General features: G+C 40.5%; 1 protein-coding gene and 1 long non-coding RNA gene across 2 annotated transcripts; one reads left to right on the top strand and one right to left on the bottom strand.

Annotated features, from left to right (window-relative positions):
• Positions 1 to 19604: 19604 nt before the first annotated feature.
• Positions 19605 to 32955, bottom strand: LOC122460296. The gene is made up of 3 exons (XR_006281532.1): positions 32882 to 32955; positions 25325 to 25329; positions 19605 to 19617 (listed from the first exon to the last, which is right to left on the bottom strand). It is a non-coding gene; the product is annotated as an uncharacterized LOC122460296 (long non-coding RNA).
• Positions 32956 to 45806: 12851 nt separating this feature from the next.
• Positions 45807 to 64760, top strand: ANXA1 (annexin A1). Its single transcript, XM_038403663.2, has 13 exons — positions 45807 to 45946; positions 48360 to 48439; positions 51439 to 51532; positions 52389 to 52483; positions 54605 to 54718; positions 55838 to 55928; positions 56780 to 56859; positions 57897 to 57953; positions 59392 to 59485; positions 60353 to 60448; positions 61838 to 61896; positions 62862 to 62984; positions 64366 to 64760. The coding sequence occupies exons 2-13, from the start codon at positions 48374 to 48376 to the stop codon at positions 64420 to 64422; spliced, it is 1026 nt and encodes a 341-aa protein (XP_038259591.1). The 5' UTR covers positions 45807 to 45946; positions 48360 to 48373; the 3' UTR covers positions 64423 to 64760.
• Positions 64761 to 72089: the final 7329 nt, after the last annotated feature.

Genomic DNA, 72089 nt, shown 5'->3' with positions numbered 1-72089 from the left:
CTGGTCTGTCTCCCAAGATCTGAGAGAGCGATGGCTCGTCCTTCAGGATAGGTTGTAGATCCTTGATGATGCGTTGGAGAGGTTTTAGTTGGGGGCTGAAGGTGATGGCTAGTGGCGTTCTGTTGTTTTCTTTGTTGGGCCTGTCCTGTAGTAGGTGACTTCTGGGTACTCTTCTGGCTCTGTCAATCTGTTTCTTCACTTCAGCAGGTGGGTATTGTAGTTATAGGAATGCATGATAGAGATCTTGTAGGTGTTTGTCTCTGTCTGAGGGGTTGGAGCAAATGCGGTTATATCGTAGCGCTTGGCTGTAGACAATGGATCGAGTGGTATGATCTGGATGAAAGCTAGAGGCATGTAGGTAGGAATAGCGGTCAGTAGGTTTCCGATATAGGGTGGTGTTTATGTGACCATCGCTTATTAGCACCGTAGTGTCCAGGAAGTGGATCTCTTGTGTGGACTGGTCCAGGCTGAGGTTGATGGTGGGATGGAAACTGTTGAAATCATGGTGGAATTCCTCAAGAGCTTCTTTTCCATGGGTCCAGATGATGAAGATGTCATCAATGTAGCGCAAGTAGAGTAGGGGCATTAGGGGACGAGAGCTGAGGAAGCGTTGTTCTAAGTCAGCCATAAAAATGTTGGCATACTGTGGGGCCATGCGGGTACCCATCGCAGTGCCGCTGATTTGAAGGTATACATTGTCACCAAATGTGAAATAGTTATGGGTCAGGACAAAGTCACAAAGTTCTGCCACCAGGTTAGCCGTGACAGTATCGGGGATACTGTTCCTGACGGCTTGTAGTCCATCTTTGTGTGGAATGTTGATGTAGAGGGCTTCTACATCCATAGTGGCTAGGATGGTGTTTTTAGGAAGATCACCAATGGACTGTAGTTTCCTCAGGAAGTCAGTGGTGTCTCGAAGATAGCTGGGAGTGCTGGTAACGAAGGGCCTGAGGAGGGAGTCTACATAGCCAGACAATCCTGCTGTCAGGGTGCCAATGCCTGAGATGATGGGGCGTCCAGGATTTCCAGGTTTATGGATCTTGGGTAGCAGATAGAATATCCCAGGTCGGGGTTCTAGGGGTGTGTCTGTGCGGATTTGTTCTTGTGCTTTTTCAGGGAGTTTCTTGAGCAAATGCTGTAGTTTCTTTTGGTAACTCTCAGTGGGATCAGAGGGTAATGGCTTGTAGAAAGTGGTGTTGGAGAGCTGCCTAGTAGCCTCTTGTTCATACTCCGACCTATTCATGATGACGACAGCACCTCCTTTGTCAGCCTTTTTGATTATGATGTCAGAGTTGTTTCTGAGGCTGTGGATGGCACTGTGTTCTGCATGGCTGAGGTTATGGGGTAAGCGATGCTGCTTTTCCACAATTTCAGCTCGTGCACGTCGGCGGAAGCAGTCTATGTAGAAATCCAGGCTGCTGTTTCGACCTTCAGGAGGAGTCTTCAGGAGTGATATATGCCATCATGTGCCAGCAATGCCCCTCTGCCATGTACATTGGCCAAACTGGACAGTCTCTACGTAAAAGAATGAATGGACACAAATCAGACGTCAAGAATTATAACATTCAAAAACCAGTTGGAGAACACTTCAATCTCTCTGGTCACTCGATCACAGACCTAAGAGTGGCTATACTTCAACAAAAAAGCTTCAAAAACAGACTCCAACGAGAGACTGCTGAATTGGAATTAATTTGCAAACTGGATACAATTAACTTAGGCTTGAATAGAGACTGGGAATGGATGAGTCATTACACAAAGTAAAACTATTTCCCCATGGTATTTCTCCCTCCCACCCCACCCCCCACTGTTCCTCTGATATTCTTGTTAACTGCTGGAATTAGCCTACCTGCTTGTCACCATGAAAGGTTTTCCTCCTTTCCCCCCCCTGCTGTTGGTGATGGCTTATCTTAAGTGATCACTCTCCTTACAGTGTGTATGATAAACCCATTGTTTCATGTTCTCTGTGTGTGTGTATATAAATCTCTCCTCTGTTTTTTCCACCAAATGCATCCGATGAAGTGAGCTGTAGCTCACGAAAGCTTATGCTCTAATAAATTTGTTAGTCTCTAAGGTGCCACAAGTACTCCTTTTCATCTAAGGCTTCTTCTCCTTATTTGGTGTGGGAAACTGCTGTAGTGAGTATCTGACTGATTTGCTAACACTGTTTTCTCACAGAGTCAATGAAAAAGAATTTAACGACACAAAGCCTTAACACAACCCCAAGGGAGCCTCCCCTTCCTTCACACTTTGTCCTGGGATGGGAGGCAAGGTGGGTGTATATGTATATATATATGTATATAATATGTATATTATATGTATATAAGCGATGCTGCTTTTCCACAATTTCAGCTCGTGCACGTCGGCGGAAGCAGTCTATGTAGAAATCCAGGCTGCTGTTTCGACCTTCAGGAGGAGTCCACCTAGAATCCTTCTTTTTGTAGTGTTGGCAGGAAGGTCTCTGTGGGTTAATATGTTGGTCAGAGGTGTGTTGGAAATATTCCTTGAGTCTGAGACGTCGAAAATAGGATTCTAGGTCACCACAGAACTGTATCATGTTCGTGGGGGTGGAGGGGCAAAAGGAGAGGCCCCGAGATAGGACAGATTCTTCCGCTGGGCTAAGAGTATAGTTGGATAGATTAACAATATTGCTGGGTGGGTTACGGGAACCATTGTTGTGGCCCCTTGTGGCATATAGTAGTTTAGATAGCTTAGTGTCCTTTTTCTTTTGTAGAGAATCAAAGTGTGTTTTGTAAATGGCTTGTCTAGTTTTTGTAAAGTCCAGCCACGAGGAAGTTTGTGTGGAAGGTTGGTTCTTTATGAGAGTATCCAGTTTTGAGAGCTCATTCTTAATCTTTCCCTGTTTGCTGTAGAGGATGTTGATCAGGTGGTTCCGCAGTTTCCTTGAGAGTGTGTGGCACAAGCTGTCAGCATAGTCTGTGTGGTATGTAGATTGTAATGGATTTTTTACCTTCAGTCCTTTCGGTATGATGTCCATCTGTTTGCATTTGGAGAGGAAGATGATGTCTGTCTGTATCTGTGCGAGTTTTTTCATGAAGTTGACAGATTTCCACTCTATACGGCTAAATTCAGTGCCTTGCATAATCACAGGTTTCAGAGTAGCAGCCGTGTTAGTCTGTATTCGCAAAAAGAAAAGGAGTACTTGTGGCACCTTAGAGACTAACAAATTTATTAGAGCATAAGCTTTCGTGAGCTACAGCTCACTTCATCGGATGCATTTGGTGGAAAAAACAGAGGAGAGATTTATATACACACACACAGAGAACATGAAACAATGGGTTTATCATACACACTGTAAGGAGAGTGATCACTTAAGATAAGCCATCACCAACAGCGGGGGGGGGGAAGGAGGAAAACCTTTCATGGTGACAAGCAGGTAGGCTAATTCCAGCAGTTAACAAGAATATCAGAGGAACAGTGGGGGGTGGGGTGGGAGGGAGAAATACCATGGGGAAATAGTTTTACTTTGTGTAATGACTCATCCATTCCCAGTCTCTATTCAAGCCTAAGTTAATTGTATCCAGTTTGCAAATTAATTCCAATTCAGCAGTCTCTCGTTGGAGTCTGTTTTTGAAGCTTTTTTGTTGAAGTATAGCCACTCTTAGGTCTGTGATCGAGTGACCAGAGAGATTGAAGTGTTCTCCAACTGGTTTTTGAATGTTATAATTCTTGACGTCTGATTTGTGTCCATTCATTCTTTTACGTAGAGACTGTCCAGTTTGGCCAATGTACATGGCAGAGGGGCATTGCTGGCACATGATGGCATATATCACATTGGTAGATGCACAGGTGAACGAGCCTCTGATGGTGTGGCTGATGTGATTAGGCCCTATGATGGTATCCCCTGAATAGATATGTGGACAGAGTTGGCAACGGGCTTTGTTGCAAGGATAGGTTCCTGGGTTAGTGGTTCTGTTGTGTGGTGTGTGGTTGCTGGTGAGTATTTGCTTCAGATTGGGGGGCTGTCTGTAAGCAAGGACTGGTCTGTCTCCCAAGATCTGAGAGAGCGATGGCTCGTCCTTCAGGATAGGTTGTAGATCCTTGATGATGCGTTGGAGGGGTTTTAGTTGGGGGCTGAAGGTGATGGCTAGTGGCGTTCTGTTGTTTTCTTTGTTGGGCCTGTCCTGTAGTAGGTGACTTCTGGGTACTCTTCTGGCTCTGTCAATCTGTTTCTTCACTTCAGCAGGTGGGTACTGTAGTTGTAGGAATGCATGATAGAGATCTTGTAGGTGTTTGTCTCTGTCTGAGGGGTTGGAGCAAATGCGGTTATATCGTAGCGCTTGGCTGTAGACAATGGATCGAGTGGTATGATCTGGATGAAAGCTAGAGGCATGTAGGTAGGAATAGCGGTGAAACAAAGTTTTTTTGTTGAAGGATAACCACTCTCAGGTCTGTAATCGAGTGACCGGAGAGAGTGAAGTGTTCTCCGACTGGTTTTTGAACGTTATAATTCTTGACGTCTGATTTGTGTCCATTTATTCTTTTACGTAGAGACTGTCCAGTTTGACCAATGTACATGGCAGAGGGGCATTGCTGGCACATGATAGCATATATCACATTGGTAGATGCGCAGGTGAATGAGCCTCTGATAGTGTGGCTGATGTGATTAGTGTATGTATTTGATTAGTATGATGGTGTCCCCTGAATGAATATGTGGACAGAGCCGGCAACAGGCTTTGTTGCAAGGATAGGTTCCTGGGTTAGTGGTTCTGTTGTGTGGTGTGTGGTTGCTGGTGAGTATTTGCTTCAGGTTGGGGGGCTGTCTGTAAGCAAGGACTGGCCTGTCTCCCAAGATCTGTGAGAGTGATGGGTCGTCCTTCAGAATGGGTTGTAGATCCTTGATGATTCGTTGGAGAGGTTTTAGTTGGGGGCTGAAGGTGATGGCTAGTGGCGTTCTGTTATTTTCTTTGTTGGGCCTGTCCTGTAGTAGGTGACTTCTACATAGAGTCACAGGCTGGACTTCTACATAGAGTGCTTCCGCCGACGTGCACGGGCTGAAATTGTGGAAAAGCAGAATCACTTGCCCCATAACCTCAGCCATGCAGAATACAGTGCCATCCACAGCCTCAGAAACAACTCTGACATCATAATCAAAAAGGCTGACAAAGGAGGTGCTGTCGTCATCATGAATAGGTCGGAATATGAACAAGAGGCTACTAGGCAGCTCTCCAACACCACTTTCTACAAGCTATTATCCTCTGATCCCACTGAGGGTTACCAAAAGAAACTACACCATTTGCTCAAGAAACTCCCTGAGAAAGCACGAGAACAAATCCGCACAGATACACCCCTGGAACCCCGACTTGGGGTATTCTATCTGCTACCCAAGATCCATAAACCTGGAAATCCTGGACACCCCATCATCTCAGGCATTGGTACCCTGACAGCAGGATTGTCTGGCTATGTAGACTCCCTCCTCAGGCCCTACGCTAACACTCCCAGCTATCTTTGGGACACCACTGACTTCCTGAGGAAACTACAATCCATCAGTGATCTTCCTAAAAACACCATCTTAGCCACTATGGATGTAGAAGCCCTCTACACCAACATTCCACACAAAGATGGACTACAAGCCATCAGGAACAGTATCCCCGATAATGACAGACAGAGACAAACACCTACAAGATCTCTATCATGCATTCTTAGAACTACAGTACCCACCTGCTGAAGTGAAGAAACAGATTGACAGAGCCAGAAGAGTACCCAGAAATCTCCTACTACAGGACAGGCCCAACAAAGAAAATAACGAACGCCACTAGCCATCACCTTCAGCCCCCAACTAAAACCTCTCCAACGCATCATCAAGGATCTACAACCCATCCTGAAAGATGACCCATCACTCTCACAGATCTTGGGAGACAGGCCAGTCCTTGCTTACAGACAGCCCCCCAACCTGAAGCAAATACACACCAGCAACCACACACCACACAACAGAACCACTAACCCAGGAACCTATCCTTGCAACAAAGCCCGTTGCCAACTCTGTCCACATATTTATTCAGGGGACACCATCATAGGGCCTAATCACATCAGCCACACTATGAGAGGCTCGTTCACCTGCGCATCTATCAATGTGATATATGCCATCATGTGACAGCAATGCCCCTCTGCCATATACATTGGTCAAACTGGACAGTCTCTACATAAAAGAATAAATGGACACAAATCAGACGTCAAGAATTATAACATTCAAAAACCAGTCGGAGAACACTTCAATCTCTCCGGTCACTCGATTACAGACCTGAGAGTGGTTATCCTTCAACAAAAAAACTTCAAAAACAGATTCCAACGAGAGACTGCTGAATTGGAATTAATTTGTAAACTGGATACAATTAACATAGGCTTGAATAGAGACTGGGAGTGGATGGGTCACTACACAAAGTAAAACTATTTCTCCATGTTATTTCTCCCCCCCACGCCACCCCCCATTGTTCCTCAGACGTTGTTGTTAACTGCTGGAAATGGCCCACCTTGATTATCACCATAAAAGGTTTTCCTCCTCCCCCCCTCCTCTTCCTGCTGGTAATAGCTCATCTTAAGTGATCACTCTCCTTACAGTGTGTATGATAAAACCCATTGTTTCATGTTCTCTGTGTGTGTATATAAATCTTCCCACTGTATTTTCCACCGAATGCATCCGATGAAGTGAGCTGTAGCTCACGAAAGCTTATACTCAAATAAATTTGTTAGTCTCTAAAGTGCCACTTCTTTTCTTTTTGTGAATACAGACTAACACAGCTGCTACTCTGAAACCTGAAAATATACAGATTCTTACGTAATAGTTTCCACATTGAGTTTTGATTCAAAATACATTGCTTGCATGCTGCCATTCTGTTGCATATTATTATATGTAATCTCCTCTATGCTTGCTTGACATGGCTTTACTATTTGATCATCATGATCAGAAGATACCTTTTCCCCCATTCCTAAAACATTTTTTTCTGACACAGTTATGGAAACAAACTCAACCACCAGAGGAAGATGGTAATAAATCTGCCTCCCCAAAGACCAAGTATGAACTCTTGCTAAGTAGCAGCAACTAAGAAAAATCACAAAACAGTAATTTGTCAGAGACCGTGTGTGCAATGCCTTTTTCCATGGGGAAAAGTAGACAAACTACATGTTTAGACTGCATAGGAATCACTCTTGAATATTCAAGCTATGTTTTAAGGTATCCTGTGTGACTTCTGCGTTGGGTTCTTATATAGCCCTGATTACCATAGTATCTGAGCCCTAGATTCACAAAAGTATGTAACACGTATCTTTTAGGCACCTAAAAAGTCTCAGCAACACACTGCGATTCATAAAGCCTGAGTTATGCACTTCAGCTCCCTATATAATGAATGGGGATAGATAGGCACCTTAGACTATGATTCACAAAAGTCAGCACACTAGGCAGGGAGCCTCCTAAACTAGCCAATGGCAGATGCTGACGGCAGGGGTGTGTGTTATCTCCAGAGGAGAGGCAGTGCTTAGGTGCAGTGCTTGGGCTGGAGGGAGGCATCTATTTCTGCTAGTGATTCTCAGCTGTGAAATCTTTGGTAGGTGCTTAAAGTGTTTTTTTTTTACAAGAAACTGCAGAGGACTAGTTCCCTTATCATTTTTAGCTCAATGATTAGGGCACTCACCTGGAATGTGGGAGACCCTCAGCTCAAGTCCCTGCCCCCTGGCCTCATGAGAAGAAGAAGAGATTGAATATATCTGCCACCTCTCTGGCAGGGGCACCATTTCAGATGCGGGGGGGGGGGCACTTTAACTATGATTCCAGGGGCTAATTAGGCACCTGAAAACTAGGTTTTTTTGCAGCTAATAACTGAGAAATTAGCTGACAGGAGCACTACATCAAATTCCTATATAAAGAAAGAAAATTAAATAAATATTGGATTCATTAAGCTCTACTCGAACATATTCTGACATCTTTTGACAAGTCACTTAAGGCACGCTGGTTAGGTTTAATATTTTAATGGATTTTCTTACTAACTCTTGAATACAACAATTGAAACAGTTGTAGAAAAATCTAGATTACTTTCTATCATTTAGACGAGTGGTTCTCAAAGCTGGTCCCCTGCTTGTTCAGGGAAAGCCCCTGGCAGGCCAGGTCTCTTTGTTTACCTGTCGCCTCTGCAGGTTCGGCTGATCGCAGCTCCCGCTGGCCGCGGTTCGCTGCTCCAGGCCAATGGGGGCTGTGGGAAGGGCGGCCAGCACATCCCTCAGCCTGCGCCGCTTCCCGCAGCCCCCATTGGCCTGGATCTGCGAACTGCAGCCAGTGGGAGCCGCGATCGACCGAACCTGTGGATGCATCAGGTAAACAAACCGGCCCAGCCCACCAGAGGCTTTCCCTGAACAAGCGGCGGACCGGCTTTGAGAACCACTGATTTAGACTACTTACTTTCTGCACTTCACCAAGCTTGGAATAGATCATTTAACTTTTGGAAACTTCTAAGGCAAAGCCTGGGGCTCTAGGAGTGTTACCCTACTACAAATAATAAAAGACTAGAAATTGACTTTAAACAGGAGTGAAACTGGCACTTTCAAGTCACTTTCACTGCTGTTTAAAGGCTAGTTACTTTCCAGAGGGGTCTTAAACTCAACATTACAGTGATTGAGTTGCAGTTCTCACAGGAGATTTAAAATCAAACACCAGGAAAATTTTACATTTAAAAGTTAAGAAAAAAATTGAGTCATCTGAGGTATATCAGGGCCACTGCAGGCAGGAAAGGAAAATAAACAGGCACAGAAGCTCTGGGCAGCTCTTCCTCTTGAGGAAAAAAAAAAAAAGGTGGAGGGTCAAATCTTCCAGTCCTTAATCAAGTAAAACTTCCTATTGCCATCAGTGCCTCCACTCATCCATATTAACATGTGCTCAATAAGTATACACTTCATACTTAAATATCTGAGCTATCTTATCCAGGGCTACACATCTTATATGCATTGACTCAGGGACTACATTTTCTGGTGTATTCTGAACAGTACTGAGCACACAGATAATGCTCGGTTAATAATACAAATAATGACAATAATCATCGACTTTATGGACTCTGGATGCAATTTCTGTTCTTTTTTCTGAAATTGGCCTGTATCTAGCTGAAACCCTAAGAACTTGAGGCATAAAACACATCTGCTACTCATATGACACATTCTCATTCCCTTCTTTTTTCAACTCAGAACAAAAAATGACAAAGGAAAACATTTTTCAGTTATATCATAAAATTGCACAGCAGCCATTGCCCTACAACCCAGCATGAGATCTCCTCTCATATGACTCTCATTCTCTCTCTTTCTTCATTCTTCCTGACCTCTGTGCTGCTTTTCATGCTGTCAGCCATGACATCCTTCCCAGGACCTGGGGACCATTTGCTGGAGTCTCAGAGAACTGGCCTTCTTGGTTTTGCTCCCATCTATCAAATTCCTCTTTTTCTGCAGCAAGCAGCAGAGAGAAAGGCTGGTTAATGCAGTGGTTCTCAAAGCCAATCCGCTGCTTGTTCAGGGAAAGTATCTGGCGGGCCAGGCTGGTTTGTTTACCTGCCGCGTCCACAGGTTTGTCTGATCGTGGCTCCCACTGGCCGTGGTTCGCCACTCCAGGCCAATGGGGGCTGCAGGAAGGGCAGCTAGCACATCCCTCAGCCCGCGCCGCTTCCTGCAACCCCCATTGGCCTGGAGTGGCGAACTGCGGCCAGAGATAGCTGTGATTGGCCGAACCAGCAGACTTGACAGGTAAACAAACTGGCCCGGGCTTTCCCTGAACAAGCGGCAGACTGGCTTTGAGAACCACTGGTCTAGTGGACAGGGTGCTAGCCCTGAAAGACCAGTGTTCATTTCCCTACTTCCCCCATAGACTTCTTGTATGACCTCAGGCCAGTGCCATATGGACAGAGTTTCAAAGGTTTTTAGGCATCCTAAAATGCAGCTGCGCATCTAGTGGAGTTTACAAAGCACCTAAACTTCTAGGCACTTTGAACATCCCTGTAGGTGCCTAAATACTTTTGAAAATCTGGCCCTTAGTCTCTCTGTGACTCAGTGTCCCTACTGTACAATGGGGATTATAACACTACTTTACCTTACATGGGGGCTGTGAGGAGAAATAGGTTAGACATTGTGATGCATTCAGATACTATGGTGATGGGTACCACTTCTGTTTCCTTGATTTTGGATCCTTCTTTTCACTATCCCTCCTCTCATCTCCCTCTTTTCTGAATGTAGCCTTGGCTATATTTGTTCTATGCTGATAATACCACTCATCCCCTGGGTCTCTTCAACACCCCTGTGCAGAGAGGTTCCTGTTTTACAGATCTAGGAACTGGAGTTCCTGGAATGCTTTCAGGTTCATCTAACAACTTCCAGATCCTTAGTTTAATTTAATTATCAGTCCTTTCTGATCTTAATCACCCTACATCTGTTTATAAACAAAATACTGACTCCTTGCCCCAGGGGCGCAAGCTGGGAGCGGCTGCTCTCTTCCGCAGAACTCATTACATTCCACACTCAGGGCTTGTCTACACTGGCAATTTGAAGCGCTGCAACTTTCTCGCTCAGGTGTGTGAAAAAACACCTCCCTCCCCCGAGCGCAGCAAGTTTCGGCACTGTAAAGCACCAGTTTAGACAGTGCACCAGCGTTGGGAGTGGGCTCCCAGCACTGGTAGCTATGCCCCTTGTGGAGCTGGGTTTTTAGAGTGCTGGGAAAGCTCTCTCCCAGCACTCTGCCGCAACCACACAAGTCACGTTAAAGCGCTTCCCTGGCAGTGCTTTAGCATTGCCAGTGTAGACAAGCCCTCAGACTGGTCATCGCCTTTGCCAGATGTCTGCACCAAAAGCCACCCAAACTGGGAGCCAGCCCCGTCCTCTTTGCGGAGGAAACTGACCATGGGCAGGAGCCATAGCTGGAGAACCCTGGCTCCTGGAGGAAGGGCCTAGCTGTGCTGCATTGCAATTAAGAGCTCCGCCTGGAGATGGGGCATGCATGATATCTGATACGAAACTTGGGAGGTGGGGAAGGTGCCCCCTTGCACTCTCAGGTGAGTATCCTAACCACCAGGCTATGGGATATTCTGAAGTGGGGCTCTCTCAATCTCTTCAGTTGAAACTGTTATACGTTGGATTATTAATTAAATGTCACATCAGACTATTTCACATCCCAGGTGAATGCCTGACTACTAGGATAAAAACCATGCCAAGCATGACTACTAGATCAGACCCTGCATGTGAGTTAGGCATCCAAAGGCATATCTTCCATGGTTTGTGATTCAGTCTGCGACTTAGGTGGGCATCCACACACCTAGAATGAGGCAGCAGTGTGCTTGCCCAGAGCAGGAACATAGGTTCTTATGGAACCTTTTACTGCAAAAACTTAGGCGCTGAGCAAGTTTAGGCCTCTATAAGCACCACTGTTTCATTGGGAGTTTTGGGAATTTCAATAGATTCTAAAGTTGGGATTTAGGCACTTAAACACAGATTTAGGTGTCTAAGGGTGGGGTTTAGGACCTTTTCACTAAGTACTTTTGTGAATCTAGGCCTGAATTGCCCAGAGTCACACAGGAAACTTTTGGTGAAGCAGGCTCTTGAATCATACAATCATAGGGGACCTTTAGGGGTCATCTAGTCCAGTCCCCTGTACTCATGGCAAGTACTCAAGTATTATCTCGACCAGTGGTTCCCAAACTTGTTCCGCTGCTCGTGCGGGGAAAGCCCCTGGCAGGCCAGGCCAGTTTGTTTATCTGCTGTGTCCACAGGTTCGGCTGATCACGGCTTCCAGTGGCTGCAATTCGCTGCTCCAGGCCAAAGGGGGCTGCTGGAAGCATCAGCCAGTAAGTCCCTCAGCCCATGCCACTTCCAGCAGTTCCCATTGGCCTGGGGCAGTGAACTGCAGCTACTGGGAGCCACGATCGGCCGAACCTGCGGACGCAGCAGGTAAACAAACTGGCCCGGCCTGCCAGGGGCTTTCCCTGCACAAGCAGTGGAACAAGTTTGGGAACCACTGATCTAGACCATCCCTGACAGGCGTTTGTCTAACCTGCTCTTAAAAACCTCCAATGATGGAGATTCTACAACCTCCCTGGGCAATTTATTCCAGTGCTTAAGCACCCTGACAGGAAGTTTTTCCTGATGTCCAACCTAAACCTCCCTTGCTGCAATTTAAGCCCATTGCTTCTTGTCCTATCCTCAGATGCACCCTAACTACTGGACCAACCTTCCTCTTGCTTTGTTGCCTCAGGAGTGAGAGTAGCTCACAAAATGCACTAAAATAGACACAATATTTCGCAATTCAATTCTTTCCAGTGTTAAATCTTGTCCAAATCAAAGTTCTTCCTCTTTTCAGGATACAAACAGGCAACAAAATCAAGGTTCTTCAATTTGTAGTAGTGCCATCATGTTCTTCCCCCAGAATGAAACCAGAATTTCCCCCCCACTACTAGCCACTCCTTTACATCCATGGCAGTTGGGCCCTGGACTTTAATAATAAGCACCATCTGCATCAGTTTTCCTGCCATTTATTCCTCTGTTGGTTTAGTTCCAGTTCTTGCAGACCTGGTAAAAAAATTGGGTTGTGGAGTTTTGCTATACCTGGATAACTGAAGCCAAGCTGTCTGAGGGTTCCCTAGGAATCAGACATGGTATATACCCTGTTGCAGAAGGTCAGGGTACAGAAAACATATTTGGCCTGGTTCTCCTCTCATACTGACTTTGTGTTTTTGTATCTCCATTGGTTTAAATAGAATTATTACTGATGTACACACCTTTGTATGTGAGAATCAGTTACAACTAACTACAACTAATTCTTAGATGTTGAGTCATGGCATGGGACTTTCCATTGGAATCCATGTACAAATCTGCATAAATACCAATGGCAGAAAATAAATCTTAATGATTCTGGTAGCACTGGTACCGAGAAGCTACCTTGTTGTCCTTCTGCCTTCTTTTGTGTGCACAATAATGTAAAAATCCAAAGCTAGTTAGTAATTTCTAAAACACTGAGTGGTGGCTTACCCTGTCCAATTTCTTCATCAGTCATAATACTTTTAATAGCACATGAAGGATGGACTTGCATTTCATCCAAGTAAGCATTAACGCTGCCCGGTAGAGGAACAGATGAGGTAATGGTTGCCTGTGATTTAGGTTCCGCATCACTCCTCAGTGAATCTTCAGTTACTTGAGAGCTTGAAGGGTTAACTGTATGCACCCAAACCTCTGAAACGATAGGATTAAAGACAATTTGTAAAGTAACAGAAGAAAATACTCCAGGAAGATATTTTGGTCAAGGCTTAATGTTATGTGAAATTTTTATAAAGAAACAGGAAAACAGAATAAGAACCCACCCAAAACAGAGTTCTGGTTTGCTGAAAGTTTTATAAAAGTTCCCAAACATTATGGTGAACCTCAACCAAGTTTTGAGAGAACCTAGACCAAATTTTAAGCAGACTTGGGCTGAATTCAGGTGTCAAGTGGCCTATGGTTTTATTTGGAAGTCATATGAGACTCAGCAGCTTTGCATGCAGAACTTGGTAGTTTCAGCTGGATTTTGCTTTGACTTTTCAGCATTATTTGAACCTGAACAAAAAACTAAATTCAAAGAAAACCAGACAAACATTCCCAATAACCCCACAAACAAAAACTTTTGAGTTTCACACAGGTCTCATCAAAACATCATTGAAATATCCCAAATACATTAATCAATGAATATCTGTTGGCCAAATTATGGCTTCCATTACAGTAAATGAGTATAGTTCCATTCAGTGGCAGGCACTGACTATCTTATATTGCGTCCCTTCAAAGTGCTCTCTTTTTCCAAAGCATTTCAAATAAGTTAAATGGTCTGTTCCTTGTAACTTTCAAATACTGTTATTTTTTGCATGGCCAGGTACACATCTTATCTGGAGAAAGACACTGCTTGACTAGTTCATCATGGTGAAGAGAGCAACCATGCATGAACAGATGCTATTAAACAAGACACATAAAAAAAACATAAAGGCCAGATTTTCAAACAATTTATGCATGTGTAAAATGTGCATGAAATTTCAGGCCTAATTTATGATGGCAATTAATGTGAATGCCTATGCAATTCTGATAAAATGAACTCACAAATGTGCCTAATTAATCATTTGCATTTTCAGCCACCTACTTTTAATGCGCACCAATGATAATTGTGCATGGAAATTAAGCATACACTAGCACACCTAAACTATTTGAAAATCTTGCCTTAAATACCCAGATAAAGACATAAACACACTTCAGAAATGAATACATACTGGGAAGAACTAGGACCTATGCAAGATATTACTGAAACTAACATGGGTTGTTTACAACTACCGAAAAAAGAGAAGACATTGTATATACCACATGATGCAGTCATACTGTTTTCTCATCAGTCTGAGCAAAATACAGCTTGTCTTCAATTTAATTCTGAATTTAGTGAGACCAAATTAAGCATTGCTGTATAAGTTATGATCAAGTTGAATTATTCAGTTATGTACTTTCATGTCCTGTCCAAACTGTAGAAATATTCATGTTGCAGGAACGTAGTTGCAACACAGAAGCCCTCTGACACATTTCATAGATAGTTCAATTGTAGATGGGACAAACTGTGTGTTAACAATGAACCTGAACTGTGCTATTGCCCTACTAAGTCAGAGAGGATAGAATGTGTTTAAAATATGATATGCTGAAAGACTAAACTATATTTTAGCTGTGCTGTGGGTTTATCCGTTTATAAATGGGCTTTCCTACATACTAATTTTTCACAAACTGTCCACTGGAAACAATTCATTTCACCCATGAGGAAGGTATATTCATGGGGTTAATTCACAAAAAAATAATCTCCACAATCAAATACATTATTTCTCCGCTTCTTAGAGAAGGTCCTTGTACCAAGTATGGGCACCATTTAGGCTCCATAATACCTACGATGGACTGTGATGGAATGTCCACCCCACATAGGACTGGAGGGGTTAAGGTGGCCAGGTAAGCCTATTAACTCCACAGGCTGCACCTGGAGAAAGAGTCATGGAGTAGGGAACTGATTGGAAGCAGGTTCAGCTGTGCAGGAATATGTGGGGCCTATAAAGCCAGCTAGCTGAAAACAGACAGGGAGTGCTGGGAAAGAGCAGTCTCTTGTTGGGAAGGACGAGGATTGTTAGGAGGCTGTAGAGATGTGAGGGCACCAGTCACTCTGTAGGAAGAGGGAGGAAGGTTTGGAGCTGGTACACCCAGAGAGAAGGGAAGGAGCAGTGAGGGCTGGGAAAGGAAAGCCCAGACCTGCTAGGTTGAGGGTCCTTGGACTGGAACCTGGAGTAGGCCTGGGTTCCCCTACCAGCCACTGAAGGAGTGGCACCTAAGGCAATGAAAGGGAAGACTGCCTATGACTGCTGAAGGTGGAGGGCTGAGTCATGAAGAGTCGGGGAGGGATATCTCAGTGGTTTGAGCATTGGCCTGCTAAACCCAGGGTTGTGAGCTCAATCCTTGAAGGGGCCATTTAGGGATCTAGGGCAAAAATTGAGGTTTGGTCCTGCTTTGAGCAGGGGGTTGGACTAGATGACCTCCTGAGGTGCCTTCCAAACCTGATATTCTATGATGCTGTGGTTCCTGGAGTGAGAGAGGGGTTGCAGACCAGAGAGAGTGATGGTGTGCAACTGTGAGAATCAGTGTTGGACCTGATGAGCTAATCCCCTGATCGACCAGGAGGTGCCAAACAAGTAGTGAGTGGTGTGCCACTTGACATGGACACATGTGTCTAAATGGCACTGTTTGGCCTTATTAATAGGGCCTTATTTTATTAAAAGCAGCGCTTTCCCCTGATGACCTCATGAGGTATTGGATTCCCTTCTGCTCTTTCACTCATCTCTTTGTTTCTCTGGGCACTTTCCTCTCCACAGAATAGTCACCTGGGATGTCATCTGAAACACAGAGCACCTCAGCAGCCATTAAAAATACCCTGTATTTGTTATGCCAAATATCAAGGAAGTTGTCTCTTTCCTATTTTAGATGTAACTAGTCGTGACTACAAATCTCCATCATAATATAGTCTGATCCAGAAAGTGAAGTCCTGACTTCAGTTTGAACGTAGATTTATGTTGTATTCCTGCCCTATCATGGCGGAGGCTGTAAATTTCATTTAGCTGGGCAAAATAATATGTAACCTCAGTTTTGGTTATCCAAGGTGCATTGTTAGGCTATGACATTTCCCATGCCACACTTTCAATGGAAACAAAGAATATAATAGCATGTCAAGAAGCCTCCAGATATGTTTAACAGGATTATAAAATGGAAACACACCTAAAAGTTTACCACATAAAGAAACTGAATTAAATAAGTTAATGTTTCACCCATTGTCTTCCTTTGCAGATTTGCATGAATATTTCTTTGCTATTGTAAGTGGAAGAAATCAGCCTTTTGCAAGAACTTGCTAATAATCTGTTTTTGTATGCCAAAATTCTTAGTGCAAGAATTTTTCGTAATCAGGGCGTCAGCACATCATTGCCTCCAAAAAGACTCAACCATGCAGTTAAATGCCTGCTACATTGCTATTTTTCTTGTTAATTCTCTCAGAGCCCTTATAGAATCACACAGTAAGGGGGAAAATAATCAACAAAGCATGCTTTGTTGCTCCAGTACTGTTAGAGGTCATCTTTACTGTTAATAGTGTTAGACTGACAGGCTCATCATAGTTTTAGCACCCTTCAGCTGACAAAAGATGCTATAAAAATATTTATAATATTAACATAAAAAGGTCAGAGATGTGTACTGCCCCCTTCTCGAAATCTCTGAGGATTTCAAATGTTTCTTTGGGGATATATGAATTTGTCCCCAAATTAAATTATTCCACAGCTCATAATGAACACACAAAGCAATAATCTGTTCATTTTGAGATGATAGACCAACAAGCAATGTTGGGTGAAAACTCATTGAAAATGGTGGGCAGAACAGCCACCTTGCAGTCAGGATAAATGTAAGCAGCAGATAAGGTCCTTTTTGGAGTAAGCTGAAACAATAGGAGGTACCACCCAAAACACAGCACATATGCAAGGCTGGTCATGAGCTGAGCTATGTGGGCAGAGGGTTTTCACTGGGGGCTGAAGGCAAACCTAGGGGGCTGTATATTTGTTTGATGGAGCTGTCTGCATCAGAGAAGGAAGCAGCAGAAATATTATAGAAACAGACAGAGAAAACAGCAAGGAAGCCTGAAGCCAGCCAAAGAAGTATGTATAGAGTGACCATGAGAAAAACTAAGAGAGAGAGAGCTGTTGGGTAGAATGGTGGCTGGAAAGAGGCCTGGAACAGTGAGAAATGAAATGGTTTCCTGTCTGATTCCTACTGTGTTCAGGGATACAGGACTTTATGTACATTCTTTGTAAATGAATAAACTGCATCAAAGAAATACCTGACAATCATCATTTTCTCCTCTTAACAGAACCAACTAACAAGATCCTGAATATTGGCTTACCATTTAGGTCAAAAGGGGTAACAATAAGAAGCTTTGTTCATCTTGTTCAAGAATAGTTCAGACATCTTCACCCTTGCCATCTCCTCCAAACACCTCCCATCTTTATTAGGATTTAGTATGGCTGGAAGTCAATTCTGATTGTCCCAACTAGGATGCAGTTTAGTAGTTCATAGAAAAGTTCCCCTCTGTCTTATGATTGGAGAGCAAACTAATGAAAGAATCCTAGTAGTTCAAGGAATGTCTTTTCAGATTGTTACCTCTTGACTCTGTGTCTTCCTCTGTATTTGGAAAGTGCCTAGCACACTTTTGGAACTACCTCAATCTAAACTAATAATAGTGAGGTCTAAAACTCAGGTCAGATTAAAAGACAGTTGGGCCCCTCTTTCAAGAAACTGAATCCAAGCACTACTGGTGACTTCTGTAAAAGAAATGTCTGTGCTTTATGTTATACTCTGACAGGTTTATAGTTATTTCTGAAGAACGGTCATTCAGGAAAACAGAGGGAAGACCGCACTGTGGATGCTTATAGTAAACCCAGAAGAATATTTTGGTCCCAAAGTTCTTTGAGGTTTTATTTATCCTCTTAATTTCTCTATACAGTGTATATTGTATATGCATATTAACACAGCTGTCTTTGGTATTTTTTGGATAGGCTTGCAAACTAGACCTTGCCTAGCTCATTGTCCACAAACATACTCAATTCCTGTCCACTATTATCTAACCCCTATGCACAGTGTAGGCCTAAGGATTTAGGTAAGTCATAGTAAGATGATTCTTTGGGATTCACCTCAACATAACAGATCAATTTATTTTACATTAAAAATGTGAAGGATTAAGTCCCCTCCCTCTCTACCCCACCCAGTCTCCTGATATAGAAGTAGATCTCAGCAGCTAGGGTTGAAGAGAACAAATCATTGTATAATGCTTTACATTATCCAGGCTGTCTTTGCAAGCTAAAGGGCCAGAATGTGTGATTTTTTTAAAATGAAAGTTGGGATTTCCCTTTATAGTTTTAGTTCTCCAACATCAGAGGGGCCTGCAGTTCTGGGCTTCATGGGATGAAAGATCAATTCAGCAAGTTTAGCATGTGGTTTTCTTTTCTCCATTCTTTCTTCTAAGTGTTAATTGGCTTCTGTACAGTAGGCAAAACTGCTGATAAATGCTTGGTGAAGAACATAACATGTATGTCAATTGTGTGACAAAGGACAATGTCTGCTCATGATGAATTATCTTTGTTCTCAGAACTGAAAGGCCAATGTGGAGCATGAGTAGAGACTGTGGAGGTATTGAGGTAAATTAGCTGTAAAGAGATGGGACTGTCTGAATGCAGCTTATCCTTTGTTGCTTGCATTTAATTACAAATAAGAACAGAACTGACGATGATAAAGATACAAACATATTTAGTCTGGCTTGTTTCCATGCCTCTTTGTATTTCTGAGATAATTAATTTGGGGTTCTGACAACTTGTGTGGACATTTTGTGGGGCCCTGGGAAAGGGCTGAAGCTGCTCATTGTGTTCTTTGACTACAGTTCCTCATGTTCTTTCTCAGACTTCTATTCTTCGGTCTTTTGCCACTATTTGTTTTGTGGAAGCATGGGACCACCACACACAACAACTGCAAACACACATAGCCCTTCACTACAGAACACACCCCTTATTTGCCTCCTACGCCACTCCATACAACTCTCCCAGAACAACATAACTCACAAAGAAATCAACACAATCACCCACACAACAACAAAAGGCTCACTCTGAAGCCTAGAATGTCTGTTGAGTCAATGTGACATGATGGAAACAGCTACAAGCAATACCCCCTGATTCAATCATCTCTGGCATTCATGGTCTGTTACTGTTGGATTTTAAATTCTCAGGCATTTTCAGTTTTTTTTTATACACACTACATTATGAATTATACCCATATGACAGCACAGGCATTCAGCTACTAGTCTTGGAATATATCCCCAGAACCAGCACTGGTGGGCATCATAAATTCCAAAGGGTCCTGACTACAGGCTTTGAAGATATTGTTCCATTGGGATCTCACAGCATCGCAACTGTGTCCCTGGTCAGCTCATGGGGTAGTGCAATTATATCCTGTGTCTTACACACAGCTCATTACAATTCCAAGTTGCAGTTTTAGAATAACCCTGAACATGAAATGAGTGATCTGTGTGCTGCAGGAATAAAAATAAATAAATAAAAATAGGACAGTTGCCAGGATCAACGGATCTCAATATGATTAAAATCTATTATTTGGAAATAAAGATGATTTATCATAATAAAACTTCACCACATGACTCAAAGCATAGAAACATTAAAAAGATGACTGTATTCATTGAAGAGACCTCAGGAGGTCATCTAGTTCAACCCCCTGCTCAAAGCAGGGCCAATCCCCAATTTTTGCCCAAGATCCCTAAATGGCCCCTTCAAGGATTGAACTCACAACCCTGGGTTTAGCAGGCCAATACTCAAACCACTGAGCTATGGGGAAAGTACAGGAAATAAACCACAAAGAGATCAACTGATCATGCCAGGCTCACATGAATAGAAAAAAATGTACGGAACAAACTGCTACTGAGCCCATAAACTACAATTCTGCTTAAAACAGGCTGCACAGTCTACTTAATAGCTAGATATTAATTTAATTTTAAGGATCCCAATTTATGTCACCCCTGGATATTCATAGAACCTTTGCTATAGTCCGAGGCAATTATTTTTTTGTCTAAGTTTCATTGGGTTTGATACGCAAGTTGTGTAAAAACACATTTCCTAAATTATCCTGTTGACTTCAGTGGGTCTACTCATAATACAAATATCAGTGGAATATAAATTAGTAATGAGACCCAAATCTTAAAGTGCTCTGTTTTTTAATCAGGCCACTCCCATAAATATCACGGGGAAGCTAGTCTGAGTAAGGACTGAGTAAAAATAAAGACCTCTGAACTTAGCAGCAGAAAACATGTGCAAATACCTTTGCATGAGGGTAACTTACCCACCACTTACCTATCACCACTCTACTTCTGTGTAGCTTCTTCCTGTGACTTGCCTGTCACATTGAAAACTTTTAGGATGCACTTTCTAGGGGTTAAGCCGCATAAGTTCTGAGCTTTCTGTCTTGCAGCTTTATCAGAGGCAAGAACATCATTATCTCTCTCTCTGTTTCAAACCAGTGCCATGATACAACTTCCAGCTGAATGTAGAAGCAGGGGCTGCTTCAATATACTGCTTCATCAGGCAAATAGACAGTAGGGCCTGCCTCTTCTTCAAGATGAAAGCTTCACTTTCACTGTGCTACTACCTCTTGCCATCCCAGTAAAGGAAAAATCAGAGATCTCAGGAGAATTTCATCTTTTAGTCAGATATGCCCCTAACCCTCAAAGCCGTTAGGCAAGCTATGGTGCATTTATTTGGCCAAACAGCTTAAAGAAAGACTATAGCTCCAAATGCCAAGGCAATTTACATGTAGCAAAAGGAAAGGTATTTCTGACAAATGTGAACAGTGAATGCAGTTAAAAGTGTCCATAGACAAGATATTAATAATGGTTCCCTGTACCATACTTACAATGTAAATAATCCTAAAACTGGCAATACCTCATCTGCTGGTAGGAAGATAAAAGAAAACTTTAATTGTGCTTTCTGTATTGGATATCTAGATCATAACTACAAAACAAAAATGCAAAATGAATGCAGATAAAAATTCCAAACAGACATCAGGAAACCATGTCACACACATTCTAATGAATATACGGAAAGGAGGTTGCTTTGGAACATTATTTAGGCCAAAAACACCAGGTCATTCAAGAGAAAATGAAGTACCACTCTGCAAAGGATCTAATGCTAATAACAAGACTGGTTCTTCCTCATAATAGACTCATAGACCTTACCATCAGAAGGGACCATCATGATCATCTAGTCTAACCTCCTGCACATTGCAGGCCACAGAATCTCACTGACTTCTGAAATAGACTCCTAACCTTGGGCTGAGTTACTGAAGTTCTCAAATCATGATTTAAAGCCTTCAAGTTGCAGAGAATTCACCATTTACACTAGTTTAAATCTGTAAGTGCCCCGTGACTGATGCTGCAGAGGAAGGAGAAAAAAACGCAGGGTCTCTGCCAATCTAACCTGGGAGAAAATTTCTTCATGATCCCAAATATGGCAAGCAGTTAGATCCTGAGTATGTGGGCAAGACCCACCAGGCAGACACCTGGGAAACAATTCTCTGTAGTAATACAGAGCCCTGCCCATCTAGTGTCACATCTGCAGCAGTTGGGGATTCTTGCTATTGGCAGTTGCCAGTTGGCCACATGCCGTTGTAGGCAATCTCATCATACTGTCCGCTCCACAAACGTATCAAGATCAGGTTTGAAGCCAGTTAGGGTTTTTTGCCCCCACTGCTGCCCTTGGAAGGCTGTTCCAGAACTTCACTCCTCCGATGGTTAGAAACCTTCACTTAATTTCAAGCCTAAACTTGTTGATGGCCAATTTACAGACATTTGTTCTTATGTCCACATCGGTGCTGAACTTAAATAACTCCTCTCCTTCCCTTGTATTTACCCCTCTGATGTATTTATAGAGAGTAATCATATCTCCCCTCAACCTTGTATTGGTTAGGCTAAACAAGCCAAGCTCTTTGAGTATCTCTGCACCTGTTCCAGTTTGAATTAATCTTTCTTAAACATGGATGACCAGATGAGGTCTCACCAGTGTCTTGTATAATGGTACTAACACTTCCCTGTCTCTATTGGAAATATCTCACCTGATGCATCCTAGGACTGCATTAATCTTTTCCATGGCCACATCACACTGATGGCTCATAGGCATTCTGTGATCAACCAATGCATCTAGGTCTTTCTCCTCCTCTCACTTGCAACTGATAAGTCTCCAACTTATAACAAAAATTCTTGTTGTTAGTCCCTAAATGCATGACCTTGCACTATTAAATTCCATCCCATTTCTATTACTTCAATTTACAAGGTTATCCAGATCTTCTTGTATGATATTCTGGACCTCCTCTGTATTGACTATTCCTCCCAACTTTGTGTCATCCACAAATTTTTTTAGCGCACTCTCACTTTTTGTGCCAAGGTCAGTAATAAGATTGGTCCCAAGACCTATCCCTGAGGAACTCCACTAGTAACCTCCCTCCAGCCTGACAGTTCACCTTTCAGTTTGACCAGTTGTAGTTGCCCCTTTAACAAATTCCTTATCCACTTTTCATATTAATCCCCACCTTCTCTAATTTAACTAATAATTTCCCATGTGGAACTGTATCAAACTAATGAGTAACACATTCCTCCACAAATGGTCACATTCATTTCAGGGTAATGTACTGTCCAACATGATTAAAGTTAGCTGAACGTGGCCCACAGTAAATACTGAATAGCTTGATCTTCCCCACTGTAACATTTCTCCTGTGACTCTAATATCTGTCAATATCAAAATGTGTCAACATGAAAAACCATATAAATGTATACATTTACTCTGACTCCAATAGGAGTAATGTTGGACCCTTTGGGAGGTTTTTCAGAACAAAACTTCAAATAAGTTGATCAGTCAAGGTATTGAGTGACTTCACTGGCTTCAGCAGAAGTTGAGAATGTTCAGCTCTTTGCAGCATCTGAGCTCTTAGATATTCACACATACACAAACTTTAGTGATACACTTTTTCAGCTGCATGTAGCAAAAGGTGTACCCCCTGGCAGCCAAAGAAAATTCCCCTACCCTGTCTTTGAAAGTCACAGGAGGCTATATCTTTAGGGAAACAAAATATCCATTCTTGTTGATCCCTGATACCTCAGTCCATTTTCTGCAGATGAGATCACTGAAGTATTATGTCTCAGGGCAACCTCAAAGAGAGGGCAGGGACACGTGCATTTAAATAACAAGAGCCCTTATGGCTACAAGGTTACTACAATGTTATTACTGATATTTTGCATGTTTGCATATACTATATGAGTACATTCATATTCTGTACAAACCAGTTAGTAGGGACCCATCTTGTTCGTTAGTTGCAACAAGTTCAACATTTGCTTTGAGTTTAGGAATGAAGCCTTACTCATTGATTCTTGTTCTCACAGGATTACAACCTTTTGTGTACATTGCTATTATGATTCAAAGTTGCTTAAAAACCGTGGGCTGTATCCTCAGTTAAAGCTGTACTGCGCGCAGCACTGTTTGGAGGGCACAGAACTGCATACCAGCACAATGGGGCTAACATGGTTGTGGCCTATAAAGGCTACATCACTCAAAATGTTAAATAAAAATAGGTGGATTTGGTGGAACAAAAGTAGCATAAAGTTAATATTGGTGATAGGGCTGGTGTGGAAAAATATAATCCCATTTCATGAAAAATTTTGAGGTTTGTCACTTTTATTTTGCATCAGAACAGAACCAAGACCTCTCCAATTTTTTATGCAATAAAAAGCAAGAGACCCATGCTAGTATAGCCAATAGCCTGGTGGTCAGGTCATTCACCTGGGATGTGGGAGAACCAGGTCAGTACCCTAACCACTAGGCTGTTACATTTTGAGGGGTTTTTTCTCTCTCTTTTTCTCTCTCCTTCCCCATAAACATGAGGAAACCTTCCTAACATAAGTTTAATTGAAATTGATATATTTTTGCAAAAAGCTTCAGATTTGACCAATCAGCATTTTAAAACTAAAAAATATTCTGTCAAAAAATTGACCAGCTTGACTTTCCACGCCCCTGATCTTACTGGTGCTGTTTGCAATGCTGATACCCCAGGGCTTACTTAAAACAGACATGGGACTGAGTATGAACTGGGAATTAGTATAGCATAGGGGCGTGTTGTCCATGATGACCTCTCTTTTTTCTTATCATACTTCCTTTTTTCTCCTACACTGACAACAGAAAGCCAGGGGGAATGGCTTGAGAGCTACTCCACCTGCAAAATGACACCAGAATACTCCACCTACCCTGGGGTGATCATTCTAGGATTGACAGACCAGCCTTAGAGCCAGATTGCACCAGCAGTGCAATACAAAGTAGCCACACCAATGGGGGGATGCCGAATTTGTATTTATACACTAGATAGGGCTAGAATCAAAATACCTGCAATCTGCTATTCCTTCCTGATGGTCAAAGAACAAAGGGGAAAATGGGTGAATGTTTTCACAACTCTTCATTTCTGTTTTACATCAAAATTTTCCAGTCAGATGGAACCGACACCCCCTGGCAGCATACATACTGTACCTGCGGTTAGAGCAAACAGCCATAAGGCACTATGGAAAATAGGGATGCCCTTCAGTGTGTCAGCCAAGCAGGATTGCAAAACTCAGTTGCTCCTAGAAGTTTTTATTTCCCAGGCTGTACTTTCAGGAATGTCGTTAAAGCTGTGGTTGGTGCATTTAATTGGTGTTTGGAAAGAAAGAAAGTTAACATTACCTGCTTTGCTCTGGCTTTCAGCTGCAGGGAAGACAGAATTTCTTTTCTTTTTCCAGAGCCAAGATCGTGATGCCAGTGGGATATTTTCTTCAGAAGCAAGATACAATGCTAGGTGAAAAAGAAAATGTCATACTCTGAGGTTTTTATTTCAAGTTATAGTAAGGATTTTTTTTTGTAAAATAAGACTAGGGTTAGTTAATGTGCAAAGGAAAAGAGTAAAAAGAGAGGCCAGAGATATAGCATGTAATATACAGAAGATTACTTGGGCACTCCTATTTTTACAATATGTCAAAATAAAAAAGCAAGGGGAACTCAGTGAAATTTAAGAAATACATTTAAAAGATTCTTTTTATCTTTTTTTACACAGTATATAATTACCCATGTAACTCACTGACAGAGAGATAGAGAAATGGTCTGAGCACAAGATGGGGAAAGAACAACTCCTGAGTTTCAAATACAGCTTTGACATTGCCTTCCTCTACTGTCTTGGGAAAGTGTCTTTTGTTCTCTGCCTCAAATTCTAATCTGTAACCTGGGGATAATACTTAATTCCCCATAGTGGTGACAGTGTTAATTTGTTATAGTCTTTAAAATGTCTTACAGATGAAAATCACTCTACAGTGATCATGAATAAGTCACCATTCACACCATGGCATATATCTTTATTCTTTCTGATATTACTGTAAGGTAACTCTTGGTAATTGCTGACATTTTAATATCCTTTATAAATGCTGTATATTGCTTACACTTCAAATAAATATGAGGCAAACAGTTTGGTAGGAATGATAAAAGAATAAGGGTCAAATCCCTGTCAGGTCCATGACCCAATTAGGTGGAGAAGGGAATGGGGCATAAAGCCAACTGATGCTCCCTGGGCTGGATCATCCCCCTGTGTGAATTAGACCAATTTATATGGTGGTCTAACCTATGTCAGCTGATAACAGCCCCCTGTTACACAGCCAGGGATTGCTGGAGCACAAGCTGCTCTGCCTTCTTACATTGACATGCACCTGACATTTGAAGGAAGAAGTGTATGCAGGGAGGGAGAGGGGGTTACTTCATACAGTACCTCTGTCTTGATTCTGCATGTACATTGTTTAAGCTAGTTATGCAAAAAACTAAATTTTTATATGAAGAGAAGTACTAGAGATAATAAACTCTAATCAGTGTCACTTCCTCTGACAACTATCTAGATATTTCATCTGCATTGCCAAAGAAGGGAAGGGCAAACACAACTCGTTACATTTGTCTGTTTCCTGTTGGCATTTATTGTGAGTCAATCTATAGTAGAATGAGATTTCATTAAAGTGTTTTCATGTGCATCACTGCCAAAAGTACAAACAGATATTAGTCTCTCAAACTTAACGAATCTCCTTATCTGGCAAATATTTAGCAGATCAGGAATTTGCTGAAAGCAGGTAATTTCAGTTTCCTATGGGGAGAACAATTTAGGCGGGGCTGAATTAAGACAGCACAAGGCCCTAGCCACACCCCAACATCTGGGACTTTGTAAGTATTCCTCATTACCCTGCCCCACAGAAGTAGCACCATCCCCCACAAGGTGTGGTAGTGGCAGAAACCCAGAGAAACTATCTGCAATCATGGCAGGAAATTAATCTTTGGGCAGGCTGGCGCTGAAGCCTCTTTCCAGTTCTGTATATGGGGCCTATAACGCCACTTGGTAGGAGGATCCTATGGAAGGATGCCTCCCTCTGTTCCAAAAGAGAATTCTACAGGGAGGCCCCTCTTGCCACTTGAGCAGAGGGCTGTGTATGTGTGTGTGTGTGTGTAGGGGTCTTCTGTGTGCCAACTCACCAGAGGGCATATGTATGTGTGGGCTTCCCTCGTACCAACTGAACAAAGGGCTCTGCTGTGGTGGAAGTGGCAGAGCCCTCTCACCCTGAGGGCTTTGTCAGAGTAGTAGAAATGCCCCTCTCATAAAGCCCTGTATTGGCTGGAGTGTTGACACAGTCCCTTGGCTGCATGAGGTGGAGACACCCAAAACTCTTTGTTCCAGAGGTAGGACACCCACTACGCACACAGGGCCCTTCTCTCTGATGCTCAGTGGCAGCCCTGCCTCCCACAGTGGAACTGCAGAAAATGAGGATGGTGGGTCCCCAGCCTCAGGGTCTGCTCTGGGGGGGCCGCAAAGAATGGCAGAAGTCTACACTGACTTGGTAGAACCACCACACTGTGACAGCAGCAGTGGCAGTGGGCTGGAGAGGAGGGAGGCCCTGGCCTGCTTGTCTCCTCCTTGACTGCCTGAAAAATGGGGAGCCGCAGTGGCAGCTGAGGAGATGGGAGATGCTTAGCTTCGTGAGTATAGACAGCAACAGCTGCAGTCAGTGGCTTCTGATCCAGTTCCCCAGTAACCCAAACAGAGGTGGCACCAGTAACCAGAGCCACATTGTTCCTCCCAGCCAGGTGAGAAGTAAAGGAAGTGGCATCTGGCTGCCCTGACTACCATCAGCCATGGTGGTTCCTCCAGCCAGTTCTCTCCATGAATGGAGTCCCAATGTGTTGTAATGTGCAGCCTGGTGTGATGAGGATTGAGCAGGGAAAAACAGAAAAGGAGTACCTGTGGCACCTTAGAGACTAATAAATTTATTTGTTAGTCTCTAAGTCTCTTTAGAGACTAAATTTATTTGTTAGTCTCTAAGGTGCCACAAATACTCCTTTTCTTTTTTGCAAATACAGACTAACACAGCTGCTACTCTGAAACCTTAGCAGGGAAAGACATTTTCCCTCTTTCTTGGCTCTGGATGGAGCAGCTACTATGTTCCTGTCTCTTGTGGACCAGACAGCCTCATGCAGGCAGTCTGTTCCTCTATGGTCCACGCTGTGCATTAGCAAGACATCAGATTAGGGTATTAAGACATAGGGTTATTATGCCTAGTGTTTACCCAAGCCCTGGCCTCTTTAGAGCATATATATATATGCATTACCAAGTCCCCATTCTCTCTGGGAACGAATGGCTGTAGATATAACATCCTTCATCTCTTTCTTTTACACCCTGAAGTCATTGGAAGATTACCCTAATGATTCTTTCAATTGAGGTTTGCCTCAGGGTGGATAAAAATGGTGTTTAAAAACAAATCTGATTTAGTTACATAAAAATAAATCCATTTAAAATTAACTGTGAAATTATGACACATTATGTTCCACCCTACACTTACTGTATTCTATTACAATCATTTAAATTAAAGATAAATATTAAGCAGGACTTGTTTTCTGCCAAAGTTTTTAAAAAAGTCAAACTGAACTGGTGGAAGCCACTGGCTAACATCTGGATAAATTGTTCAAGAGTTAAACCAGTTTTTGACAGCAATAGCCTCTTTTGCAGGTGCAGAGAAAATATTTTATACATTTCATTTTTTTCAACTAGTTTAGTTCAATGACTAGATCATTCAAACTTGAGAAACTAGTGGGAGTAGCAGAAGCAGAAAAGCTTGTTTTCCTTTTCCAATCTATAAATAAAAACTAGGTGTGAGAGGAAGAGATTTGCTAGTTCTAAAACTTAAAGGACATGGTGACCAGAAATCAGTTGAATTCATTAACTACAAATATTTGCTTTGTTTAATAAATTATGTTTAATACAAAATATGTTTTGATAAACTTGTCTCTTATGTATCTATCAAATTAGGATAGTTTTATTTAACTAATAATAAAAATAAAATGCTGTTTTTGAGCATTTTAATTGAATGGAAATTTCCATCCAAATAGAGCTTGATACAAATCACAAGTAAAAAATTAATCAGCTAGTAAATAATAAATCATCATTCACTGTTTTCTAACACAATGAAAATGTAAAAATTCAGAATCAGAATAAATGTATCTTAAGCTATATAATTGCTTAAATAAATGTGTATAGATATAGTGTATTCTCCTGGTTAGCAAAAAGAAGCACCAACATAAGGATAAAAGTGATATTTAGTTGTGATTCAACATGTTTAATGGTTCCCCATCAATGAGAATCAGCCTTTCTTCCAGAAAATAATTTAAGTACCAATGCCAAACATGATTAAAATCAGTTATTTAAATAAGTTTCTTTTTTTGGTGACTTAAGTCATATTAAAATTGGTGATTTAAATCACTTTGATTTCTGTCAATCCAATATGACTTGCTTACATTATCACAAACTGATCTTAACAGTTTTTTCTCGAAGGAATATTAATATATGAGAAGATCTTTGAACATAGATGTCACAATGTTCTTTCATATAGTCTTTCCCTCTCACCCTCTTTCACTTTGATCAAACCATATTTCTTCATTGACAGTTCTTGAGCAACTCAGCCTTGAGCAACTGCCTTGCCCAAGGCATTGCCTAATGGAGTTGAGTAACAATGTTGCTAACGTCATTCTTCTTAATGGGTCCTAGTCTCTGAGATTTTTCTGAAACAAATATGAGTCATTAGAGTTGACCGACTTCTTAGCTCTGTGATACTAAAACTCATTCAAGTTACAGGATCTCCCTAAATTCTCTTATAATGAGAAAGATACACAAATATAGCTAAAATATCAATCGAAAGCCTAGTATCCACAATTAATACTACAGGCCATTAAAGTTATACATATTTCTGCTATGAACAGCAAAACCACCATAGCAGTGATGGGAAATACAGCTCCAAACAACTTTCCTTGGAAATTATATGTTGTAGTGTAATGTTATTGGGGAATGAAAAAACGGACTTCATTAATATTATAACAATGCTTCACATTTATATATTACTTTACATATTCAAAGCACTATACAGGTATTGAGAGCTTAATCCTCACCACAACACTGTGAGACAGGTAAGCAAATATTAATCCCAAACTTCTCATGCCCGTTTTATGTTCAGCTGCCTGAGAGTTCAAGCATGAAATAATGCATTAATACCCTGAGTGCCATGTATCTGCAATCTTTGACATATTTAGCAAATAAGAAACTTCTAAGCAATTTGCTTGCTAATGGATGTGTGGTATGTATCATTTTTAAAATGTTTTATTTATAGAAATGGTGAGCATGTGGGTGTTGGGGTGTTACAGTGTATTCACAATCCGATCGGTCTATTAGGATGGAGCCGATTGTTCCCCTCTTTGCGTCAGCCCACAGAGCAGGTCTGATGAACCATGGGGGAGTGGCATCATGCTTCTTCCTCCTCTTCCCTGTTCAGGATCCTGCTTCCTGGAGTGCAGCAGGTGTGAACAGACCTGCTATTGTTATAGGCTGCAGTGCAGCCATACAAGGGAAGGGAAGGCTTCTTCCTTGGCCCTGTGCACCTGCATGCCTGTGAAAAGCTCTCTGAGTTTGACTCTCTAATTTTACTGATATATTATCTTTTCCCTCAGCAATATTTGCATAAACATACAGTCTCAAATGTTCAAAAGTGACTAGTGATTTTGAGTGACACAGGACATGTCCACACTGCCCCACAGTTCGGTCTACGGGGTGCAAATAGCAGCACACACCAAAATGCTGTGTGGACGCTGAGGGCACAAACTAAAAGGTTCCTAGTTTGTATTAATGTAACCGTGCACTTTGGGAAGCACTGCAAATCACGGCCGCATAGTCCAAACTGTGGGGCATTGTAGAATAGTCCTCAATTGTTGGGTGCCCAACTTGAGCCACCTTAAGTCCAGAACTTCAGAAAGTGCTGAGCACTTGCTATCTGAAAAATAAAGCTCCTTTAAAGCTCAAGATGGTCATCCAAAATCTGAAACCCCTCAAATCACTAGTTGCTTTTGAAAATGAGGGCTAAGGTGCCACAAGTGCTTTTCTTTTTGTGAACCTTTTATTTGTAAGTGTTCATGTGTTGCAGAGCAAAATTTATTTAAAGAAAGTATATTTGTGAGCAGAACAAGAGCAAATCTATGCAAACAACTGATTTTTCAGTTCACTGGTGAAACCAAAAGCATTTGTTTCAGGGCTACCTGAAATGATTTTTTTCTCTAATTTTTCAGCAAACCAAAAAGATCCAAAATATTTGTTTCAGGTTCAAAGAAATGTTTTTTCAACCTGGAACAATGTTTTGTTTTGTTTTTGTCTTTTTTAGCCTTTCAAAATTTTTTAAATGAAATTGAAGTTAATTTCAAACCAGAAAGTTGTTTACAATAAAAAACAGAAACATTTCATTTCAAAATGTTAAAATGAAATTTTTCCAGAATATTTTTTAATAAAAACAAAATTTATCATGAATTCATTAAATGTTTTGATCAACTCAAATCTATATTTTTCAGCAAAAAATTGTCTGAAAATGTTTGACCACTGCTAGATAAGATTCTTGTTTGAACCAAATATTTTTCCTACATTTTGAAGTTAATGTTTTCTATTTTTGTGCTATGCATGAGCCACGTGTTATATGCTTTATGTGGAATGTTATAATGACAAGTTATAGCTCACTAAAGGGAAACCCAGTAAAAATAACATTTACTAAAATCAATAAAAAAGTTTTTCTGCTCCTATTTCATATTCTCCTCCTGATGTCAGACCCCTCTGACAATAATATTACTTGTCTTGCAAATGATTATGATGTTACAAACAAGTTAATAACTTCAGGTGAGAAGTACGCAGCAGGAACATAAGAACTGGTGAACAAAGCTCTAGCTTTCATGCAAATATACCTAATAATAAAATGCATGGGAGGGAACAAGCATGGAATGCATAATATATAAGCGGAATTGTTTGTAAACAGAATGTGCTTCTGAAGATTTTGATGGGACATCAAGTGGCACCTTGTGTAGGCTTCCCAAATTCTGCCCCTAAGAGCTAGGGGTTTTTTATATTAATTATTATTTGTCTCCTCCTGCAAAGCAGAATTGCACCAGATCCATTGCATTTTGCTTCTCCACAGCCACAGAAATAGGGGACAGGATTTGCACCACACTGAAAAATAAATGGGCTTAATTTTCCTCTTGCTTACACCTGGTGTAAATCAGGAATAATTACACTGCTGTCATCATTGAGACCAGAATCAGGCCGAACTTTGTTTTTCTTTTATTATTCCTGCTTACTTTTTAGTTGTTTCCTGTGTTCCTTCTTTTACCTTCCATATTCTTATTTGTTCCATTCCTTAGTCTAATAGATGGATTTATAATTTCACTCAGAAGGAGGTTTATTTTATTCATTTGTTTAAACATTTCTGCTTTGATAGACCCTGTTAGGAATAAAGAAAAGGAGTACCTGTGGCACCTTAGAGACTAACAAATTTATTTGAGCATAAGCTTTCGTGAGCTACAGCTCACTTCATTGGATGCATTCAGTGGAAAATTCAGTGGGCTGTATTTAATAAAATACCCCACTGTATTTTCCACTGAATGCATCTGATGAAGTAAGCTGTAGCTCACGAAAGCTTATGCTCAAATAAATTTGTTAGTCTCTAGGGTGCCACAAGTACTCTTTTTCTTTTTTGCGAATACAGACTAACACGGCTACTGCTCTGAAACTCTACATGGAGACTTACTGCATGGCAAGCTGGGGTGTAAATAATTTTACAGTGCTCTAACTTGCCGCATGCTAACTTGCTGTGTGAATCCTGCTACAATGCACTAAAAATACCGTAGTGCACTCTGATGTATTGCTGCAGAGGTCAAAGTGCACGATGAAACTTTTAGTGTAAAATAGCAGGGAACACACAATAACTTAGTGCCTAGCAGGCTAATGTGCAGTGAATTCACATTTTGTCTTGCCACACAAAAGTTCCCATGTAGACAAGCCCTTACTCTAAATGAACAGGCCAAATTAATTCCTAATGTAAGTCTGCTTAAGTCAGTGGAGTTAGAAACCAAGGATGTCTGTGTCCCATTGTATTTAATTAATTTTTGTTTGTTTTGAAAGCCTATTCTGAGCTGGGTAAAACCTTGTTATAAGTTACCTTAAAACCCCATTGAGGTTCATGGTGGTGAACTCACCCTTCAGTAAATATAACTTTAAACATAAACCTCACCTAAGACAAAAGGTGTGAACCCACCCTCTTTTTTGGATGAGTATTGTTTTGGGGGGGGTGGCGGGGGGAGTGGGGAGAGAACACACAGACTGAGGTCACAGACAAGAACAGGGAGAGGCAGAGGAAAAATGGGAAAAAAGCCAAGCAGGAGCCTGTAAGCACTGTGTAACCCTTGAAAAAACTAGAGAGCTTTTGGGTCTGGTATTGGCTAAAAAGGCTTGAGGCAGTAAGTAAAGACACTGCTGTCTTTGTTCGTTTGTGTTCAGGGACACTGGCTTTGTAAATTCTCTGTAAATAAACAAAACTGCATCAGAGAAATACCCGATTATCACCAATTAATACTTCCAACTGGAGTAAGCCCTGGGTCCCAAACTTTGACTAGTTGCTAGGTTCAAAAGAGGCATTACCTACACTTTTTTGATAGTGCCAATTTAAAAAAAAAAGCACATTAAAAGTTTGTTTTCTTGTGAATGAAATGGTTGTTTTACAAATTTCTAAAGCAAACTATTAATGTTAGCTGGGGTTTTATCACCGTAACATTCAGAATATTTACCCTACATTTCCTAACCTCTCTTTCTGCAGATGTTGACAATTTGCAATTATTAAACCACACTTTAAATACAACAGGCTTGTCTCATGGTGTGACTTTGGGGTGTAGACTGCAGCACAGACTGAAGAAGGAAGATACATAGTATATACTGTTACCTTTAATAAAGTAATAAAATATTTGCAAATCAAGTAGTGGCTTTCTAATGGGACATTTGAAGAAGTCATGAGATCCGGCTCTGTTTTTGTGATCTTCTCACTAGCTTGAGCCTTCTGAAAACAACACAAAATCTCTCCTCTTCCAAAAGTACAACTGTGAGCCACCAGGACGTTATAAAAGGTTAAACAAACATTCTTACTCTCGCAAGATTATTAGGTTTGTTGGTTCTTTCACATCTCAATCAGCAGAAACAGGTTTCAGTGCATATTTTTTTGCTACACTTACAACTGAGCTCTTTCTGAACATTCCTTAAACAGCTACAAAATCTGGATCATCTTAGCTTTACTGAACTTCGTTTGTAGCTGTATAGCCTAAGAAGCGAAGAAAAGGTAGTAAGTCAATTTTCAAGCTCTGCACTCAGCTTCCATGTGCAAGCCATCAAATATGTTAAATAATATTTTCCTTGCACACCCCTTGTGCTCCCAGGAAGCTGTGTACCGTTATTCTACTGAGCAAACATTTTACCTCTTTTCACTAGAGAATACCCGAAAGCAAATTTACCTTCATCCATGGTAAACAATCTGAAGATCAGAGACTGGCACCACACAGGTAAAAATTAAACCTATTGTATGTCAGACTCCTGCATTATGCACATATTGATCTCAAAAAATGCAAGAGCATTGCCAGGGAACAGGATACTGTTTTCAGTGGGAAGTAAGAAGTGCTTTTGATGGGGATCAGGTTTCTTGTTCTGCCAGGGATCCCGCCATTAAGGAAATTAGTTCTGATGGTCTGTCCTACCTACATTTATTTGTGTAGCTACTTACACTGAAAGCTACAAGTGACGGCTTTTTCCGGGCGGTTAGTTTAACGATCAAATACAGCTCAAACCTGCTGTCCTGCAGTCCAGACTAAAAGTCAAGAATTCACATTATATTCTTCAAAGCATAGATATCCATATAAAGGCCTAGAGTAGGTGATTTACACACAGCTTTGTACATGGGCCAGCATAGAGCCCCATTGCTCTGAGGGATCAATTACAAAGACTGAGCCTTTCTCCCCAATTTCATTGGCATACAAAAGGGGTGCACACCATTCAGATGGTGTAGATTATTCTCCTCTCCCACGTTCTGGCCCTAGTCTGGAAGTTTGTGGGAGGGGTGTGTCGAGCCATGTCCTGCCCTCTTCCTGCATCCTTTCAGGCAATTTTCTCATGGAGGAAAGAAGGAGTGATTAGTCCTTGCTTATAGTAATTGCTATTGTGATTGGTCATCGTGTGGTCCATGCAAGAGTTGGTAGGGAGGCGTCTAACATGACCTCCAACCCCAAGTACCGGAGAAGGGCAGATCACAATCCGGCCCTAAGAAAAGTAACAACTGAGTTGAGAATTATTTCTTTTATGTTCTTTTTTTTCTCACTTGTATATGTAGCTCTCATCCTGCCCAGGCACCAGTATGCTACACGGAACTCTAAAGTGTGTGACAACAATGCAAAATAAAGGACACCCCCTAAATTCTTAGAAAAGAGGAAATTTAAATGATCAGAGATTGATGAACTGTTTTGGATGCAATCAATGCAAACTGCAACCTTCATTTAAAATTAAACTCAAATCTTTTTGAGGTTTAGAAACATTCAGTTTGCAAATATCTTCTGCAGGTCTGTGCTGCCTAATTTCTGTTGAAAGAATGTGAAATATGATATTCTTGTTACAATTCCACACCTGATGAAACCAGGAAACACTGAATATTTCATGAGACAGCTTGTTTTCAGGTGATTTCAGGTCCAAATTTCAGATAAAAAATGGTTCAGATAAATGTACAAGCTTGCACATGTTTATCTGAAACGGCTTTTGAGTTTCTGATGTTTTTGTAATGTGTGAAATTGGTATTAGATTTAGAGCAACAAACTTCCCTGTGTTGCAAAAGTGCTTTGTGGGGAAAACGTGTACACAGGCCTCTTGCCCTTCCCCCCAACCCCATGCAGCTGACAAAGATCAGGGCAGAACGCAGACTTATCATACCCACAAGCATCATGGTTCCAGCTAATGTACCTGACAGCGAGCTGCTATGGGGGGCATATTCAGTCATCCTGGGGAAAGACTGGGCCCAGATCCTCTCTCCCTCTATATTCATACTGCTGTCCAGTAACTCGCACTGGGGCAAGCATGCATGTATTAATCCCTTCTGGAATAGTGGTAAGGAGAACTGTAAAATGGGCCACTCTCAGCCTTTTGTGAACCATCCTAGGCAGGGCAGGAAGAATGGCTCAAGCATCCCCAGATAGCTGCTATTGTTCTGCTGCCCCACCTTTGTGACTCAGAGGAACAAAAGCAGAAGTTTTCTTTATAGCATAATCTGAAAGAGTGTGGTTTTTTATTGTTGAAACTGATTCATTACCATTAATTAACAGAAGAAACTTTTGACTGGAATCTACTTACAAGTTAATACACGATACAACTCACAAGACCATTCCATTAGCACAATAGCCTATTTTAAGTAATATCTCGTAATATCTGAATTGGGTGTGATTTGAAGGAGACAAATAAAGTACAATACTGGATCTGTTTGAATTTTTTCAACTGAAAACTTTTTTCTCCACCAAAAAAACATTCTCTAAACAATTCTCTAAAACTATTTTTTTCACACATTTCACTTTTTGAAATTGTCTGAGTTTTATTTTTATGAAAAAATGTTTTCAGATTTTGATTTTCTTTGTGCCTCTCCACCACCATTTTCAGGGGCAAAATGGAGGGGAAAAGAGGGTGGGAAGGGAAGGAGGAGGGGGAAAAAAAAGCAGAAACAGTGAAAATTGAGTATTTGAGTAAATCAAGTCCTTTTGAAACTACAAAACAAATATTTCTGAAATTTTCTCATTTTTTTCATGTTTCCCGCAGAATTTTATATAATACAAGCGATTCGAGGCTTCTATTCAATATATTTCGTAAATATTTAAGGCTCCATAGAAAGTCACTACTGATAGGTTTTCTGGAATAATGGGCTATGCAGCTCCAACTTTGCCTTTCACTCCTTTTACCTCACTTCGATCACTCTTATTGTGGTAGTGACAAACAGCCCCAGTCATGGACCAGACCTCATTGTGCTAGCCACTGTCAAAACAAAGCAAAAAGACTGTTACTGATAGACCTGACAACCAACTCCCTTTGTATTCTTTCCTTCCTCTCTTTCTCTTCTTCTTTGTGCTGGCCCTTATATTTGGAACAGCCTCCATCTTTTTGTTTGCCAAATGACGAATCTTTCTTGAAAACACACTTTCTTTTATAATGTTTTTCATTAATAATCACTTAGGGATGTTTTAAAAAATTAAACATCAGCACCAATTTGAAATTGGACATGACACTGTTTGGTATATTTTGTATCCAAACTGCACGGTTGGTGTCAATTAGAAGAATTCAGGCTTCTTGGGTCAAGAACCTTGTCTTATTTTTGGTACAATGTAATCACAATGATGATGTTAAAATATTAATAATAGTTCTGATCGTATTTTTGAGTCCCTGGGAAAAGTAATCCCTGGAGGATTGATTAAGTCTAGAGTTCAATCTGACCTGAAATACCACATTTGAACCTCTCTCCTTTGAGGATATTAAGATCTTGTTCCTGATTTGGATCTGAACTGCATTCCTTGGGCAATCTCTATTATAGGAGAAATTCCAATGTCAAATCCAAATGTGCCTGTACTATCAAGAAAATTAGATTTGGAGTTAAATCCAGATCCAAATGACCCATCTCTAGTTAAATACCCTGGTCATTTTCTCTCTTCTAAATGAAATCAGCACAACTTAATTTTTTTTCTGATGAAAGACTCATATTTTTGAACCCTGGTATCACCTTTAGTGCCTTCAAAGCAAAAATATCCATCAAGTATTCCAGTCTGGAGTAAGGATTATAAAATTATAAAAACAAGAGATATTTCTGTTATCTTGATGGGCAGAACAAGAAGTAAATGCTGTTAAATACATGAATCAAGATGCGTGGCAAAAGTATTCTTGATCCAAATTCTTTATTGCAGGTCAGAAGAGATCTGATATCTTAAATTTCAAATGAGGAACAGACACTTAACCTAACAAGGAGTCAGGCTGAAAATGCTATAATTCTACTTGTGGAATCTCTGTCTGTCTGTCTCAATTTTTATGTGTCAATCATTTTGGTGGTGTTATTGAGGGAAGGCTCCATCAAGAAGTAGGTTGTGTGTTTTGTTATGAGGTTTGAGGTTATGCTGACCTCTTCAAGAAGTGAGTCCCACAATCATGGGCTAGTTCTTGAGAAAGCTTTGTTTCCTGTACACAAGATTTTCACTCTTGATTTTGACAGTTCCGTTGCTCCAGTAGAATGTAGCTGTCACAAGAGGTCTCTTGTTTCCCAAAAGAGCCCAGTCCAAATTAGTGCCTAGTAGCGATTATTATTATTAGTTTTCTCTTGAAGTTTTATAAACTTATTGTGCCTACCTGTCTAGACCTCATTTTTCAGCTATTTCTAGAATACCTTCAGAGCAGACAATGACAAAGAAAAACGGGTTAGAAACTTCTGCTATAAAAAAATCCCACCTCTTCTGTTATTTTAAGCCAGATTCTGCCTTCAATATTTCTTTTTATCAGTGTCAGTTCTATCACTGCGTATAATATTTGCCAGAGTAAGCATATAATATACTAGCATGAATAGACCTGCACATTCTGTAAATCCACTGCCTAATTCTTTCAGTATCCAATTCTGAGACCCTTATACATACTGAATGGAACCTTACCCTTCAAGTAGTCCCATTGATTTCAAATTCAAGGGAGAAGAACTGGGCCCATATAGTGTCTGCACACCTGATCTAGAACGTCCCTATTCTCTGGGTTGCAGTCCAGGGACCCTGTAACTGGCAGCCAAAGTCTACTCCCTCAGACTTCTTGTTGCCTCCCTGGACCATTTCCTCTTCTATCCTCCAGAGCATGACTGAAGATTCTCTCCCTGCTTCACTCTTTTTTCGTCTTTGTTTTTTGGTGCAGCAGCCTCATCATATAGGGATATGACTGCCACTTTCTTCATTTTTAGCGAACGTTTTTATATATATTGATCTTCTTTCACCCAGTCTAGTATCCTTAAGGAAACACAGCAAGGCTTTTTCTGCATCATTCCATTTCCCTGACATTCTCACTAGTCCTCAGGGAAAAGTCTCTGATTCCAAGCTGACTCAATTTTTCATAAAGAAACTTTCTTTCCATAGAACATTGTCCACAATGCCACAGAACATGATCAACAGTTGCTTTGGTTTTGCACACATTACACAGCCATCTTTTTGTCTTTTTAAATAGGTTTAAGTTATTTTTTAAGGCACAATGACTTGTTCACACACTAAAAATTATTACTTCTTTTTTTGGTCATGACTATGGAGTGTAGTATAGTCTTTGATTTTTGAGCATACATCATAAAACCTTTGTCCTTTTGTTTCCTTAGTCTATAGTTCTTGCCATTCCTTCACAAGCTTCTTTGTTACTACACTTTTAAATTCTTGTCTACCTACAGGTATCTTAATGTCCTCATGTTTTGCTGCTTTGTCAGCCATCTCATTTCCAGGTATTCTGGTACGCATAAAAATCCATTCTATTGTTACACAGATACCTGCTTGCATTATTCCTGTAGTTAGGAACATTATTTCACTATGTCATTTCTGCTTTCTAAAGTTACTGTTCTGGTTGTCATAATGCCTGACAAAGAATCAGATAAAATTGCTCCTTCAGCCAGTCACGCTTACCCAGCTTAGTGCCAACATTATCCCCATTAATTCAGCCATCAGAAGTCTGTTCAATCCATATAATTGTGTTTGCTAAGCTCCCAGCAATCTTCACAGATCTGCTTTGTATTTCTGTTTTCACAACTCCCTTTTACCTTTGTCCCAAAAGTTGGATCTAATAATTTCATCCTTAGATTTATAGGTGCTTCTCCATTGGCTATTTGAAGCATAATGCTATCATTGCACCACATGTCAATCACAGAACTTGGGCCTGGAGAAGTTAGAAGTTTCAAAGGGTATATCTACACAACAAAGAAAAACCTGCAGGGGGGAAGGGTCCCAGACCTTGGGCTCCAATCCACGGCTGGATGTCTACACAGCAAAGAAACAGCCCCACAGCATGAGCCTGTTGGCTAGCATGGGCCAGCCGCAGGTTTTTCTTTGTTGTGTAGACGTACCCCAAGAGTTGTTTTTGAGGCTGATTCAAAAGCTTGGCATCCATACTCTAAAACTGATCTTCTCAATGCTCTAGACATCATTTATACCTTCTTATCTGCATCCCATTTGTTTCCAGCTACACTTTTATGTAAGTTCATCCTACTTTTACACTTATGTATGATATCATGTGACCTTTCCAAGTTCAGTTTCTCACAGACATTTCTCCAACTTTTTTTGGTCTTTTTGACAATTCTTTGTGCCACCACCTTATATCTTTTATAATTCATTAAATCTTTACTATTCATTGTGTGTTTTGCATGTTGTACATCTTATTTCTTTCCTTGTGTAGTAGAAAGATAGAGCCTGAGACATCAGGCCTGATATAAGGGGCCTGGTATAAGGCCTAAGGCCCGAAAATCAGGCCCTGCTGATATAATGCAAAGTTAGCAAGAGTCAGGCTCTGAGCAAAAGCCAAGCCCTGTTACAAAACACCCCTGCACGAAGGTTCACTATCAGGAATATGAACTTGGCAAGAACATGGCTGCTGTTGTAAACGCACAAACACTCCTAAGAAGTGCTAGGCACTGGACATTTGCATAAATCCATTCCAGAAGGATTGTGCTGAACACCCCTGTACTAAATTATAGTTATAAACACACTCCCCCAAAGGTGGTACCGGGGCCCACAGAGTCCTTTTAAAAATAAGGTCAGGATGACAGGGTGATGGATAGAGATGTTTTGATCCAACCAACAGGTACAAGGTAAAGCGTGCTGGCTAACCGTATCAGAGGGACCATCCTTACCTTGTTTGTATCAATGTATAAAAGAAGGGTCACAGAGGGGAGAACGGAAAGTCCTTGCTGAGCTGGTCCATTGTAATGAGGATAAATGTGTTAGTGTATCTGTAACCATTGAACTGGGGCACTACGATTGTGCTTTGTTAACAGTAAATCTAGCCGAGCCCCTTTGCTACTGAACCGAGTCTTCTTGGCAATTTGATCAAGGGCTGCTGCACCTGCAGATCTGGCACAGCACACAGAGAGAACACACACACAGCCAACAACAACTGACAACACCTTCATTGCTCATTTGCAATCCTCATTCCACCTGGGACCCGGATTTCTAAATTGGGGGCAGTTTGATATTTTGTAGATTGTCAAATCAGCTGCTGCTGTAATTCCTTTTATGATGTTGTTATAGAATTCTCCTCGGTGGTCACTTGTGCAATTACTACATAAACATTCATCACGTTTAAAGTTGAAAAGGCCCCAATCATTTTGGATTTGAAAAATCCAGCCAGGAACTCTTTTTGTGTTTTTGACATTTCCTTGGCTTTGGTACTCAGTAAGCACTGGGACGTGATCACTTTCCATTCTGTCTTCTTTATGAATTTCCCAGCTGCACTTATTAGCTATATTATTTATTGCAATTCCCAAATCCAAAAGCACCCTTTGTGCCAGAAATTTCCTGGCTTTATAATCAGCCCCTCCCCAGCGGGGCTTCATTACAGTGCTGCCAGGTATGTTAACTGGCCTAATCAGGCCCACATTAACTCTTTCAGGGCATGTGTGGTGTACACACCCCATCACAATCCCACTGATTTAAACTGGGCTAGGATTTTACCTCTAGCTTCTAAGATGATGATTGTCAATCATGTCATAGCCCACATTGTTATGGAAATAGGTGATTTTAGTTAATTATTATTAATAATTATTTATTCCTTTTAATACATGAAATTTCACTAGCATTTTGTGTGATCCTCAATGGCCAAATTGTGGTTTACCATAAGACTTAGGGAACACCTTCATATTCTTAGAAATCTAAGGTACAGAATATATTTAATGCAATTAAGTGAATCATGAGGATTAGTGTTAATTAATGTAGTAGTGTAGACAGATGAGTAAGGGGCAGTTATTCCACTCACAAACCTGGGATAACACCACTTTTCCACTCCAGAATAACAAAGGTAGAAAGACAAGGCATTTTTTCTCCTCATCTCTCTGGAACTCTCACTCTTTCTCCCATACACTCTAGTCCCACAGAAATGAGTATGCATGTTATGAAGCTTCCAAATTAAAGGGGCTATCTATTGCTAATTTAATTACTGTGTGTGAAAGTCAGTTGAATCCTGTAATGTAGGACTATTGTTTTTATTTTCAGGTTTCAGTTTATGGCTAAAACTTCTGTTTTCCAGCCTCTCGAGGAATGCCTTTCATTGTATATTAATTATCTTGGCTATTAGAGTCATTTTCAGAAGCTGAAAATCTATGTGTATTGTCTGTGTTCTCAGACCACTTTATTCTGTATTATTGAAATAAGCCAGGAATAAAATGGAATAGGCCCAGAGACTCTGTTTATTGCTGACATTTTATGATTTTTACTACAGGGCTGTAAGAACAGGAACTAATAGTTTGGGAGTATTTGATGAGGCATGTACAGGCATTTAACCAAGACTACTATTTTTCTTTTGCTCTGTCAATAATTTCATGAGCTTTTCACTTTTCCATCCAGCATTTATTCCTCTTTTTTACTATAATGTCCAATCACCTTGTGTTCCTAGTTGCAGAAAGTACTGAAATCAAAACAGTGGCATTTTGCTGGGCTTTTCTCTCAGTAGCTGTTTGCAATTACTTCTTTTTTGTGGTGGATCTGTCTGACTCATCGGTCTTCCTGAAATTGGAGTAGTGAATCACCAACAGAGCTGTACTGTACAGTCAGCATGGCCATGAAAAAATGCAATAATTTGTTTTACAGATTACTTGTTGGTTGGTTAATGGTATCATCACTCTTTTCCAGAATGAAGATGTTATAACATGTGCAAAGGCTCCTTTTCTAGGATTGTTTATAAGTTGCAATACACAGAATGAGGCATTATTGTCATGGTACAAGTTACAGAGGGAGAAACACAAATGTTCTCCCTCTCTTGTAATTTTTATCCTCATCTAATACACACACTATTCTCACAGATGATATTGGCATACAACCAAATACACAGCATTTAAAATTATACTCATTTGCGTCTAAGCTGGTGGTAAGTGATAATGATACTCAGGATTCAGTTCTGCTCCCCCCCTCCCTCCCGAGAAATGGGACTCCTAGAAAGGAAGCAGCGCTAAATGGGGTGAGTGGAATTTCCCCAAGTCCTTCTGCCTACATAATGCAGATGGAAGCTCTAGGGCATTCAGCAGCAGACTTTATTTCTGCTTCAGAAATGTTGTGTTCCCTGTAGTGCCCGCTGTTGCTGGAAGTCGGTATGTATACTGGGAAGAAACTCACTGAAATCTCCACCCATGGGTCCTTCCTTGAAGAACTAGCAGAATTAACTCCTAAGGGTGGGCCTTTTGTGTATTCTGATACCAAAGAGTAGCCACTGGTACAATGTTTGAGATCTCTTGAGGAGGGACCGTACTGCAGCTAGCCTAAGGGGACTCCAGTCATGATTGAGACTGCTGGATCCTATGTAACCTAAATACTAAGGACTAAATTGTTGCATTAATTAACTTGCATTGCTGCCGCAGGAGCATTCTTGGTGCATTGTGGTGTGGAAGTGTAATCTGTGACATCTTCATTTCTTGTCTTCTTTTGAGTGAGTTGCTCCTCAATGGGAGGAACTTGGTAGCAACCTCTGCACTTCCCTGAGCACTGGAACTGTGATTCTGGCTGGCCCTTACACAGGCCCCATAAGTTAAGGAGTGGCTTTTTACTCCCTTCCCCTTCCAAGTACACAGCCACAAAAAGGCCATTTATAGTTTTGTCCTTAGTTATAATGACACATATAGCTCATGTTGCAAACCTCTGAGATACAGCAGCAAAAATTTCCAGATGGAAATGTTTTTGCCCCCACCAATATAATAGACTAAGTAGAGAGGGTCTAAAATGTTGCAGTGATAACTTCAGAGAGACCCATGGAGAGCTCAGCACCTACTGTTGTTGCTGAAACCAGAATGTTGGGATTTCATTACGTTTTTTTACCTGGACCTGCACATTGTATGTGTTTGATTCCTCTATGGGTGGTCACATTTTCTTTCTTTGTTTTTAGATTGAACGTATCTCTTTCAGTAGCTCTGAAATCTTGCTCTCCTGGCTTTTCAGCTGCATGATGAAATAGAGGGGAAAGAGGAGTAGAAAAACTGACTAAACCAGTCAGTGAATATTGGGGTAGAAAAGATGTTTGCTACAAAATAGGGTTGCTGCTTTGAATCTTGAGACATTAAAAAATACAAAGGATAAAACTCTAGAAAGTAGAAATGGGACAGTCATTCACTGGCAGGAGAATCGTCTAGATGACATTTCAGTGACTATGAATCTTTGATTCCTTCATCCTACATCACAGTATAACTCTTGTTTTAGCACATATATCCCTGTTGATTTATTCAGAAAATCTTTGCTCCTTTCTGAAGGGTAATGCCTTCACCAAGCCTATCCAGATCTTTCTTGCTGCCTCTAGCGCCAAAGCTAATCATGCTTCAGTGGATCTCATTCAGAAGAAAACTGCACTTCACTCTAACCAACAGCCTATATTTTTATATCTCATATGCATGAGGCATTATGGATGTGGGTCCTACACCGAAATTGGCCTGTTTTATGAGAATACAATCTAATTTTACTAACTGTTCACCTTTATGGTTCAAAGCCTCCAATCCAGATGGAAAGCAGAAACTTATTCTTTCATTCTTAAAAAAGAAATAAACAACAGGGATAATCTGAACTTTCCATATTAGCTTTTATAGCTTCTGTTTTAAATTTAATTACAGTCCATCTCATTTAGTTCATGTCTCAGGTATCTGACCTGTTTGCCTCATTTCAGATATGAGTAATATCTATCAATATGCAAATTATAGATTTGGTGGCATTTCACATGTCTTCATACATTTCTTTAACAAACATTTCAAATTGTGTCCCACTGTATTTATTTTTGCATTGCATAAAGTATTTGGCTTATGTCTATTTCTCTCTTGATTGACTTGCTATTAGGTAATATTTTGCTAGTGCCTTATAAAAACACTGAATCACTGTGGGTTCTCTCGGAACAAAATCCCTACTCTTCCATCCTTCATGTACTTTCTTACTAAAGACGGAGCCCAAAACAGAACACACACAAATCTGAAAATATTCAAACTCTGGCAAATCTGTGAGAGGGATTTGAGGTCAAAAGCCAAACTTGTACATGGATATCAATTGCATTTCAATTGCATTATTTCATTTCAATTGCATTATTATCAATTATTTGTATTGCAGTAGGGTACCGGAGTCCCAGTCATGAACCAAGACTCCCTTGTGTTAGGTGCCTTGGAAACACAGAAGAAAAAAAGATGGTTCCTGCCTCCAAAGAGCTTATAAATAAATATAAAACAAGAAACAGGTGGAAACAGACAGACAGGGGATCATAAGGACATGAGACACTACAGGTCAGCAGGATAGGCAGTAGGCACAGCACACCAATTGCCTATTCATTGTAGCTGCTTCCTCTGTCTGTGTGCAGAACCAAATCCATCACACTTTGAAGTCCAGAGCTAAATCTGAATGTTGCAGCTCAGGCCCATTTGTTTGTTTAAAAATACTACTTATGGAAAGTCCATTAAACTTGTCTGTTTTCACATCTTGGTTCTCTAAAATGACCATGGCCAATATCATCACTTTTGCACCTAATAAGGTGTGAGATGGAAAAAATCATCTATGGATAGTGACCCATTTCTGCTCTAAGATCAACCCCAGTGAAGGCAAGGTTGATGGCCACCAGTTCGCATTGAAGACATCTGCTGTTCTTATCCCTTTCTCAGACTCCCTGCTAGTCAGACTCCTCAGACTGAAGTGCTGCTGCTTTCTGTCTTGATTTTTTAGCTGTACAATCAGATGTGTCAAAATGTGAAAAGATTAAGATTTTATTCAGCACTGAGTTTTATTTTTATCTCACACTGGTTTAAAATCTATTGACTTTAATGAACCTAGCCCAGTTTACACCAGCAGAGGATCTGACCCCAGAAGTGTTAAAAAAAAATGACAGTCTGGAGACATTTCTGTCATTCTTTCTTTCACTCTGAAATCTGCTCTTAGTTAACTCCAGTGAATGGTTTTGCATGGCATTTGTGTGTGTGTATGTGTGTGTTTTGGACAGAGTCCATATTTAGCCTTCAAACAAACATCAGCCAATCATTGGAGTTGTAGAAATATTCTCTGGTTGCTAGGTGTGGTCACCCAAGGGCTTTATAAAAATCACAAGCCTTAGGCTTTCCTCTTCTAGGCTGCAGCTTCCAGAGAAGTAACACTTTTTTAGCTGTGTGAAGCAAAAGGTATGCATTTTTTAGTTCTTTGTGGGTTTGTGTTGATTTATCAAACTTTAATAAATATGTACTACAGTACATTCACCAAATTATTTTGTGCAGTTTTCTGTAGATTGTGTTGGTTGGCACAGGCACAGATGGGTACTGTCATTTCTTAAAGTATTGCATTTACATTCAGGGGTGGGAACTGTCACAATTTTTCTTTACTTGAGGTACACAAGAAATCTTGCATAAATATTAAGGATTGGAGAGCACATTTGCTTGGAATTACCTGGTTTCTGTTTTTTAATGTGTTACCATGGAAAGCTATTTTTACAGCAAAACTATGAATAACAGGAAACTAATACCTTATATGGAAATTTAAAACTGCTTTTACTTTGACAATAGTTAGCTGCTTAAAAACAGTATTCATTGTTTCACAAACTTCAGCTATAAGTGAAAAAGAAACTTTATTGATAGTCTTAATGAGGAAGCCAAGAAAACAATCTGCTTTTATAATTAAACACTCATGTAAGAGCAACTTAGTATGAGTAAGTGCTGCAGAATCTGGTTCTTCATCTGCTCAGACTTTCCATTAATGTTTCCTCCATGGGTGTGGCTGTTTCTCTCCTCTCCGTAGTTCTTTTATGTCCCAAGGACAGGCTTTTCAAGCTTTTGATACATATAAGAGTGAAGCACTATTTCTTGGGTGTTGGCAGGAACATACAGGAGGCATGGACAATAGGTACACAAACACTTCTGATGTCTACACTATCAAAACTTTTTGCAAATGGGGTTCAACAACATTAATAGACTCTCTTTCAAGACCAACTTAGTGTGCTATAAAACCCATCATGCTGATTCATCTAATATAGTTCCTGGAGAGGCAAACCCGCATATGAAGTGTGCTATGCAAAGGTTTGGCCTGATGCCAATCTTACAGCAGTGTAAATCACAAGTAATCCCACTGAAGTCAATGGAGTATAAAAAACAATGTAAAATCAAATTCAATCTCTTGTTTTGTTTCCAAAGACAAAAATTAAAAAGTATTTGGCTGCTGTTTAATATTACTTTAGAGATTCAGTTTTTGGATAGTGGGACAAATTCTTGCCAGACTTCTGATAATCAGCCAAATAACTTGTCAAGTACTTATTAGAAGCAGGAAGAAATGTCTCTCCCCCGCCCCCCCATGGTACCTGCAGCTTGGCCACTTTTTCTCCCTTTCCATCTTGGTCATTTATAGATGGTGCCCCAGCCTGAGGTTGGGAGTGGAGGGAAGTTTAGGAGAAGGTACCTTTCCTTAGTGATCCTGGCAAGAGTCCAGCCAGCTTCTCCATTTTCTCTTGATAGCAAATTCAAATCCTCTTGCTGCTGCTCCTCTCTAGCCCACTTCTCCTACTAAATTAGGCTTTTCACACTCAGTAGTGTGCTCAGAGACCCTGGAAGTGTCTTCCAGCACTCTTGCAATCTTTTTTTATCACTTATAGTAAACTATCATGTTGCTCCAAACAATATACTTTGTTTAAACTGGGCGATAAGAAATTTCATCACATAGACTCATTTATTTCTTAATCCTCTGATTCAATTGAACAAACCAAAGTAAGGTATTTAATGCTTCCAGAGTTCTGTTTACCTTGTAGAATAAAGAAAATCCCGTGAATAGTTTACTAGAAGAAAATGGATGGATTTATTTGCCAAAATGTCTGCATGGAAAAGGGAAATGAAGGACTAGACTTTCTCCTGAACCAAGATCTGTTTGACATAGGAGGGAGGGAATCAGTTATGGCTACCTGAATCTCATGCCATATCTACTCAGCCTCGGTGGAAATTAGAGCAGCCTAGGGATTTATATCAACTACCTATGGTCCTGAATGGATCTTACACTGGCTGAAAATTTGCAGAGCAGAGCTGTGCTCTGACTGGCCTCTCCTTATCTGCATCACAACCTCTAGACCAGCTTAGCAGAAATCATAAAAGAATTAGAGGTTTATATGGATATGAAGAAGAAAAGTAACTTTTGAAAGGCCTCAAACCCTCAAAGCCAACTTCTAACTAATGGGTGGGGGGGTCAAGGAAGAAATTTTTCTGTGGGTTTCTTTCTCTTTCATTTGAAACTGCTGATACTGACCAATATTGGAAACAGGATGCCACACCAGTTGGAACACTAGTAGGATCCCCTCTGCTTCCAAAACATGTTCCAATAGCTAAGGCTCCATGTGAGCAATTGCTGAATGCCATAAGGGCTGCCACATATACCTCACACATTCACTCTCAACTCATTCTGCCTAAATTTGCAGACATTACTTAGCCTCCCACTATAGTCAACAGGAGTATAGCAACTCCAGGATTGGGCCTCTTGCTTACAAAATCCTTTGGGATGCCATGAGGATGAAGGTGATCAAAACCAAATTTTGTTTTCTAGAATTTCATTTTCTCCCTCTAGAAACTTGGGTCAATATGTCGATGGTGCAAGCATTTCTGAAGCAGGCCTGGTTTATGGACAATGAGGAGCAGGAGTGCATTGTAAGTACTGCAACCTCCCAAGAGCATAACTTTCACATACAAATGACTTTAGAAACACAGTTAAAAACATCAGCACAGATTGCCAAAATGTTGGAATCAATCTGTATTTTGTTATATACTTAAGGGATGAAATCATTCCTTATTTAAGACAATGAAAAAATTCTCATTAACTTATATTAACTCATTGGGGCTAGGATTTTACACTAGGTACTACTAGCATATGTCTATCATGGCAAGTCAGTATCAGATAACAGATATTATTCTTATTTACACACAGTAACGTCTAGTTTCCAGTTTGTATCCATCACCCATTTGGGCCAACCATTTCAGTAACTGTAATGAAATGTCGTTCTGTGTAGCCAGCTGTCATATATATAAAGGAAGGGTAACAACCTTCCTGCATCCAGTACTATAAAATCCCTTTTGGCCAGAGGCACAATATCCTTTTACTTGTAAAGATTAAGGAGCTCAGGTAACCTGGCTGGTACCTGACCAAAAGGACCAATAAGGGGACAAGATACTTTCATATTGGGGGGGGGGAGAAGAAAGGCTTTTGTCTGTCTGTTCTGTGTGCTTGCCGGAGAGAGATCAAGAAAGCAAGAAATCCAACTCCATTAGAAATAGTAAGTACTAGCAAGGAAATGCGTTAGTTTACTTTTGTTTTGGCTTGTGATTTTCTCTGTGCTGAGAGGAAGGTGTATTCCTGGTTTTCTTTTTGTAACTTTAAAATTTTTGCCCAGAGGGAAATCCTCTGTGTTTTAAATCTGATTGCCCTGTAAGATTAGCTTCCTTTCTAATTTTACAGAGGTGCTTCTTTTACCTTTTTTCTTTCTAATAAAGTTCTGTTTCTTTTAAGAGCCTGACTGATTTCTCTATTGTCCTAAGACCCAGGGGTTTGGGTCTGTGATCACTTTGTAACCAATTGGTTAGGATATTATTCTCAAGCCTCCCCAGGAAAGGGAGTGTAAGGGCTTGGGGGGGATATTTTGGGGGAATAGGAAGTCCAAGTGGTCCTTTCCCTGATTCTTTGTTAAATCACTTGGTGGTGGCAGCGTAACATCCAAGGGCAAAGAGTTTGTGCCTTGGGGAAGTTTTATCCTAAGCTGGTAGAAATAAGCTTAGGGGGTCTTTCATGTGGATCCCCACGTCTGTACCCTAGAATTCAGAGTGGGGAGGGAACCCTGACACCAGCCACTGATACTATAAAAAGCAAAGCTAAAACGAGTCCATCTGCCACACAAGGGAATATGGACACCTAAGACTATCAGGATGGAATGACATTTAAATAGGACACAGGGACTCCTAATGCCATGAAAATTTAAAAAATAAATAAAACAAACAAACATAGGAAGCCAAGAGTCTGAGACTAGTAATGTGAAGGAAGAACTGATTCAATCAAAGTAAGTTCTTTGTTCTCATGCAGATATGGTATGATTTGGATAAAAAATGATTAGGATGGGAAGGATCACTGAATATTATAACAAATGGGATCTCAGAAAATGAGTACTGGGTCCTAGATTCATCAATGATACCAGAAGGATTTGCAATATGGAAATGTGCTGCGTCATTTAAAAAAATTCTGATGATACAGAGATATGATACATTGTTGATACACCAAGGAGGATGTTGAGAACCTTCAAGATGACCAAGCTGATTAGGGCAATGGGTAAATGGATGTCAGTGATACACACCAGTGAGAAGTCACAGTATATGGAGAATGTAACATTCCTTGACGAAATAGGAGAGGAAAGGAACCTAGGAAAGATTGTAATAGTGTGAAGTTGGGAATTCTGGTCAGGCTCCTCTGTGCTGGCTGAGTTGTGCTCAGGGCAGATGATGGACTGAGGTGGCTTTTTGTGGCACCATTTTGTGGCACCCCAGTCCTGCAGCTTTTCTATCCAGGGACTGCCTGAGCACAGCAGCCTTCTGGCCAGACTTCCTTTTCACCAGCATGGCAGCCCCAGTGGCACCATTACAGCCTGGAATTCTTTTCATGAGCAGTTGCTTTGGTTCAAAAGATTCGCCATGGCAGCCAAAGTAAAATTAAATCATAGGGCATATCTGAGACCTTGGGGCACTGAAGTAGGCAGTGCTTCCTCTTAATGTGCCACATCTACCAACAATGATCCTAGTGCACGTTTATAGTATTTAATAGTATTAAGTACACGTGACTCTCCCTAGTCTAGCTTTGGCCAAATACATGTGTATATTAATTAACATGCACAATGATAAAATTATGGAAGTAGGCCATCAACAGTTGCTTAGTGAGATATCAGCACTTCAAGAATATTAAGTAGTTCATTTTGCCCTATGCATACAATGTATCCAGTGCACGTACACCTTGTTTTTTGTATCTTCTTCCTTAATTATTCACTTCTAAAGTTCTTTAAAATATACCCAGTAAAGAGAGAAAAGGCAAGAGATAAGACTGAAGACACCGAGAACAGATGATTAATTCTATGAAAGTTCAGATGTTAGTATTTGACCCGTCTGATGTAGTTGTATAGCGTGCTATCATACCTCACACCCAAACAGATTTGAATACCAATAGTTTGCACTTATATATTTTATTTCATCCTAGGATTTCAAAGTATTTTACACATTAATTAATAAAGCTTCACAACACCTCTGTGAGCTAAGAAACTCTTAATCTCATTTCACCTGTGGGTAAAATAAAGCATACAATGATTAAGTATGCTCTTACACTGGTGGTAACACACTGACTTCAGTGGAGTTGCTCCTGGTACACTGGTGTTGTTGGACCAGAAACAGATCCTATGTGACTTGCTCAAGGTCACACAGCAAGTCAGTGGTAGGGCTGGTAATTATATAACTAAATAGCCTTGTGCACTACTCTTTCCCTTCTTTAAAAATGGGGTTACATTTCCTTCTTTGATAATGGCACAGAGAGTACAGTTTTCCCAATTAGGAAACTCACACGAGCATCTTCTTGGCATAAAAATCGTCTCTGTGAAATGACCAAATTCTTTTTTTTTTAGAAAAATTCGAAGGGTGGATCCGCAGTCCATACCTACCCTAACTTCAATCCATCATCTGATGCTGCCGCACTGGACAAAGCTATAACTGCTAAGGGTAAGAAGAGTAAAAATATGACATACAATTACAGAATTAGGATTTTTCCCCAGGGAAGTTAAGAATGAATAACCTTAAATAAAATGACAGAACCAGAGGTAACAACATTCAGCAGAGAAAACTCATACATATCTAAAAGACTAGCGAGCTATCAAAACTACTGAATTCTGAATCAAATCAGATGGGAAAAACCTGAACGTTCTGATTTCTTAACTTTGTGTTTCAATTTCAGACTGTAACGCTGCACTAACGGTTCTTGCATTTATTGCACAAAGGGTAACAGTATTATAAATTTAATCTTTAGAGAACTGAAGGAGAATTTTATTACATGCCAAGTTAATGATTTTGATTTGATTCCCATAAAATGTCCCCAAGATTAAGAAGACATGAGTTTGCTGATACTGTGCTATGTGTTGTTTCAATTACTCTTTTGTCTTTAATGAATTTCACATTGGGCGCTTTGCCCAGAATATGACATTTTTTTCAATTAGGCTTACTGAAGTTAAACATGAGCATGATAGCTAATAGTAATTATTCTATTTAGCTATGGCCTAGTGTGGGTACTTCGCTCAGAACATTTCAGTGACCTTGTATATGACACCATAGCAAACACGGATTTCAACAACCTTTAAGGAACCTATTTATCTGCTTTCTTGGCTATAATCACAACTTAGTAAATTAATTACTACATTTTCTCCTTGGATAAATGTAAATATGTCTAGTAGTGTAAACAAGACAAATTTCAGAGAATATAATGTATAAATCATGATTTGATTACATAACTTAGAGAGACTGGCAAGCAAAATGGAAGGATTATGAAAATGATTTTAAAAGATTTGTTTTCCATCACTTTCAGGTGTGGATGAAGCAACCATCATTGATATCTTGACTAAAAGAACCAATGGACAACGCCAGCAGATCAAAGCTGCATACCAGCAGTCTAAAGGAAAGGTACAGTAACAACAAGGCTGTCTTTAATATGCAGTTTGAGTTTTTCAATATTTGCAGCTAGTCCTAACAGTCCATGCAGTTTTAGCTTCCCAAAACATAATATTAGAAGGAATCTTTTCTATGTAGTTGCTGAAGGCTGTGGCTGGGAATGATGATGTTGTACTGAAATTACATTGTAGGCTCAGATGCGCAAAGGCTATTAATCTTAATGGCCATCATCATTCTGAGGTAAAGTTCCAGGCTCTAATCCTGCAAATCATCAAGCATCTTAAAGTCCCAATGGACTCATTGAGAGCCATTGGGACTTGAGAGTTCTCACTAATACTTTGGAGGCATTTAGTACTTTGTAGGATTATGCTCCAACATAGCATGAGAGGAGCTAATGTGTTCACTTGTTATTGTGGGTATCTGTATGAATTGCCAGTCTAATAGTATATAGAAAAGCAAACATAAAGGGCAGGACTGTGGCTAACCCTTGTGCAGGTATACAGGGGGAAGGATGCAAGAAACCTTGTGCATCTTGCATAAGGGTAAGGTTGCCAACTCTCGAGTATTGTCCTGGAGTTGCCAGAATTAAAGATTAATATTTAATTAAAGATTATGTCATATGATGAAACCTCCAGGAATATGTCCAAGAAAAACTGGCAACCCTACAGAAGGGCCAATTCTAATCACAATATCTGTGCTTGGAGAACCAGAGGGAATCTCTCCATGTGTGCTCAGGATAGGAGTATCATTCCAAAAGGGGCAAGGAAGAGGCAGGATCATGGCCCTGCCTCACTGCTACACCAGCCCATTGAGTGGGTCTGGTGCACAGGCTGCTCCATCTTAGTGGATGTTACAGACTGCACCCTTACTGCCCCCGTGCTCAGGGGAGTTTGGGGATCATTGTATCTCCTTGAGAAGGGTGTAGCTCTGCACCTCCCTACAACAAACTCTCCACTAACTTTATTGTAAACTGAAATATTAAACAATCAACATACCTAAATTATTGAGCCTTTACATCCCCTGCTAAGTCACAAAGAACCCAGCAATCAAGGTACTCACCCTGAAGTGGCTTGCAGGGAACCACTAAGAAAACAGTTCTAATAAAGTGCCTCTTTTTGGTCTAGGTTTCCTGTCTTCCTGTTCAGCAAACCTCACTGTGGTTTACATAGCCTTACCCCGTCCCAGAGAGGAAGCCCCAGTTTTGCAGTTTTCTTATTTTATTAAGGCCTACGTTAAAACAGTTTCAAAGTCACAAAGAGCCTGGTACTTTAAGTTGTTAGGATCCATCTCACCCCTTTTTAAAACTAAAATTTAATTTTCAATTTCGACAACATGAAAGATTTTTAAAATGCTAAAAGCATATTCTCTAGGGACCTATGTACTCTAGTGACTGGTGGAGTATCAAAACTTAGCAGAATTCAGCAGATATTAACTACTGAATATAGTACTCCCATAGCAACCCCACTGATTTAGGAGGTCCTAACTTGCAGAACAGAGTTCCCCTGCTTGGTGTATCAATAAAGAGGTGACAGATTCTTAAAGCAATTATTAGAGGCTTGTTTTTGGGGTGGGCATAGGGCTATAATTTTTGCACACACTGAAATGTCAAGAACTACATTTAAGTTAGGAAGCATTGGTATATAGTATATGTGAAGATCCACTACTAATCCTAAATTTGCAATATTTCTCACGTCACTTGCCAGTGCTAAGCTTGTTGGAAAATCTCCATTTAAATAGGGTAGTTTCCAACTTCTTTATCCCTAACCAGGCAAACACAAAAGCCCCCTCTCCCCCCACCCAAATGCACTTGTAAGCAAGTCATGATCACAATAACAATATTAGCTTCTTGTAAGAACTAGAAAGTTTGCTTTGGCTTTATTTTGTCTTCAGTGCAGTATGCAGGAGAAAGAGCACTTCTGAACACTTTGTAATAGCTAGTTAAAGAATCATCAACATGAATAAAAAGCAGACAAAGCACCCCAAGCTTAAAACATGATTCTCAAAAATGGAAGGTGAATTTTTCCTAAGGTGCTCATGGGAGGTGGAATAGGATTACTCATTCATTTTCTGGGTACTTCTGAACTGTGAGTTTTTAAAGCTTGCCAGCTTACAATTGTTTATCCTTCCTTGTAGCCTCTGGAAGAAGCTTTGAAAAAAGCCCTCAAAAGTCATCTTGAAGAAGTCGTCTTGGCTCTGTTGAAAACTCCAGCCCAGTTTGATGCTGAGGAGCTCAGAGCGGCTATGAAGGTATGACAGTAAAATTTCAGCACAACTCCCAACTTAAAAACCTCTGCAGCTATCCTTGCTTATATTCTGCAGTTATATTCAGATTCTAAAATTGGTTGCAGTGCCAAATAAGAACACCAATAAATTCAAACTGTCAGACAAGAGTAGCATCTGTATTATTTATTTAAAAGTTTGTAAGATGCATCCATAGCTTGCAAGTGCCATTCAGTTAAAAGTATGAGCATGCATAGTTCTAATTTCACTCTCTGAAAACTGGACTATTTAATATTCTGGTGCAATAAAGCTAAGTTATCGATTTGCATCTGCTAAATAATTTCCTTTTGTTTGCTTTGTGACTATAATTATTTCATCAAGTTTGTTAACATCTGATTCTACTTGCATCAGTTCAATGTGTACAGTCATCTTGAATACTGTATTTGGTTCTTGAACAGTTCATTTTGTAGACTAAACAAGAAAAATTCCATGTAGAAAAAAAGCTTTCTGAATTGCCCCAGGTGAATTAGAAGAAGCACAAATGGCCCTCTCCTTACCTTTTAAAAAATATAACACCACCACAAAGCAGCAGAATGGACTAATTCTTTAAAGCTAAAGTTATAGTCAGGCCAAGTAAAAACTCTGATGGAGAAAACGTATTTAACGCTAGACATATGGAAATATAATCCATAAACGAAAGTTCAGTTGGCAAAGGCAGCCCTTGATAGGAGTTTAACAAATGGTGCTCTTTCATTTCTGTCATTTCCCTATAGCATTTATTAAACTACTATTTTTTTAAAAAAGGAATTGTATTTCCTTCCACCCAGTTTTCTTAGAGCAAGCCCTACCTATAAGCTGCTCAGTCTTTGTAATACCTGTCTCAGACATTAGTAGCATTAAGTATGATAAAGAGGAACTATAGTAAAAATAATTTATAGGATGGTGTAAAATTATTATTGTTTCTGATTTACTGGAAGGCTTGGCTCACTGTATATGGGCTCGCAGATGAAATAATCTTCCAAAAACTTATGCTTCTGTAATCAAGAACATTGATTTTATAGTTATCACGTGGTTCTGTGCTTCTAGATGTTGTGTTTCCCTAGTTATATAAGGTCAGACAAAAGTTGCTCAACCATTTTCCAACAGGGGCTTGGAACTGATGAAGATACCTTAGTTGAGATTCTGGCTTCAAGAAACAACAGGGAAATCAGAGAAATCAACAGAGTCTACAGGGAAGGTAATTCATAGGTTGTAAAATTACATGAATAGAACATATCATTGGGGAAGGAATAAAGGCATGTTTGGTCAAGCTGTTTCTCTCCCTAGTGTTGGTGATTTTGAAGCATCCATGGCCAATGCATCTGAGAAATTCCATTCCTGGCATTAAAAGTTTCACTCCAAAGCAGCAGGAGAGACCTTACTGTCCCCTGCTTCTTCCCATGTAAACCAGACTCCTTATGGAAAATGTGACTCAAGGAATTTATAAAAAGAGATGAAACCATCCCTCCCTTCTATGTCTTGCCCACATGCTCAGCGTTTAGGTGATCGCCATATTTGGGATTGGGAAGGAATTTTCCTCCAGGGCAGACTGGTAGAGGCCCTGGGGGTTTTTCGCCTTCCTCTGTAGCATGGGTCACTTGCTGGAGGATTCTCTGCACCTTGAAGTCTTTAAACCATGATTTGAGGACTTCAATAGTTCAGACATAGGTTAGGGGTTTATTACAGGAGTGGGTGGGTGAGATTCTGTGGCCTGCGTTGTGCAGGAGGTCAGACTAGACCATTATAATGGTCCCTTCTGACCTTAAAGTCTATGAGTCTATTCCCAAGGTTAGATATTTGGATCAGAATCCAGACTTCACAATTCATCTCAATTTATTAGTAAACAAACTAGAGAGAGCACATAAAAATTATTCAAAGACAGCTTCCTACAAAGATAACAATGGGACCCAAATCAAAATGACTAATTCCAATATTGATAAAAACACATATTTAAGTAGGAGATTTGGAACTGGAGGGAATATTTCTATAAATGAGATGAAATAATTCTTTAAATTATCATGGGATTTTTTTGTTATGGTTTTATTGTAGAGCTTAAGAGAGATCTTGCAAAAGACATTGCCTCAGATACATCTGGAGACTTCCAAAAGGCTTTGCTTGCTCTAGCCAAGGTATGCCATGTTCAAATACTTTCAATAAACTTTATTTTTAAGAAGGAGTTAATAGTCTTGGTTGAGCTGGTTAACATATGTGCATCAGCCAGAGAAACCATGGGGGACGTTTATTGCTTTTTACATGTTTACTGCTTTTTACTCTGTATTAACCCCCCTCCCACCAAAAAAGAAATCTTACTATGTGAAGCAAAATTTCTCTTTAAACAAGTTGATATTTAGAATAATGTTTTCATCCTACTAGACGTTACAAGAAAAATCCCTGATTTTTACTGGCCTCTGTTTGCTTTTAAACTTTTTCACATGATCAGAGTTTATAAGTATTTTGAAGGTAATAATAGAAGTGATAGAAATTATTTAATCTCAGAAGATGGCAAGTTAAACAGCAATGCCAAGAAATAGGAACATAAACCTTTCAACTAGATATTAGGAAATATTTTTAATAGTAATATAGCTGGATAAAAGCAGAGGGTGTGGAAGGTGGACAAATTGCCCTATATGCAGATATTTAAAAGCAGATTAAATAAAACAGTAGTGGACATGATATATAAAATCTTTCTGTAAAGTCAACAGGTATCAGACTCCATGATTCAGGGATCTGAAGTCACAATCTGTGTGAAATTTCCCCCCCCCAAAATGAAGAATTGAAATTTAAAATAGCAACGTGAAATAAAATCCTTGATCAGAATGAAAATTATTAAGTCTATCTTAAAATGAGTTAAGTGTCTGAATTTTTACCTAATGGTTAGATTCTGACACCCCTTATTTTATGGTGAATAGTACCTTACTTCACAAGTAGTCTCAATGAAGTTCCTATGATTATTCGAGAAATAAGGCACTACTCAAATCTGACCCTAAACAAAGGAAACCTGATTGGTTTGCATATGGTTTGATTTCATTCTTAGAGCAATCGACTTACCCATTGGAACTTCACCTTAGTGCTATCAAACTTGATGCTAAAATGGCATAATGGGAAATGGCATTCATTCCAGGGTTATATAAACAAAATGGTAACGTGAGAAAATGAATTTTTTTAGGGTGACCGAAATGAAGATGGCTGTGTGAATGAAGAGCTTGCTGACAGTGATGCCAGGGTAAGAAAAGGCTCTGCACTCTATTTGAGAAATGTTTTCTCTTGTCTGTTTTATTTCCATGCTCAACATAGATTGTAACAAGCACAATTTCTCTAGCTGAGGACATTATATAATCTGCTATACTGGTGTCCTCCCTACCCCACCCAAGATCTTTTATTAGTTTAGGGATTGACTGAGTCTATTTTCTTGGAGAATGCTGTTAGAATATGAGCAAGTATTGGTCTGTAGTGTGATTGATAAGTTTCCCATGACCTCTTCCTTTCATTTATAAAAACCAATACATCTACCAATTTCTGAGAGAGGAAAGAAGCGTACATGGGTGAGAAGAACCACCTGCACCATCCTAGCCAAAGGAAACTTGGTAGCACTCCCCTTTTTAGCTATAGCTTTAGCTTTGTAAGCATAGGCTTTTCAAGATTTCTTGATACTTATTTGTATGTCGTTACTTTAGATTTTAAAATCTTTTTTATGAAAGTTTAAATACCACAAAAATTTCCCATAGTACAGCTTCTAGATTAGTATGATTTTTATTATGGGCAAACACCCTGGCCAACAACACTGAAATAGCAGTCTATCCTGAGCTTTTTATGCCTGTAGGTAAAATCACGTCATCACTACTTTAATTCAAAGCTTCAAATTTGATATAAAGGTCAACTGGTTGGCCTCATTGTAAAGCTCAGTCCTGCAGTATGTGAGTTCAGTTTCCTAACATGTATTTGCTTTCAAACACACACATACGCATGTCTGAGAGGACAGCACATTCGTCCTTTACAATGGAAGGGGTACATTACAGCACTCAGTAGAATCTCTATAGGTCCATTTAAGTGCATCGTTGTTGGGCTCTGAAGGGAGTACTATTGCCAATTCCATGGATTTAGCCATGATAAAGGGGTCACATCCCAAAGGTGATTATAGTGGGTGGAGGATGCCTGAGAGCTGGGGAAAAAGGAAGAGGATGAGTCTGTTTTTTTCTGGTTTTCCATTAATGGCCCTCATGCAAAGAAAAGGAAGATCTGGTGTGTAGCTTTCCCATATTACATTTCTGTGGAATTCTTATCTGAGTTTATTTCTTATTTGGGTCCAGCAATAGAAAGCCAGTCAATCCTGTACTTTCCACATTGACAGCAGCATACTTCTCTCAGGAACAGTCCTGTTTAAAAATGTTTGGAAATGCCAAGCACAGGTGTCTAATGGCCTGTGAAACTATTATGACTTTAGCCAAGAATGCAATAACAGTGGGAAAAGCTAGGAATAATAATCCTCTGGACAAGTTTGTGGAATGTGAGGCATTCTATATTATGTATGGAATGTCCTTCGTCCTTGATGAAGACAGTGGTGCAAAGGCCTCTGTTTGGCTGAGGGTGACAGCATTAGATGTACAGTATTCCAGGTCATCTCATTATAAGGATAATATATAAACTTCTGTGCTTTACAATAGGCCTTATATGAAGCAGGAGAGAAAAGAAAAGGAACAGATATCAATGTATTCATTACCATCCTTACTACGAGAAGCTTCCCACATCTTCGAAGGGGTAGGTTGAATGAAGCTTTCGGCCTCAGGGGAACCGTATTTTAAAAATGCACCTCTTGTATATCTGAGTAACAGGTGTCAGAAGTATTGAAACAACTTAGGATGTGAACCAGTGCTTACTTGAAATCAAACAGTCTTTCCATTGACTTTAAAAGACATTGGACTGGGCCCCAATTTCTAAAGGTGCTATATCAAATACTGTATAATCCAATGAACAGAAAAATGCACATGAGAAAGTTATTTCAGCAAAGGCTTGAAATAAGTTACACTTATGAAATATATTCCCAATACATACATTTTGGATGCTGGTATACAATAACTGGTGCATAAAGTTGACATTTCACATTATGGGTTGAACTGCATCCCATTCTGAGGATCTTCTAAAGTAAGTGCAGTAGACGTGTATCTGTCTTAACTTGCTTTTTGGAGGACTGTTTGTGCTTCAGGGAACAATCCAATGCACTAAGTGACTGAGGTTAGGAAGACAATTCCCATATGAGCAGGTTATCACATAATTAACTATTATGGGATTTCTTGTCATTTCCTCTGAAGTATCTGATACTAACCACTGTCAGAGACAGGCTTTCGGGCTAAATGGGCCTGGTACATAACTACACTTTCCATCATGTGATCTAGTACATTAATTCCTGTGACAGAAGTTGGAAACTCAAAACTGCTGCAAGCTTTTCAAATTGTAGCTTATTTCCTATACTGTATATCTCTTGCTGATCTGATGACATCCTCAAACTGTTAGCTAACTGTCTACTCCATATGGTGGACATCAGAGAACTGTCTAACATTAATAAAATAAAGAGATCAAGAACATAGTATTTTCCCAGTTTTCACTAAGCTTGATATCCATGTCTAGTCTTTCAGAAATATACCAAATTTAGCCAACATGACATGAACAAGGCACTGGACCTGGAACTGAAAGGTGACATTGAGACCTGCCTGACAGCGATTGGTATGTAATCCCCCTTGCCAAGAAACTCATTGCTTCTCAACTGTGCTTCTTTCCATATTAACTGTATGAATGCCAGAAGTAAACTATTTTTCATTGCCCAATGGGAAGGGATCCTGGTCTCCTATTGTGTTTCATTAAAAACTAGCATGGCTACTGTACATGACAGTTTGGTATCTGACACTTTGGAAAGTTCAACTGGAAAAAATGGAGTAAACAGGAGTTATTTCAAATAAATAAAAAATATAAATTAATGTGTGAAAATGCACATTTCATAAACAGATGTTTTTCTTGAAATCCACCTATCAACTCTGATTCTCATTTGTACTAAAGTTGCTTTATACCTCTGGCTGTGTAAAAGGCCCAAAGAGCAAGCATAAAAGTAATTTAAACTCACTTTAAGGCTTTTTATTCTTCCAGAGAGGTATAAAGTTGCTCCAGTGTAAATACAAATCAGGGTTGTAGAGTTTTTATTCTCCACACTGATTTACTTTGCATTTTGATAAAATATTACAAATCATCCGCCTAAGGCACTTCTCAGGAGAATATCTTTGAAAAGAATCAAGGTAGATGTTTATTGTCACATGTCTGTTATTATGCCCTTTAAACTTTCTATCCACCACGAACGGTACAAATGATGGGAGCCTGGGTGGAGTTACAATACTGGGGACTGCCCTGTGGCTGACCAATCCTCACTCAAAACCTCACACCTCAGTGACTGAACATGGGTCTGGGAGTCAGGAGACCTGGATTCTATTTCTGACTTTGCCACTTACTCTTTGGGTGACTTGGGCAAATTGCTGATAGACAAGGCTATCTCCTTTCTAACATCTCCTGGGCCCACTTCAAAGGAGGGAGGGATGAGGCAAAACCATGTTCTCTCCACACACACCAGCTGGAGTGGATCTGGCCAGTGATACAGAAGAATTGCATTCTCTCTATGGTGTGATGAAGTGGGTGTGTCGCTTGTGCACCAGAGAGCTCCAGGAGACATTGAGACTTATGAATGCAAAGTGCTGCATAAGTGTGAAATATATTATTACTGTACTCCCAACCCAGCTCTGAGTGTTTGGTGCAAACATAACACACCAATTAGCTTTATTCCTTTGCTAGGTTAATTTGGGCACACACAAAAAATGGAAAAGTACAAACAACACCCTCTAAAATACATCATGATATTAGGCATATGATTGGTATAGTTAATTTATTCCAGTTTAGAAACATTATGCAGTGAGCAAACTGCTTCACTTTGCCATCTGAGAACTGGAGCATATTTCTTAACCTCGTGCTGGCAAATCCCAACTCAGCACTGACTACAGTACCCTTCCCCCACTTTGCATGTGTGCTTTACTTATGAGTCATATTTAACTCTGTCACATTGTTTCATTGCAGTGAAATGTGCCACAAGCAAACCAGCTTTCTTTGCAGAAAAGCTCAACTTGGCAATGAAGGTAGAGTATGCTGAAAAACTTTTGTTTGGGGAGGGAGAACTTTTTAATATAAGACGACAAACTGGTCCAGAGCATCCTGCCATGAAAAGCCCCTCAGGAGGAAGCCAGAGGGAAAAGAATTCAGTGAGTTTCCATACACTTTCCTGTCTGGTATAAGGGGCTCAGGGTTTTATCTCTATAGGAACTCATCTGCATCTACCTATCTACAATGGTCACAGTTAAAAAGTTAATTTGGTTTCAGTGATATTAACACTATATAAAATGGGGAATACTACTAGAACTGATAATGTCTCTACACCCGGAATGACCTTTAAGAGCATGCCAATGGAAGCTGTATCTATCTAGTAACTTATAAGACCTCATCACTGTAGAAGTTTGGAGATCACATGAGACCATAAGGGCCACTCTAATGAGGATGTTTCCCCATCCCCGTGGTTAGGAGTTTACTCACATAACTCCCATTAGCATTAATAGGAGCTATGCATGTAAACCCAATTGTATCAAGATGACAAGACACCTCGTGTTTTTATTTAATATAAATAGAGAACCTGTGCTTTCCCTGACATTGAAAATAAGTCAGATTTGACTTGTACCTCCACACACCAGAGGGAAATCTGCTTCTCTAGAGAACCCTCGCTTTAAGGAGCAGTCCAGGGCCAGCAGAAAGCAAAGGAGCCTTACCAGCATGTCTCCACACTGTCAGGGGGTTGAAAGGGGAGGATCTGAAGGCATCAGAAGCAGTGCAGGTTCTGGGGCCTTAGCCCCATGCTCCTTCAGACGGGAGTGGTCAGATGAATACACAGCTATTTTTGATTTATGTTGCAACAGTCCATTTGCCCCCCATTGTTTAACATGCAATTCCTTTTGATGTGAAAAATCATACAGGTTGTCAAAACAAACACGTACCACCATGATTTAAGAATAATGCTTTGTATGCCTAGGTAATCATGATTTATTTTTAACAGGGCTCTGGGACACACCACAAAACACTGAACAGAATCATGGTTTCACGTTCTGAGGTTGACATGAATGAGATCAAGGGCTATTATAATAAGCTGTATGGCATACCTCTCTGCCAGGCCATCTTGGTATGTTTTTCCTTTCAGCTGAAGCTATATCAATTACTGAATGTAAAACGTTATTGTAATTGGCTGGCTCAGGAAGCTGGTAATGGGCTTATAGCCATCCTTTAGGTCACCAATTTTAATTCAGGCGGGGTTGAAAAATAGTTACTAGCTGATGTCTCATCAGTGAAAATGGTGGTTGGACTGAGTCCTTTCCTGGTGGATAAGCATGTGTCACAAAAGCCATTGCAAATGGCAATATACAGCACTCTTTGGCAGTTTCAGCCCGGTGGCGAATCCGATGAAGTGAGCTGTAGCTCACGAAAGCTTATGCTCAAATAAATATGTTAGTCTCTAAGGTGGCACAAGTACTCCTGTTCTTTTTGAGTGAACATAGAGACTGAACTACTCTCTCCTCCTTAGCTGTGGTTCCACATGAGACTCAGTGGGAGGGCACGGTAGGAATGCTTACACTGCTCCTGTCTTTGCTGTAAGGATTCTGGGGATAGACAGAGTGCTCTGGTCTTCAGGGCTGCCAGTCTAGCACTTTTCCATCTCCAATTCTACAGCTGCATGCCATATAGTTGTAGCTATGTTGGTCCCAGGATATTAGAGAGACAAGCTGGGTGAAGTAACATCTTTTATTGAACCAATTACTGTTGGTGAGAGGGACAAGCTTTCTAGCCACAGAGTTCTGACCTGAAGAAGAGATTTGTGTGGCTGGAAAGCTTGTCTCTTTCTCTCCAACAGAAGTTGGTCCAACAACAGATATTACTTCATCCACCTTGTCTCTTTAATTCAACTACTGAAATTAAAAAAAATATACCTCTAAATAGGACAAATTAATATAGCATTGAAAAAAGCTGCTTTCCATCTAACATCTAAAATTATTTCAAAAGAAACCTATTTTAACACAAGTTAGGAATAGCCCATCTTAATATGGGTTAATTATAGTTTAAATAAACATTCATGTTAACTGATAAAGGAAGATTTTCCATTTCACCCATTGTAGAGAGGTTAAGGCACTCAATCGGGACTCAGGGTATTCTCAGCTCTGCCACAGACCTACTGTATCAACTTAGGCGAATCACCTAATGTCTTTGTGTTTCAGTGTCCCATCTATAAAACAAATCCTTTCTGGTTCCCACCATTGTCTATCTTGTCTGCATATGCTGTGATCCTGAAGACTTTCTCATGTGTTTAGTTTTATGCACTCTGAGTAGTCCCATTATCTCAGTGGGACCATACAAAGTTCATTGAGTTAATCACATGTGGCCTTAGTTTGGGAAAAGAACTGTCTCTCTTAGAAGGTGTATATACAGTGTCCAGCACAATGGGGTCTTGATCTTAGTAGGAATCTTTAGTCAGAACTGTAATAATAATTTTAGTGTTCTTAAATTGACAGGATGAAACCAAAGGAGACTATGAAACCATTCTGGTAGCTTTATGTGGTGACAACTAAGCTTCATGATGTTCTGATGCGTTCCAGCCTTGTTACCAAGTTTATCATTCCCTTCATCTCAGTTGTTTACAAAATATAACATGGCTTTAAACAGAGATGGATCTCTAGTTTGGAGTGTGGTCCAGACATGTACTATCTGGAAAATTTGTAGCCTGGAAAATGTATTTTGATATTACTATTCTGTGTGACATTATTAATCCCTTTTTTCTATTTATCCAAAACCAAAGAGTATACTTAAAGGTTCTATTGGCTTTAAAAAGATTAAGCATATACAAGGTACAGTTTTTCTCTGAGCTAGGCAAGTGTAACTTTACAAATAAAATTAACCTGTGAAGAGATCTAATATGTCCTTTATGGCTTCTGTACATTTTATGCCTGTTGTTGTTGCATATAGCATATGCGAATGAACAAGAATTTAAAACAAGGAGAAAAATTCAACAGCCTCCAGCAGCACGAGTAAATTCACAACATAGATAAAACAGAATTGAATGGGATTATATAAATGAGTCTCAGAAGCAAAACACAAGGTTAACTAGCAATGAAATGTATTTTTTTTAATGAAAGATGTCAGCATCATGAAAACTAATGCTGCTTCTGTCTTGCTGTCACCAATGGTGAAGGCTGTCCATGGGGAATGCTACTTAGATTCTTTTTCAAAATTCAGAACAAACATAAAATTGTGCCCTGAGCAAAGTTTTCACATATAAACAACTACAGTAGAACCTCAGAGTTATGAACACCAGAGTTACGAACTGACTAGTCAACCACACACCTCATTTGGAACCAGACGTAGGCAATCAGGCAGCAGCAGAGACCAAAAAAAAAAAAAAAAAGCAAACAGCACAGTACTGTATTAAATGTAAACTACTGGAAAAAAAAAAGAAAAAAGGGAAAGCAGCATTTGTCTTCTGCATGATAAAGTTTCAAAGCTGTATTAAGTCAATGTTCAGTTGTAAACTTTTGAAAGAACAACCATTATGTTTTGTTCAGAGTTATGAACATTTCAGAGTTACAAACCTCCATTCCCGAGGTGTTCATAACTCTGAGTTACATATAGTAGAACCTCAAGGCTGAACACAAAAAACCCCATGAATGGCTTGATGCTTCACTGTGTTAAACCAGTTTTATACGCGTATAACTCTTCAGTGGTGAAATATTTTATTTATTATTGTTATTTATATTGTAGTAGTGCTTAGGCCCATTGTGGTAGGTATGTTACAAACATAAAAAATATATAGTCCTAGATCCACAAAAGTATTTACATGCCTAACACATGCAAATCAATGGGAGGTAGCCACCTAAATATCTTTGAGGATCTGGGCTTTACACTCTAAATAATAAATCCAAAGTTGTCATTGGTGGGCTTGATAGCTTCTCTCATCACCATCCCCAATGTATACTCTCAGTGCAGGTCTCGCTTTACACCTAGAGGCCCTCAAGTCTATCAGTGGCTGAGCATGACTGCTTGTGCAGGAAGTATTTGACAGTACTTTAGATATTTGTCAGTATGAAAACATTTGATGAAACTGACCTTAGTAGTTTATAGACAATTCATGCTCAAGAAGCAAATATTCAGTGAGACACTGTGTGCTGCAGCAAGGAGCCTTTGGGACTGCTGGAAGTCATTTAGGTAATAGCCTCTGGAAGTCAGAGCTTTCCCTTCCGTAAACGCAGTGGTGGTGGGGCGCATGATGCTCTCTGTGTTTTTTTTTTCCTTAGGGACCAAGCCTGCAAGGCCCTACTGAGATACCAGAAAGATAAGGGATCTGGGGCCTTCCAAAAACAATGGAGGAATAAACTACTAAGACTGGATCCTCCAGTCTGGTCAAGCTGCACTGACTGTGGCATTGGAGGTGGGGACAAAGGTGGCTTTCACCCGCTTTGGGGAACCCCAATTCTGGACCTGAGAAAATCCATAGGTAGCAGGTTAAGACAGGTTCATGGCCCCTTTTTGGTTATTTTAGTATGTCCACAGGGAATCCAGTCTAGTTTCCATTAATAAATCTCACCACTGTATAATCATAGCTTTACTGATTCTGTCCACCTGAACATTGTGACTGCAAGGGAACTAATACAGAAACCAGGCAAATCCCAGCACTAACAGGGTCGAACTACATCTATAAAATTAAAGCACAATGTAAACCAGTATCACCATAGCTAAAGGTAAAAATCAAACAGACTAGCAATGCTATAACTAAACTATTTGTAAAATAAACTACAGATCAGCCTGAACATAACTAACCTCCATAAAAATTTAGTGATGGGTAACTTCAAACAGTTCAAAGACTGAATAATAATCCAAACCTACTGAAGAATCCATCAAGTTCTGCAGCCCTTTGTGTGACTAGGACAATCACCCTTCAAACCCATCTGATGTTATATTTTGTAGAGGGAAGACTGGCCTGCTTCTGTCTTTCAAAATCTTTGGAGGGCATACGGTTCTCATGTCTGGTGATGGTAGGTTACCTATCTAAAACATTAGATGTCTGACAGGAGGTGTAGGCAGCCTTCCCTTCTTAACTATAGGGAGCAGCAATCTAAAGGTAACTCCTTGTTGCTCCTACTCTGACTGACAATTAGTCCAAATTGCTTCTCCTTGTCCTCTAGGTCACATGCAATAGGATCAGCCAGTCTGGAAACCAGAACTGATACTCTGTGACCAATCTCAGCCAACCAATGTGAAGCTCAAATGTGAAGAAAATAAATGCAAAATGTATTGTGTGTGTGTGTGCATGCGCTTTCAGTGTCCCCAGTAGCAAAATATTTTCATATGCATTTTTTGGTGAAAAAACACACTTCAAAGATTTGCTTCCAATTTGGCAATATTTGTGCAAATTTGGAAATAAGATTAATCTAAAAAGCTTTATGGTTATTTTGCCCATCTCTAGTTCCCAGTTCCTAAGAGCCTTTTGTCATATGTTAAAGCACAGCATGACCGGGGGTGTCTAACAGGCACCTTTGCATACCTCTCTCCTCAGCTATACTAAGCACGCTAAGGCTGCAGCTGAGCTCTGGTCCAACCTCTTTAAAAATATCAGGATTAGAACAGCAGGCAGAAAAAGTGTTAAGGAAAGATGATAAATGAAACAATGATACTCCAGAGTTTTCCCAACATGCAAAATATAAAGCTCCTAGTTTGTTCTAAATATCCCCTTTCTGTGAACAAAACCTAGCCGTGAATCCATTCCAGGTCCCCTTGTGTAACAAGAACAGACCAAGACAGGTATTGAAGACAATGATTGCTGACTTCACAGAACATCAGCCGATGCTGACGGCAGTGCAGAGCCACACTGTCCCAGGGAGAACTCTAGGGATAGTGCCTCTAGAGGAACGAGCCTTCCCAGAGCACCCTGGGAGACAGGATGAGTGCACCAGCCAGTTCCTCAGGCCATTGTAAAGGAAGGGCAAAGCCAATCCACCTTCCGCACCCTCCTTTCTTTGTGTCCTTCCCTGCTAATGGTAGGAGGGACAGTCAATGCAATCCCCCCCACACGTAAGGACCCCCACATTGTCTGGAGGAGCAGGAGGAAGAAGGGCCCTCTCTCCCATCTTGGCACCCACACAATAGTCAGTAATAACCTACTGGTCCTAAGTGTTTGAGAATGCTATGGCTTATTCTTACAGTTTATACACACCCTGTTAAAAGGGTCGATCCTTAGTTGTGAGTAGCTACAGCTCTGTTTTCATTTTCAAGTCTATGCGTGCTAACCTGAGCAATCCAAGTGCTTGTGTCTGAACTGTCATAGCAATTAGTACGCATTACAGTGCTATTATGAATTTGTGTGTGGAAATGTAGATATTGCCTCTAACAAGCTGATGTTGGCTCGTGGTGATGCAGAGGGGGTGCTTCCTGTCGTGGTTTAGAAAACATTACAAATAGTACTGTAAATAAAAAAACATCATGGTGAGTCATTCCTTCTATGCAATATTTCAAAGTCACTGCTACAAGCAAATTAGTATTGTACTGGAATTAAATTGTATAATGGAACTGGATTTCAGCAAAGTGTGCTTTGCATGTAAATAGAAACATATGGGATGAAATCCTGGTCTCATTAAAGTCCATGGCAAAACTCCCGTTGACTTCAATGGTGCCAGGAATTCCACCACATCGATTTCTGTCTGTCAGAGTGGGCACTTACCCCTTGTGGCTTAGTGTGAAACCATAGTTAAGTTGTTGCCTCAGGCTTCCTTAGTGCAGGGGTTCTCAAACTGGGGGGTTGGGACACCACAGGGGGTCAAAAGGTTATTACATGGTAGGTTGTGGGCTGTCAGCTTCCTCCTCAAGCCCTGCTTTGCCTTCAGCATTTATAATGGTGTTAAATATATAAAAAAGTGTTTTTAATTTATAAGGAGGGGTCACACTCAGAGGCTTGCTATGTGAAAGGAGTCACTAGAACAAAAGTTTGAGAACCACTGCCTTAGTGGGCTTTCAATATATTCAATGAGGTTGTATAAAGTGAAAAATACCCCTCCCAGGATCTAGTTTATTTAATCAATCACCCAATATGGTTTGTAAACAAACCTTATGCTATTCTGCAGTGAATCCCCAGGCTTCTCCACTGCTTGGAGCTCTGCAGTCTCCCCTGTTGACTAAGAGTATCTCACAATCTCTCTCTGCCTGGACAGCTCTACTAACTCAGAGTATCTCTTGCCCTACTGTCTGGAAATCTTCACAGTCTCTCTCTCTGTGTTCTGGGGATGGTTCCTCTCTCCAGGAGCCTCCGTTCTCCAAAGAGCACCACTGGGAGTCGCTTCCTGCCCAGCTGTCCTGCAAGCTTACTCCCTGGGTTGTGGGGTCCCTGCCTGAGCTATCATAACCCGTGATAAAAGTCCAGATGTCCTTAAGTAATAAACTACCAGACACTTAGCCATTTATTATCCACAGGTGGATCTGGGATGGCACATTCTCCTTAGCAGAGCCTATCACAGGAATGCTGGGTGTTTGAGCCCTCAGAGGGCTAGCCCTTATGACACAGTCCAAAAAAATGTATTTGAAACTGATTTATTTCCTAGGCTGCAGAGAAGCCAATATTTTGCTCTGCTGGTGAACCTTACCCTTTTCTGTAAGGTGAGTAGGAAGACTTTGGGCTGCAATAGTTTGGGGGAACCGATACAGAATATTCCTCAACATGTATTCACACACACCTGCACCTACGCTTTGTATATGTAGGGGATGGAAGCTACACATGAAAATCCCATTTGAACAAGTTGGAGTCTCTCCCAAAAGTCTGTGTACACATAAGTGTGTGTTTGCCAAGTAGCCTGTTCAGTAGAAGACACCATCTTTCAAATAGCAACTGCTCAAATTCTTCAGTATACATACAGCAAGTGACAGCTTTTGAATGTGACAGCAAACAATAGATTAATGAGCAGGAAATGTTTTGCTTAATGAACATGAAGAAATAAAGGTGGCATTCTGTATTTTTTTCTTTTTGTTAGGCTCCTCCCACTTCCTCTTTGCCAAACAAAAATGTGTAATTTACAGTGAGCGAAGGTAGTACGATTTATTGCCTGTTATTCAATATTCATGTTTTGGTACACGGTCCCAAAACACCCAGGGGCCCAGCCATCCATACAATAAGATAAAGAGGCTTGAACCAATGTAGTGTATTCAGAGTTGAAACCTGTATTGTCCCTTGATGCTTGAAAAGTGAAATTACACCCAATTAGACCCCAGTTTTGGGAACCAAGGCACAACTCAATCTATATGCTCTGCGCTGGTGAGGTCTGTGGGGAAAAGAATCTGATTTCAACATTTGTGGTCACTGTGAAACCTCAAGGTGCAGCATTGTACAAAGATCAGGGTAAGGGCAAAACAAGACAGAATTATCTGTACAAATGAACAAAATCCACTCCTAGCAGCATGACCCAAGTGGATTTTTAAAAAGGACTCTCTTTCTAAGGCGATCATTGTGGCTGGGGAATCTTTAACCCAAAGCAAACAAAAGTAATTTCAAATCCCATTCACTCCCATCTTTCCATCTGCCAGTGATCTTCAGCCTTTGCTGCAACACAGGGCAACGGCACCTGTATGTCCCCTCAGTGGTCCAGCAAGGGCGCCAGTTCTCAGCTTCCTGCTCCAAAGCGGTTGCTTTCTGGATGGAGACCCTTGTCTCTCTCCCTTCTGACTCGGGTATTGCCAAGCTGCACAGGTCCCTGCCTTCACTGTGTATTTTTCCAGCACAGATGGGTTACCCAAGGACATCTCCTTGCTTTCTCTTCAGAGATGGATAACAGAATGATTGTCAACAGTTATAAGTTACCATGCAGCACTTCCTATGCAAGCCTACTTTCCTCATAGGGTAAAAATCATTACAGAGAAAAATATATTAAAAACAGTAACAGGACCTGCATGCTAGAATTAACCCCAACCCAAACATGGATTCTGGTAGGCCCAGTCCTGCCAATCCTACCCAAAGGATTGGGCCCCTCCATGGACCATGGTTCCTGTCCATTTGTTGGATCAGGAAGAAGGCTGAGTGAGTTTAAAACCAGGCTATTTATCCAAAAACTGTTTCCTTGTCTGTCAGTCCCTGAAGAATCCAGTCTGAACGAGTATATGCAAACCTTTCCAAGGGGGTGGCCTCTCTGGAGATATTCTAACCTGAGTGAATATACCTAATCGCTCCCAGCCATTGTCCTGTTTACCCTTTCATGGAAATACATACAATTCCACAATTGCATTTTTGACCCCAAAGGCAGGGACGGCTCCAGCTTTTTCCGGCGAAGGAAAAAAACCCCAAAACCAAGCCCGGGTGAGATGCCGCCGAAGTGCTGCCGAAGACCCGGACATGCCGCCTTGATGACGGACGGAGTGCTGCCCCTTTCTATTGCCCACACCAGGCACCTGCTTCCTTTGCTGGTCCCTGGAGCCGGCCCTGCCCTATATTCACCTAGTTGAATAAAGTTTTACTTAATTCAAGAAAGTTCATTAAAGATATTGCAGGAAATTGTCAGACTGTCACAGCCCTGATCCAGCAAGATGTTCAAGTGTATGCCTAACTTAAGCATGTGCACTTCCTACAAGTCAATATGCGAGCACGTTTTCTACAAATAGTTTTCCCATCAATGTTATGATATTAGTCTATTCTGCTATAGAAAGATCTTAGCACTAAAATCAGCAAGAAGAGGAAAGCTGATATAAAATGTCACTAGAATAAACTTCACATATTTTCTTATCTCCCTTAGGCTAAGGCAGTGAAAAAATATGTCAAACTATGTGTTGGTGTCATGTTTACAGAGATTCACGAGCTAGCTAAGCCATCTGGATCAAGGCTTCCTTATTTTTGGCTGGCCTTATGGAAAGACATTTTCAGCTCCCTCTCCCCCCTCCCAATGGCATGATGTGGTGGCAAGTCTTACATAACAAAATGAAAAAAAGGAAATCAAACTTATACTAATTTTATTGAACTTACACCCTAAGCAGTCATTTTCACCAGCACAAAGTAAGCACAAAACACTACCGGACCGGAATGGTAGCACTCACTTTACACTAGGCAAGGGGCAGAGCAATGCCAACAGACAACCAGGCACACGGTTTTCCAAATAGGTGTTCCCCATTTTCTGCACTGTACTGCCATCTAGTGGGGTGTCTTCATAACAAGAAAAGAAAATACTGTATTAGAGCAGGTTTCAGAGTAGCAGCCGTGTTAGTCTGTATTCGCAAA

The sequence above is a fragment of the Dermochelys coriacea genome, chromosome 5 (assembly GCF_009764565.3).
Source record: "Dermochelys coriacea isolate rDerCor1 chromosome 5, rDerCor1.pri.v4, whole genome shotgun sequence".
Classification (NCBI taxonomy): Eukaryota; Metazoa; Chordata; order Testudines; family Dermochelyidae; genus Dermochelys; species Dermochelys coriacea.
The sequence above is the reverse complement of the archived record's forward strand: the minus strand, read 5'-3'. Positions and strand labels throughout refer to the sequence as shown.

Excerpts from the sequence above, each read along its gene's own strand:
- ANXA1 (XM_038403663.2), top strand. The coding sequence starts at position 48,374 with ATGTCGATGGTGCAAGCATTTCTGAAGCAGGCCTGGTTTATGGACAAT. Across the intron at positions 54,719-55,837 it reads AGCTCAGAGCGGCTATGAAG|GGGCTTGGAACTGATGAAGA; the intron begins GTATGACAGTAA and ends ATTTTCCAACAG. Across the intron at positions 56,860-57,896 it reads CTTTGCTTGCTCTAGCCAAG|GGTGACCGAAATGAAGATGG; the intron begins GTATGCCATGTT and ends GAATTTTTTTAG.